General features: G+C 42.5%; 1 protein-coding gene and 2 long non-coding RNA genes across 6 annotated transcripts; all 3 read right to left on the reverse strand.

The window, feature by feature from the left end:
- Positions 1 to 2,792: 2,792 nt before the first annotated feature.
- Positions 2,793 to 6,216, reverse strand: LOC101467572 (uncharacterized). Of its 3 annotated transcripts, none has more exons than XR_013095125.1 (4): positions 6,083 to 6,216; positions 5,375 to 5,569; positions 4,600 to 4,685; positions 2,793 to 4,515 (listed from the first exon to the last, which is right to left on the reverse strand). It is a non-coding gene; the product is annotated as an uncharacterized LOC101467572 (long non-coding RNA). The 3 variants fall into 3 exon arrangements; XR_013095124.1 differs by lacking the exon at positions 6,083 to 6,216 and adding an exon at positions 5,707 to 5,788; XR_191844.6 differs by lacking the exon at positions 6,083 to 6,216 and having other exon boundaries at positions 5,375 to 5,729.
- A 6,020-nt stretch (positions 6,217 to 12,236) lies between these two features.
- Positions 12,237 to 39,342, reverse strand: camta2 (calmodulin binding transcription activator 2). Of its 2 annotated transcripts, XM_014411535.3 has the most exons (26): positions 39,297 to 39,342; positions 38,215 to 38,306; positions 35,229 to 35,332; positions 34,235 to 34,302; positions 34,007 to 34,142; positions 33,626 to 33,697; positions 32,276 to 32,423; positions 32,050 to 32,178; positions 31,753 to 31,963; positions 30,313 to 31,342; positions 29,519 to 30,190; positions 27,509 to 27,635; positions 27,285 to 27,419; positions 22,940 to 23,106; positions 19,845 to 20,026; positions 19,691 to 19,769; positions 18,996 to 19,263; positions 18,698 to 18,913; positions 18,418 to 18,620; positions 18,134 to 18,315; positions 17,845 to 18,049; positions 17,275 to 17,346; positions 17,151 to 17,171; positions 16,176 to 16,369; positions 14,737 to 14,811; positions 12,237 to 14,660 (listed from the first exon to the last, which is right to left on the reverse strand). In XM_014411535.3, exons 2-26 carry the CDS (start codon positions 38,246 to 38,248, stop codon positions 14,606 to 14,608), a joined length of 4,785 nt encoding a protein of 1,594 aa, XP_014267021.3. In that variant the 5' UTR covers positions 38,249 to 38,306; positions 39,297 to 39,342; the 3' UTR covers positions 12,237 to 14,605. The 2 variants fall into 2 exon arrangements, with proteins under 2 accessions (XP_014267021.3, XP_014267022.3); XM_014411536.3 differs by lacking the exon at positions 17,151 to 17,171.
- Positions 39,343 to 43,089: 3,747 nt separating this feature from the next.
- LOC106674728 (uncharacterized) lies at positions 43,090 to 51,401 on the reverse strand. Its single transcript, XR_013095127.1, has 4 exons — positions 50,710 to 51,401; positions 48,455 to 48,518; positions 43,640 to 46,407; positions 43,090 to 43,298 (listed from the first exon to the last, which is right to left on the reverse strand). It is a non-coding gene; the product is annotated as an uncharacterized LOC106674728 (long non-coding RNA).
- Between the last annotated feature and the right edge of the window lie 13,826 nt (positions 51,402 to 65,227).

The raw sequence follows: 65,227 nt of genomic DNA on the forward strand, positions 1-65,227 counted from the left end.
GAAGAGGCAAATTTTAAATCGCTCTCTTATGTTCGCTGTGTTGCTGGTCCATTGCTCTATAACGCTATAATTGGCTGTTTCAGACAACTTTTGATTTTACCTTTATATTTCACCTTTAAAAACTATTTGCCTTGCCTTGTTTGGTATCTTTCTTTTCCATACAACATCAAATCTCTAAATTTACAGTTATTTGTTCATTGACATGCTGCATTAACACAAACAATCTAAAAAAAAATACAATCTGAGTAGAAAAAGTGTATTTTTTTTTACTGTAAAAACCACATACATGTTTAAAAAAAAATCATTTTTATAACTTGAAATGCAAATATAAACTGTAATCTTGAAAAAAAATATGTTAAAAACTGCAAACAGCAAAGTTATATCAAACTATTTACCTAAAAATGCACCCAGTGCATCAGGTGTTAAAACTAGAGAAAGATCAGGTGTTACACCACCTCATCGGCTCATCTTCCTTTCATATTTCTCAAAATATGTCTTCCATTTTAAAAAATGAGAATATCTTAAAAATGTGTTTGTTTACAGCAGGACTGTAGCCTGCTGAACTGTACCCTGTACTCTGCTGGACTGCAGCCAGCAGTCTGCTGGACTGGTATCAGTTGGAGAAAACTCTGCAGTCTGCTGGACTGACACTGCTGCTGAAATTTCATTATAATCTTGAAATTTTCGAATTTAGAAGTTCTTTTTCTATTACCGTCATATTGTAACTGAATTTATACTCTCACAATAGAATAATGAACCACCATAAATGAGTTTGGAATGGAGCCAAACCCTAACCCCCCCCCCAACCACCCGCCTTCGCCCCCAGTTATTGTTATTACAGTTTATTGATTACAATTTTTTGAAAACTGTGGTTTTTATCAGCAGTTTCTTTCTTTTGAAAACAGATGTTTACATATTACTCAGAAGTATATATATTTTCTCTATATATACACACTCTGGTCAAAAGCTTTAGACCACCTCCAGAGTCTTACTGAAACCCAAGCAGTTTAATGTCTCTTTTTTATTTTGAAGTGAAAGCACAGAACAAATAAACAACTGAGGTTAAAAAACAAAATCACAGAATCCATTTGTAATCAAAATTTAATCTAGACTTTTGACTCAAAATAGTAACCTATTTGACACCTATGACAGCTGAACACACTAGTGTCATTCTTTCTACAGTGGAAACCAAATATTCTTCGAAAGGTCTTGATGCATGGTCAGTCATCTGGGTAGGTAAATCCCAAAAGGTTGATTTCTTCATCTGGAAAAAGCATTTTCAGTGGCAGAAACATTTCATTGTTACTTGGCTCTCGGCGAAGGCGGTCGCACTTTTCTCCTCTCCTCCTTCCCCTTATCTTCCCTGCTTAGCCTCTTGTGTCCTGTCTTGTCTCGCGTGCACTACTTTTCCCTGGAACAGTCTCTCACTGTCGTTCTCTAAAACCTAACAGAGAATTATGGATTTGATCAACTGGTCTCTGAACGCTATTGACACCCTCTTCTCAACGAGAAGTCTGGGCTCGGGAGAGCCCGAGTGCCCTGGAGGGACTTTCCCTGCCGGATACACGATGGATGGGTGGCAAACCTGGAGGATCTTGTGCCTGGCGGGACTGTCTATCGAGGACGCTGAGGATATTTACCTATTCGGAACCATGATAACAGGGTTCTTGCTGATCGGAGCTGGCTTGGCCCTGACTTATCGGAGAAATAAGAGAGCGGAACCAGCTGTTCAAACTCCCCCTAAGCTGACCGCTGGAATTGAAGCGATGGGACGAGGCGCGGCCTCCCACACCGAACGCAGCATGGTTAACACCTTGGAGACGCTTACAGCTGCCGTGAAGACTCAAACTAACACCATTGAGCGTATGATGGGATACATCAGAGAGGGGCCTGCTCACAATAACACCCTTGAGCGGAAGTTGGATAACATCGCAGAACGGCTCACTGCAGCTGTGGGGTCTCAGAACCAAAAGAATGACAACACCACGGAACAGAAGCTTGATACCATCATGGGGAGGCTCGCAGCGCTCCAACGGGAAATCGAGGCCCCAGTGTCAGTGTGCTAAATTCGCTGCTCGCATAAAGGAGAAATCAACAATATTCAACATTTGGACACCACGGCGCCAGCTGCTAGGCCCAAGGCTGGAGCCCACCAAAACAACTCCCTGATAACGACTGTGTGATGACTATTCTTCCCATCCCATGAAGGACACCTGGATCGGCTGGAGGACTGTTTACTTAGCCTGATAGAGCGAAGGACACTGTCTCAGCTGAACTATGGACACGCACACACATACACTTACACTGATAAGCACGCACTCATCCCCCTCCCTTCCAAACGCCTTCGATGCTTGTTCCTGCGGGAGAAGGCAGCGGGTCTGCGTGCCGCGCTGAAATGATAGCATGGTGCAGGACGACTGCTGTGTTCCTTCGAATCACCCCCCACCCCCCTATCCATCCCCTGTGGCTTGTCATGTGCTCTGATGTTGTGATGTGGACATTAATGTGCTCTCTGTGCAGAGGAGTTTTTTTGTTTCCTGTTCTCATGCTGTCCTCCCATAGGTGCCCAGCGTGAGAAGAGGTCTCTTTTTTTTCCTCTTGTACTTTTCCCATTGTTGTGTAATTTTTTCAGTGTTATTCTCCCAACGCTGCCGGTCTCCGATTGTATTCCCTTGTGTTGTCTTGTTGTTGTGTGTGTAAGTCGGGGGGGGTCCTATTCCTCTGTGGGGTAACCTGCATATGGCCAATAAAGCATTCATTCATTCATTCATTCATTCATTCATTCATTCATTGTTCATTCAGCTAGCTTCAGTCATTGTGCAAATGTACTGTTTATAAGATTGGTCAAACCTGTAGACAGCTGAGACTAAAGAAGTCATTTGGATAAGTGATGAAACGTTTATCCCACTTTGGGGATGTTCTTCAAAAGGTTCTTCCCAATTCTGCTGCAAACGTTTCCATAAATGGGTAGCGCTTTTTGGGTGCTTTTTAACCTTCTGTCCAGTTCATCCCAAAACAACTTGATGGGCCCACTCTATGATGGTACCTCCATGTTTTTGAGCTCATCTTCTTCTTTTTTTTTTCTAAATTAGAACTATCATAGCTTGAATTTTTAGGTCATTATCTTTCTGTAGAAGGACCAACTGGACACAAACCAGTGGGTCCTGCACAACACTGCAGAATGCTGTGGTAGCCATTTTAGTTCAGGGCGCCTCGCACTCTGTATAAGTCACCGATCCTGGATTCAGCAACAGTCCCATCACGTGTTCTACATGTCTGACATTTGATGCCACATATTGAAAAACCACTGTGTGATGTACAAAATATTTCAGATTTCGATTTATCAGTTCATAACACCTTCTTCCAGTCTTTACCAGTTCATTGCTTGTGCCTTGTGCCTATCACACAAGTTGTTGACTTTTAGAAACTTGTCTTCTGATTTAGCTGTGGCTTTGTGTTTGCCAGAGTTCTTCCTCTCAGTTTGCACCAGTTCCTGAGTGCCTTTTCATGGTGAAAGAAACTGTACTCAGTGACACATTGACTTTCTTTAAGAATTATTATGATATCTCTTCTATTGTTAACTGCATTTTTTGCATCGTTTTTACAACAACACACTATTTTTGCAGTACAGTACAGTTTAAATAATACTCATGAAGGTATGGTACACTATGTACCATCAGTAGTTTTACAACCCTGCTCGCTCCCTGCAGACAGAGGGGAGTAGTTCAATCATTTCTTTTTAAGTGAACAAGACAGCATAAGGAACAAGTTAATAGCTGTAATATTTTACCTTTTTTTGCTTCTCAAAAACACAAAAGCACTGAATGTTAAACAACTGATCTGTTCATCTGAGTCACAGAAAACTGTCAATTCAATATATCATCTCAGAGGTTTAGAACAAAACATTTGCTCCACAAGTCTGATTGATTTCATCTGCTCAGTTTCAATCCCACAGATGTCAAAGGTTACTTCCCAACAGCCTTTCTAACATGTATAGACTACTTGCACAATACATTTTTAACTCTAAAGGTCTACACTAAAGTCTGGACTTCAGTGTCTCGGTCAGCTGCAGCACCATCTGTCAGTTTATTCCCTGCCGTGAAGGTTTTCACAGTGCACTAAATTCAACCTTTTCCTGAAAGTGTTTTGCATTCTTTCCCCCAGTGTGGTCTGTTTCCAGCCTGAACTAACATGTGGCACACCAGAGTACCTTTCTGAGTAAAGGTTTTCTAGGATGACTGAGGTCATCTAAGGGAACATAAAAGCATCAAAGCAGTTCTATATTCATGACACATGTCGAGTTTCTCTCCAGTCAGCTCTTTATTTGCATTTCTACTCTAAAGGTTTTTGGCACAGTTAAACGTTTCCCACATTGGTTAGAGCTGTATGGTTCTTCTCCACTGTGAATACACATATGTATCTTTAGGCTACCTGACTGAGTAAACACAGACCCACACTGGTCACAGCTGGAAGACCTTTCCACCATATGGATTTGCTGATGGCGACTCAAGGAGCCTGAAAGAGTAAAAGCATTCCCATATTTTCTGTATGTGAACAGATTCTCTCCAGTATGAATTTTGATGTGTTTCTTCAGGTTACCTGATTGAGTAGATAGTGATCCACATTCATCGCAGCTGTACAGTTTCTCTCTGGTGCAAATCCTTTGAAGGCTAGCTGGCCTCTCCCTTACAGATACGGTGAACAGTTTAGTCATTTTATATACTAACTATTATAATATATGTGTGAGTTATTATTGTTTTATTGGTACTGTAAAAGTCAGGAATAACATGTTTTTATTGGTGTACGTGGTGTCTAAAGATATTTTCTGGTTATTAACATGTTATAATTAATGTGTGGCTTTAATTCTTTCTGTGAATTATTAAACTTCGGCATTTAAAAACACAGAAAACTAAGGCACTACAACAGAAGAAATCCACCTTAACAGTCAGATTTACGAAGACGATAGAAACAAACAGAAGCACAAAGTGTACATGTAGCTATAATGCTCATGGCCATATGTGAACATCGGGTAACAGTAGTTTGGATGGTTATTTAAACTGTAGCACTGCACACCCCCACAAGTTTACAGTGTCTGGCTGTTAGTAACAATGGTTTATTAACATGAGCCTGAACCTCAGAGAAGCCTGACTGCAGCTCTCAAACCCGGCTGTCTGCAGGACAGACGACAGCTTTCTGGAGCACGGTACTCTCGTGGGTACTCTCGTGGACGGGTTGCCCCTTCTTATTAGTTTGTTTTTCAGAGGTGCCAAAAGCCCAACCGTCTTTATTTTCTTTTTCCGAAACCGAACTAAAACCAGAATAAACCGGATGATAAACGGTCCGTTGTAGAGTAAAAAACATCCGGGACGCTGACCTGGAGCTCGTTGGGAGCTTCGGAGGGCTGCCCTCCGTCGCTGGTCTCTAGGTTTATGGTCTGCTGGTCCTGGTTCTTCTCCGCCATGATTCCCGTTAATCCGGCTCCTCTTGTCGCCGCCATCTCCACAGCTGCCACATCAAAGTGTGATGAGCCCCTCCATTGCGGTGCTGAGTAGTTGCATTACAAATGGCTCTGTTAAAAAACGATGTAATTTAATTTTTTTATTCATCTCAAAAGGAAATAAAACCTCAACCACTAGATTCTGTTTTTAAATAAGGGAAGACATATTTATTATAAAAAAGGTAAAGAAAACATTTCGGCAACCCTACTCGCTGACTCGCCCACTGGTGTCTGGCTGCAGGACAGCCCATAATCCCCGCCTCCTCCACGTTAGCGGGTGGGACGACAACCTCCCCCTCAGATAAAGGCTTCCCCAAGATTTGTCTTTGGGGGTCTACTTTTTACTACCATAAAACTGGCCATTGCCACATTTTGATAATGCTATTATGTGAAACAGTGACGCAACACAATACCAAACAAATCTACCTGTTATATCAGACTGTCGATCACTGTGATCGTCACGTTTTGGAAGTAAATAAAAATAACAAGGAAATAAAAATAACGAGACTGTTAAAGACAGAAAGCTGTGACAGTGCTGATCGATGTGCTTCAGTGAAATTCTCTGTTAACATTCGTGCTACTCACAATAACTCCGTTTATAAAGCCACACTGTATTGAACCGCTGGTCTGTACCATAAATCATCCTTGCGGGGGTTGTCGGAACTGTTTGCGCAGTCGCACTAAGGACAGATGTGCTCAGAGGCATGCCCCGTAACGTGTGTGGAGCAGTCTGTCGTGCGGCAGGAATAAGTTGAACAAAGTCCATCTTAGACATGTGTGTCATGCAAGCTAGCAGCTGCAGCACCCGGAGTTTGCACCCTTGGCAAGCGGACTGAGGTATGCGATGAGAGGTGATCTGTTGTTATATTTTATTTAACCGAACTGTGCATTTATTTAATCTGTGACTGTATATCTCAGAATTACTTGTTTGAACTTACCTGAATTAACTTAAGCTCATTGTTGTTGTTGCTCCTTGTTATAGTTCAAAAGGACTGTACGGGTATCAATTTTTTCTTATTTTATAGTTTTCACGGTGCTCAACGTCCAGAGAACGAGCCGTGTGTGGAGAGGAAATAAATGGCTGCAGCCGTTAGAGACTCTTCTGTTGTTCTTGACATAGAGAGGAAAGACTGCTGTGTTTACTGTAATAACCGCACAGGTTTGCAGATGGTTTGCGGCTCGATCGGCTTCGTTTTGTGTTCTCAGCCCTCAGAGTTCTCTGTGTTTTCTGCTTGTTCGTGTGATCCGCTTTGTTTGTTTTTACTCAGTTGTATATAGTATTTGTATTTGTATTCTATTTTTATCTTATTGTATATTTATTTTATTTTATTCTACTGTATATAGTATTTTATTTTATTCTATTCTGTACAGTTGTGTACTGTATTTATTCTTATTGTATTCTAATTTTTGCCTCATAACTTTTGCACTGTCCACTTCCTGCTGTGACAAAACAAATTTCCCACGTGTGGGACTAATAAAGGTTATCTTATCTTATCTTATCTTATCTTATCTTATCTTATCTTAACACACTGTCAAGCAAAGCTAGAAGCTGGCATGGTGCTAGATTTTTATGTTTAATTCATTTAAACATATATAACTACAGGAAAAAACACTAAATGTGCTTTTTTCTTTATAAAACTGTAACATTTATCAGATTTTCATGGGCTAATTCTCACCGATCGTAAGTACGTTTTTAAATCCTCCTCCGCTGAGTCAGGCGCGAAGAAAACAGTATCCTGTAACACTGGCATGATGTTTTAGTGATAATGAACCTTTCCAAGACTGTTACACACTGACAGCCTGAGGTGTTATTCAATAAACTGAAAATAACCGACAGACGGACCCGAAACCCCTCCGCACTGTTTCGCTAAGTTAACTGTGTTTTTAGCTGGTTAACTAACGAGCTAGCGGTCAGGGAAGGCAGGTGTTGGTCAGCTAGTCCGTGTGCATGAATGAATCTTCTCTGACTAAAGAAATCTGTGTGAGTCAGTAATAACGTCACCGTTACTGTGCTTTTATTATGCGTGTAGAGCAGCAGGCAGGACTTTGTCTCTCTTTATATAAACAGTAAAAGTAGGGCTGGTTATTGTCACTGATTTCTACAACTGATTCTATTCTGATTCACAAGGTCATGATTGGATTCAATTCAATTTTGACTCAGTCAGAAATATTATAAATACGATCATTTATTTTGGATATGGGCTGTTAAAAGAACCCTGTAAACCTTGTAAATTAAAGATATTTCGTTCCAAATTATTTGACTGTTTCTCTGCAATTAAAAACTCAGTGTAAACTATCTATCTAAACTAAGCAGACGCTTGTGAGGTGTGAGCATCACTGCAGATGCTTTTGTGTCAAAGTAACTGAGGATAAAACAGAAAAACATGAAGGAGCTTTTCCTGGCCTGGTTTTGTTTTTACAGCAGAAAACCTTAAAGATATTCTGCAGTAGATCAAAAACTGAAGAAAACCATGAATCAACATATGAACGTTACCTGATAGAGACACAGATAAGAGTTTTGCAATTTGGCAATCTGTCACTCCTTCAGCCAGCTCAAACGTTTTTTCGTGTGTTTGTTTTTTGTTTTACAGTTTTGGACACTTTACATTTACAAAACATATGATACGTGTTCCTCCTGTAGGCTCACCAGGGCAGCTGGATGCTGGACGAGGACGGAATCCCTTTCAGACCGAGGGAGGGCGTTGAGGGCTGGCGACAATGGCGGTCCTAGCCTGTTTGGCGCCCTGGGCAAACACTCCCTGTGGTGCCCCCCCCCCACACACACACACACACATAAAACATATTGAGAATTGTACATTAACATAAAACTGTCGGAACCATACTGAATTTCACCAGAGAAACACACGTTGCTTCCTGCTTTTATGACCTTTTCGGTCAGCAGGAGGTCACTCACACACATTCTCACATAACACACACACACACATACACACACACACACACACACACACACACACACACACACACACACAGACATACATACAGTGCCTTGTCTTTGTAACCGAGGGGGGTTATGAGGGGAGGTACTATTGTTTTGTGTGAACTGTGTTCCCAATAAAAGGCAGCAGTCGGAAGCTGGATTTGGGGTCATTTTGTTGTAGACACCGACGAGGCCTCCCTTGCAAGTAAATCGATCGATCGCTGACTCTCTTGTTTTCTTCATGATGAATAAGTCTCTAAACCAGCGGGGCTTGTGGAAACACAGCCCAACACACACATATGGGAGAGAGAGAGTATGCATAGTATGCAAACGGATACCAAACAGCCATCATAATGTGTCACACAATGAGAACAGGACGAATCAACAACTGACAATGACTAATTAATATTAAAATCTGTAACATAATGTATTGTTTGGAGTTTAGTCTGTTACTGTTGCTATTTTTACCATTTCTTCTTGGAGCAACTGTAACCCACATCATTTCCTTAGGGATTAATAAAGTATTCTGATTCTGATTGGTTCAGGATGACCTGCCATTATCCAATCACACATCTGCTTACCTGCATCTTTTGCTCGTTTCTCCTCCTCTTCTTTTCTCTTTTTCTAAACTGAGCACCTGATGGCTTTGAACTTTTCTTGTCCATCTTGGTTTTAATTTTGCACTCCAGTATGAACACCCATCCTCCAACCCGAGGATCACCACAGCATAACCTAACAGACCTACACCTTAGTTCACAGATTCACTTTGTCTAGCGTTTATTTCTGGGATTTCACACAACCCAGGATTCAAATCATGAATACATGATGGGCTTGGATTTACAACATTATGAATGAAATGTGCTCTATTTGGAAGCAGCCGGCCCTCCTGCCCTTTCGACGGGTTGTGTGTGAGACTTTAAATCAATGGCGATTTTAGCCATTGATTTAAAGAGCAACCCCCCCCCTCCCCCAAAATGGTTTGTTCCAGCTCGCCTCTCCCCTGCTCTGGCTCCAGCGCCGTTGCTGCCAGAGCGATGGTGGCTGAGACGCAGCAGAGCGGAGGTGGAAGCGCCTGCCTTAAAACAGGACATATTAGCTGCATTTAACCTTCAGTTACTCTTTATATAGTTAGGTAGGAGTCACACCATGTTTCTTTTAGCTGAAATACATTACACCAGGTAACCTGCAGTGTTGAAAACTTTTCCGTCGATGTTTGCTACCCTACAATCCGTCCTGCTCTGTAGTAAAATCAGCCACATTTGACCGTCCTGTTGCTCCCATTGAAATGTATACAGACTATTTAAAATCTAAAACTTAGAATTGTCCGTAGCCTGCTGTTGTTACCACTGTCCTGTTAGAAATGGATACTTACTGACTGAATGCCCATTAACCTTATAACTCCTGGTGTGTGTGTGTGTGTGTGTGTGTGTGTGTGTGTGTGTACAGAGAGACAGCCAGGTTCATAATGGATATGAGGAAGTTTTTTTCAAAAAAAGGAGCCACATTCAGGTAAAAGTGTAAAATCAAATGATCCGTGAATCAGGAATAATGTTGGATCAGTGTTTCAATGTTTATCTTTTATTAGATGTTCATGTGGTTTGGTTATTTGCCTTTTGGTTGAAAGTACACTGAGAGAGGACTTTTTATTAGTGATCTTAATAGTATTTTTTTTTTCATATTAATGTAATTTTTCATTTAATTGAATACAATCTATTTGTGTATGATTGTCAGTCCAAAGAGGGAGAGAGGAAAGAGGGAACGTGAGGAGAAAGTACAGGGTCAGGAAGAACCAGGTAAGCAAACAGACAGGGAGCAGTGACAGGCACAACAGAAACTGTTAAACTGACAAAGAGAAAAAACCTGATTTTACTTTTACTGTCCTCCCTATATTAAAGCTGCTGTACAGAATCTGCAAAACAAACTGGGTTGAAACATTTTTGACCCTCTTTAACAACATTCCAACATAACATTATAATGGATCGGGGAGATTAAAATTAATCAAAGGAGCTTGCAAAGAAAAGCGTCTGGACTTCTTTAAGTTGCTTGAAGACACCTCTCTCCCACCACGATGCCGCCTGGGCAACCGCCCGTATCAAAAACCGCTACTGGCTGGCGACATGGCATAGATGAATGGTCATTCCTTTGGCACTGTTCTATCTCTCCGGAAGTGGCAGCGGTGGTCCTCTGGTTCAAGCCCCAGTTGTTCCAGTATTACCTGGAGGACATCTGAAAAGTTGGCCCTTGCTGTTGCAGGAAGGGTCACCACTGGCACTTTCAACTCTCTGGACAGCAAATGCAGCAGCTGCAGTGACCACTCCAGTGCGGGCCACTGGTACGCCTTTGCTGTTGCTTGGAAGACCTCCATGAAGGCTGGGGGTCATATCCCTTGTCCATCCGGTGGAGTGTCACTGCGGGGGCCAGGGGAAGCAGTGTTGGCAAGAGACACCGAACCTCCAGTGGTTTTGTCCGGTGTTTGGCCTGGTCCTGCAGTCAGTTGAGCTGTCTGTGGTGCTCCACCGCCTGCTCCTGATCCAGCGGTTAGCTCTGCCACCATTCTTGCCAGTCATCCTATGACTGGGTTTTGGCATCACTCATGAAAATAACCCGGTGCACACCTAGTGTTACAAGGTAAATTAATGTTTATTTACAGTTCATTTTTAAACAGTTTCTTCTTAGCAGTAGTGATGTGACGTTCTGTATCGAGGCTTCGGAGCGTGTGTCGAGTAATGGAGGGGGCGTTTCCGCGAAGCGCGTATCGAGGCTTGCTTCATTTATGGGAGGAGCTGAAAATGATGACGTCCGAAGCCTCGCTGCCCGGTTGTACCACGTGACTGGTTCAGGAAGCGGTTCGAACTTTGCCGCAAATAATCATTTTCCATACTGCCAGTATAAATATACACAGTATACTGCCATCACTACAATATACATGTTTTACACACTACTTTTGTTGTTGACATTTACAGGCTGTGTGCAAAATGCCACACTCTTCAAATTCATGCCAACTAATATTTTTACGTCCAGTAGGTGTCCTACTAGAGCAAATGAAGCTTCAAGAAGCTTCGCGTTGGGGTGAACCAATTGGATGAAAAGCTTCAGTGCTTCATGAGGCTTCATCTGCCCATCACTACTTAGCAGCTTTCCAGCTGCACCCTTCAGTTCTGTCCTGCTCTCCAGCTCCCTTCGTAACCTGGCATCCTGCTCATATACAATAGAACAGACCTTTGTCATTTTACATGTAAAACCTGATTGTGGGAAAATATATAGAAGCATGATTAGCTGATGTAAAACAGCTGTGTGGATCAGCTGCTCATGATGCCACACCCACCCCTCCTTTTCACAGATGATGTTGTTCTGATGGCTTCTTCAGGTGCTGGCCTCCAGCTCACACTGGAGTGGTTCGTGGCCATCAGCACCGTCAGGCCATGGTCCTCAGATGGAAAATGGCAAAGAGCCCACTTCGGGTCAGGGACAAGTTACTGTCCCAAGTGTAGGAGTGTAAGTATTTCGGCCTCTTGTTCACAAGTGTGGAGAGAGGGGAGCAGTTTTATGTATCAGGCTGTAAACATGTTTATTTCTGCTGTGAAGTTGGACTGCAAAGTCTTAACACTGGAGTTTATAGGGATTGACTCCCCTTAGGAATGACAAGTTAACAAAGGTTAAACTTTGTTTTAAAAGCTTTTAGGATCTAATTTACACATTAATACAGAAATACACAAAAGGGTGAAGAAAATCACAAATATATTTGGGCTTTCCCCTCTTTGGTTCACTTATCAAAATAAGGAACCAAACAACAGAGACGAGTAGCAAACAGTTGATTTAATCATCTGAATCATACAACAATGATGTCATCTTAAAGGTTTAAAATGCAGAACAAGTCAATACAAACTCATGCAAAGCTTCACTGCAATGGCTGAAGAAGAAAAACTGAGAGCAAACAACTCGTAATGAAAGCTCATGCTCGGGCGCTTCAGTGTCCGCCTAACAAAAGCACATCGTTAAAAAACACAGCAGGACTTGGAGAGTACTTTGTCCTCAATGTTGCCCTGAAATAAAATGCTGCACAGATTAAAATATGGAAGAGAAAGGAGCTCCATCTGACCTCTGACCTCATCAGAGGAAGAATAACGTGGGATTTGATCAAATGGAAGCGGCTGTGCTTAAAAGTTCAAAGTACCATTTATAATAATCATTTAAAATCATTTAAAAAAAACACATCTTACTACCTGCATCTGTGTTGCTATCTTACTTAAAGGTTTATCGCTCAACTGGGAGGAGAATCCTGGGGGGACAGTGTTGAGCATCTGGAAGGACATCCAGAATACCTGCTGAGCCTCCTGCCACCACAGCCTGAATTCAGATAGATGGAAGATAAAGGATGGAGGGCCCTTTAAGTCTTATCCAGGTGCCTGATGAGTGAAGCACTCATTGCATTGTTTTAATTGACAGGTGTCGCGCAGTAGAAGACATCGAAACAGGAAGCAGAGAAATTGTGGAGTTTTTTCATAAAGTGATCTGAATCCCTCCACTCCCTTGGTGGCAGTACTTATTGCAAGTTCTACTTCCCCACATCGGACTCTGTGTTCCACAAATCTACTACTTTTTATTCCCTAAACCTGGAGCAGACTTCAAAACTGCCAAATAAATCTAACATGAATACTGATTAACATATATATTAACATGTTCTCTGTTTAGCATCTAATAAACCTGAAAATAAAATTTGATTTTGCTTCTACAATCTGCTTTACATTTTATCAATGTCCATCTTCTGCAAGTGGATACACTAAGAGCCTTTATTGTGAAAGGCAGGAACAGGAAGAAGCCCTTTTTGCACATGTGAAGAATAAATGAAGCTTCTGGTTTAGATCAGGCAGCAACAACCAGATCTCTAAGGTACTTAAGGTAAACAATAAACAAGCTGTTTAATTCTCTGATTTCTGATCAGATCTTCTCACTAAAACAGAAAAATCAGCATCTGACTGAGGTCAGAGGTCAGGGTAGGGGAAAGCTTCCGTCGCCTGGGGGGTGGGATTATTAAGACTCGACCTCACAGTCTGTGCAGAACTCACACTCGCACATTCACTCACAGGAACAGTTCATGCTGTAATAAATAAAAACATCCAGAGCATCTATAAAGTCCAACGCTAGAATATATATATGTATATATGTTTCTATATGTGGCTGTGTTTAAATATATTTATAAGTAGCTTTGATAGAATCATGTACATTTCAAAAGAAGCAGAGCTCCATTCAAAAGTGCCGCAGCTGAAATCAAACATTCACACGTCCCTTCGATCCCTCATATAAAAAAACCCCCAAAATGACAAACAGCAGTGAATTATGGGACAAAAAACAAAAGAACAACACTTGTATGTGGGCTCACTGTGCCCTGAGCTGTGCCTCCCAGGAGGCAGCTTTCTCAGTGTGCTTCCTTGTGAAACCAAAGCGCTCTTCCTTAACTTCACGTCTCTGACTCATCTGCTGCTGATTGTTATGGAAAGGAAAAATCAAACTGCAGACCTGTTGGAAGCAGCGCCCGATAGAGGATGAATTTCAATCTGGCAGTGTGAGGAAGGTTTTTATTCACCGCACTGAAAATAATCAATAAATAAATATAAAGGTAAACAAATGCAGTGCGGTCAATATTAACAGGGATCCTCAGCAATTAATCTGAGGATTGTTTTTTTTCTGTTTTTACTAAAAAAAAGCTTGATTTGTTTTATTACAAAAACAGTTCATTTTTTTCTGTCAGTGAACTCACTGATCAGATCAATTCCTGATATCATCTTCAGTTTGTAAATATAGACTGAAAGCTCTGATTGTCCTGTCAGATGAGGAGTAAGAAAAGACCGCCAGAATCTCACTACAAGACACTGCTCAGGGCAAAGAAGCGAGCCCACGGAGGCTGAGCTGCTTACGAACGGAGCGCTTCAAGCTGCAGACAGACAGCTACATTCAACAGGAGAGAAGACATAGATCGATAGATAGATAGATCAGTAGATAGATAGAGTTGGCGTGGGGTAAGGCATCTCTCCGTCACTGTCCTTCTCTCCATCTGTCGTTTCCTCGTTTGGTTTTTCTCTTTGTATACATCAAACTAAACCTGCTGAACTTTCTCGTTCCCGCCGTCATCCCTCTCCCCGCTGGAGGAGAGGAAAAAAGGTTGAAATGGTTTAGGTGGTCAGTCCTCTCCTCTCCAGCTCCCTCGTCTGTTTCAGCTCTTTGATCCTGTAAAAATATATTTAAAACTCAATTCGAGCTGGCAGAAAAAATATCATTATAATTTTAAAATTCCTCCTGTTACCTGTGTCTGCAGCGCCGCAGAAACCTCATGATCTTGCGGGCTGCCTGGTCCTGTTTCTTTGTCAGAAACGACCCCCTTAATGACAACGAGAAAAGAAAAAATCTGTCATCAGTGTGTGTCTCTAAACCTCACAACTTAAGAGATCTAACTCAAACGAAACCCTTATCTTAAAGTTTAAATTGGGCCCTCTGTGGTCACTTTGATCAATTATTCTCTGCTCTCCGGCTCTTTACCCAGGTGCTCTGAACAGCAGATATTCAACCTCTGCTAAGAACTACACACCACAGACAAGCTACAGACCCATTTTGAAACTTCCCATCATTACAGAAATATTAAAACAAGTCACAAGTAAGTAAGGCACTTGAGACACATAATATTCTTGATAACTTTCAGTCAGGTTTCAGGAAGTTACACTCCACAGGAACAGCTCTCCTTAAAGTCACAAATGACCTTCTGATGGCAGCGGATACGGGTTACTGCAAGGCTTTCAACTCACACTCAAAGTCTCACATATCACTCCACTGTTAGTTGCAATGGCTTGCTGCAAGGCTTGTGGTTAGCTACAGATATCAGTTTAAAATCCTCACTCTTACTTTTATGGCCTTAAAAATGCATCACACAAAAACAACATAACTTAAGTTCCCTGTAAAGCACTTTGTAGCACATTCTCTTCTTAAAAAGTGCTACATTAATAAATGGGACTTACTTAAAAATGAGGAACTAAATCTGTGTTTCGATGCAGAGGCTTATTTAAAGAGAACTTTTACATTAAGCTTCATTGTTGACATGAAGGCAGCACAGCAACTGATCTTTTCGAGAAAAACTTGAGGGAACAAGTGATTATATTTAGAGAAGATTTTGAAAGTTATTTTCTTGTGTGAAACAAGTTAACAACATATGTCCAGATGTTCAACACATCGGTGAATATCCCAAAGGAGCAAGTTATTATCATGATGGGACAAATGATCTTGTTGTGGGAAAACAAATTATTTTTCTGCAGACGACAGAAAGAAGACAGCAGCTTGTTCCCTCAAGTTTTTATCCTGAGGGAACAAATGACCTTTTTGGAGGAAAAAGTTATCTTGACTGAACAAGTTATTAACCTGTTTTAAAGAATGATTTATTTAAGGGCTAAGTTGTATTTCTTGAAGGAACAAATTCATATTCAGAAGGAACAAGGAGAAACTCGTTTATTGTGTTGAGAGAACAAATTTTTATCTTGTGGGAAAAGATAAAAATTTCCTTGTTTTCTTGAGGGAACAATTTGTAATCAGAATGAAACTTTTTTTCCTTTTAGGAAACTATTATACTTAAGAGTATGGAAGAAGACACCGTCTTAACCTGTCATTGCTACATTATTTTTGTGGGCAGAAATGAATCTTGTTTCCATGCGATCAGACCAGGTTTATTAGCTTGTTTCAGGAGTGATAAGGTCTTACTTGATCTTGGAGTTGTGGGAGGCGGTGCCTCTTGGTGCCTGTTTGAGCCGCTCATACTCCTTGTAGCTGCGGTAGTACTGCTGGATGAGGACGGCGGCCCGCCGGCTCTGCTGGAAACGCTTCTGCTCGTAGTACGACCTGAACTTGGACTGGATCAAGATGGCTGCCTGGGTCATCTTCTTATAGAGAGCGTACTGAGGGGGCAAACGGAGTGTTAGAGTTCGTACAGAAGAAACAGTGTTTAGAGAAACTGACGGGGAGATGATCCATCATCTGTTTTCTGTTTGATGTCGTCACTCCGGTGAACCTCAAATACCGTACCTCAGTTCAGGACTCTTTATAAATCTGACTTCTTTTTGTTTTTCTCAGTGCTGTCAGCATCAGCTCGCTAACGGAGATTTGCCGCATTAATGCGGTTATGGCGTTAACATCATTTTAACGCGATTAACGCTGACAGCACTCGTTTGGTTTTCCATTTCGCCCATTTAACCTCTGAGCAGAGTTTAACAATGTTTTTTAAGATGTTCATGTTGGGCATAAACTTAATCTCAGTTTTACTTTCACAGTAATAGTAAAAGTTTATCCTGCTATGAACTCAATATCTCGATGAACATAACTTGCTGGGACTATCTTACATTGCTTTTGCCACTAAAAGAGAAGGGAACATATTTGCTGTTTTACGCTGTCAAAGGTGATAATTTTTATTTTTCTTTGTCACTTGACAATAAAGTTGTTATCTTTGAGTATTTTATTGCTGCACAGTGAAGCCCTACTTTAACAATTTTATGTAATTTTTCAGGTTTGGGCCTCTCTGTTCCAGCTCGAATGAAAACTGGATCTAAAATAAAGTGACATCATGAGCTCGAGGTAGTACGGATACATTACTGCGGTCGTTAAACAGTGAGCCACACACCAACACACACACAGGGCGATGTACTGACTACACATCACTACGTCTACTGTCAGCCATATTACCTTCAGAGCTATCCATGTTAGCTAGCCAGAGAAAGAGAGAGAGAGAGATGGTAAAGAGACATGGCAGGTTAGTTTAGTGTTAGTGAAGCTCGAGACAAACTCAAACAGCTCAGCACACACACACCTGTTTGTACTTCCGGTAGCATCTCTGGATGACGGCCGCAGCCATGTCCTGCTGCTCCTTTAACCTCCGACCCTGAAAATAAAGAAAAAATACTAAGATTCCTGGGAATAAACTGCCAAACCAAACCTAGATGACAGCAGATGGATGGTATGAAAGAGTGACCTCTGAAGTTTAAGGATGTATTTCCTCTGGTATGCTTATCTGACTGCAGACATCCTGCATATATGAGGTGGATGTTTGAGATACTGAGGGCATTTCTTTCTTTGTTAGCAGACACAAATTTGATAAAGAGCAGTGGAGAATACAGAAAGACATTTTTGGTGCTGAATGGGTCCAAATGCTTTGTTAACAGTTCAGCCCTTGTTAAAAAACCTTTGGAGAATTAGACTAGGATGACCAAATTCAGCTGGGGGAGAAGGAAGTGAATGATCGGACTAGATTACGGGACTGAACTGTGTTCTTGGACACACAGACTAAACTTAGAGGTGGATTACGGCTCGCCCTGCACTAGAAGGAAACCTTTATCCCTAATATTGCTCGCTCCCTCACTTCCCATAACGCCATGTGCACCTTGTATCTCCTGAAGGCGTTCTGGATGATTCTAGCGGCCTCGTAAAGCTCCCTCTGCTCGCCGTCTGTCAGCGTCAGCAGGGCGAAATCTCGCTCCATCTTTCCATTGGCTGAGGCGTTGAGGAATTCTGCCCATGCTGCAGAAGAGGGAGGGCGGAGCCTCTGGAGGGCTAAAGCGCTGAGTGGTGAGGGGGGGCACACGCGCCTGCAAGCACATGTGCACACTTCTCATGACAACGTTTGGTTCTAATGGTTACACTTTTCTGGCATCTTTTGGGGCGGGGCTTACCTGGGCGGGGAGTGTGCGTGGGTGTCGACCGTTTCCAGGTATGTAGCCAGCCAGGTGTCCTGTATGGCCGGGTTGTCCCACCTTTCTCGGAGCGGTGACTCCGCCCCCCTGGGGAAATCCTCCTGTTTGATTCGCTCTGGGGTTGCCTCGATGATTTGCTCTGCTAGCGTTGCCATGTCAACCTGTTGTGTGGGGATGGTAACCATAGCAACAGTGAATTTTTTTTCATTAAATACATTTAAAAAAATGAGTCTGGTCTAAACTAAGGGACTATATTTTGGTACCTGCAGCACCTCCTCCTCCAGATACGCCTCTTCCTCGCCTTCGTTCTCGGCATTCTCACTGTAGCTCAGCAGCTGCTCTTCCAGTGTGGCGTGCGACCGCCGCCTGCTCGCCGTGTGCATGTAAGACTGAGCGTGACTGGCAGAGACGCTCTCATAGTCCATGAGGTGAAGGGGGGAGTCTCTGGAACCACCAGGGTTCAAACCTGCAAGATCGAAATTGACGATCAGTGACCTCATCAGGTACGTCAGCGAATTACAAATAAATGAACGCTAATGCTACCTGTGCTGAAAGTGGTGTTTGTCTCCTCCCCCCACATGGACTCCAGAGGGAGGGAGGAGGGGGAGGGAGGGGAGACAGATAGTGAGGAAGAGGAGGAAGGAGACGAAGGGGAAGAGGGCGATGTCTCCATGGGGGCGGGGCCACTGGAGTAAGCAGAGCTGGGGGAGGGTGAGGAGGGGTCACTGGGGGAGGGGAGACTGCTGGAGGAGCTCAGACCTGTTGGGAAGAGTGCATACTGTTACAGCCAATCACAGAGATGGATTCAGGCCACATGATGGGCAACAGGTGTAAGCAGTACCTGTATCTGGGCTGGTGGAGAGAGGGGACAGTGGTGGCTGTGGTGTGTGCGTGTCTGCTGGAGGCGTGTGCACGTCTCTGGACACCACGTTAGCGAGCGTGCGCTGCATGTGCAGCTCCTCCAGCGCCGTGGCGAGGCGAGTGTGTCCTCGGGAGCGAGCAACGGCAAGAGGCAAGCGTCCCAGAGAATCAGGGATGCCCAGAGCCAGACTGTTCCAGCTGTAGAGGAGCTCTGCCGCCCTCTGATGGCCCAGCGCACATGCCCACATCTGGAATACATGTGACACGTGAGGGAAGCAGCAACCAGATGTTGGCATGACAACTCTGACACTTCCATTTATGAGGATGGAAGATGGTCTCTATCCAAAAAGTGAATAGATTTGCTTTAATTCATGTATTGATTAAGGATTGCTCTTCAACATTTGTTGAAAACTAAAGTCACTCTTTTAGTGTTGAAGTTGTCTTTTACATTCCTCATATGGCGCTCACTGCGTTACTGCTGGACAATGAAAGTTGACCTTTAGTTGCAACTCAGTTAGCAATACGACAGCAAGTAACACAACAGGATGCAAGCTGCTCTTTAGGGATCAAACTTGGTGTTTTAAGGCAGAAGTTCCTCTTCTTGGTACAAATTTGAAATATTGAACAATGAACTTTGACCCCGTTGGCCACTGATGTTTGTGTGTGTATATTTACCAGCGGCGTGCAGGAGAAGTGGTCGACATTCAGAGGATCGACTTCCTGTTCCAGGTCCAGACTGTCGCTGTTTACATTCCTGTGAACAGCAACAACAATGTCAACAAAGCAAAAACAACAGCAGTAACAGGAAAATGTGTGTGTGTGTGTTTACCTCCAGTGTATGAGTGTGTGGATCAGGTGTGTGTATCCCTGTGCAGCAGCCAGGTGGAGCAGCGTCATGCCACGGTGACGAACGGAGTGATGAAGCCTCTCTCCTCCTCCCCCTGACCACCGACCGCCCCTCATCATCCGCTCGCACACTCCCACAATCCTCCTTTCGAACCACTGAGAGGACTGACACACACACACACACACACACACACAGATCAGACAGCTTAATGTCAGCTTTGCCCTTTTTAACCTGCTCTGACCTCACCTGCTACCTGACTTCACAGGGTCATGTGACACTTTAGACCAATCACAGGGGAGCTCCTTTAGCTTGATAACTGATAGTTTATAAATCACCTCCTTCTCCTCCAGCTGGTAGGAAACATTACATTCATACCCTCCTCCCTCCCCTCCAGTTTTCCCTGCGACTCACCCAGGCATGCACACCTCCCCCTCCCCTCTCTGTGAGGACAAGCGCGGCTAAAAATGACTGAAGGCAGAAAGGGAGAGAGAGAGAGTCTCTGTGATCCACCCAGCTGTCAGTCATCCATCAGGCTCTCGGACAGCTGCAGCACCAACACCATGCTAACACCGCGCTAACCGCACGCTAACCCGCGCAGTAAATAAACTCTGCGGTCTCCAGTTTACGCGCAACATTTTTATTTTAATTCAAAGTGACGTTTCCAGGCTGATTGATTACGTTCGCTCAGGTCAGCAATCAAAGACTCTAGGTCTGCAAAAGTGCCGCGATCGAGCTAAAACACTGGGTCTCTTTCTGACGCTCCTGGAGGATAAGTTACTCTGACTCATTCTATGAAAGGTTTAAGGAAAAATAAATGCCTTTAAGTTGCTAGAGTTGCTTTTAAAGTTGTTCTTTTGGTATGGAAGCTGCCCTTGAATTTCATCTTTAAGGCATCGCTCTTTAACTTTATACAGATATTATTTGCGTAATATATTTTGTTTTTGAAGGATTCAAGTTGCCGCTGAAGTTGAGTGTTGTTCTTCACAAGCCACCCTTAGTTTCTGTAGTCCGAGAAAGTACTGACGGTGCTCTTTAAGCAATAAAGGATTAGTGTTAAAGGATGACTTTAATCCAGTTCCAGTTTAATCCACTTTAAGCCTGTTAACTTTAATTTGCTCTTTAAGGACTGAAGTTAGTTTCAAAGCAGCTGTTTGAGCTGAGTTGTTGTTAAAGGTTTAAAGCTGCTCTTTCATTTGTTCCTCATGGAATAAAGTTGCTTTTTAAGCAAAAAAAGTGACTGTTAGGAATAAAAGCTGATCATTAAGCGATAAAGTTGCTGTTAAAGCTTAAAGGATTAAGGGTTTTGTTAATGTTTCAAAGTTACCCTTTGGATGAAAGTTGCTCTTTAAGTTACTCTTTAGGCATTAAAGCTCCTGTTAAAGGCTTAAAGCTGCGCTTTATGTTGCTCGTTAGGAGTTTAGGTTGCTGGTGAATCTCCTTTAGCACAGTTCAGTGTAGATTAGTTGCTGTGTCCAGCTGCTCAGACAATGTGATTTTTAATTTTCTCGATCAGTGGAAAAAGCCAGCAGAGTTCAATCCAAGTGGCACCATGCTGACGCCTGAGGGTTGACACACACAAACATCTGTGTGTGCACAGCTGACTGACAGATGTGCACAGCTGCGTAACAGCCCGGGCACGAGAGAGTTAACGGGGCCTCCCTGAGCAGCTCTTCTTTCTCAAGACAACAGCAGATTGTTTCAGTTAAGGTCAAGTGTCTCTCTGTCACAGCGAGGCTATTTTAACTCGACCGCGGCGTCTGCCAAATTCCCATGACATCAGAGGGAGGGCGAGGGGGCGGAGGGAGGTTCAGCAGAGGTCACACCGTTTGTTCTTCACAGGATCCAGCTGTACGCGCTCGCCGCGAGGCCTCTGCTGCAGTTTGATCAGTTTAGAGGAGGATCCATCCAAGTTTCAGTCTTAGTGAATTTCAAATTAAAAGTTCAGCTGAACTGTTACTGCTCTCAGAATCGAGCTTCATTTGTCATCTTTTACTCTGTGAAGTAACTTTTCAGTTACTTCGTGGTGGTTTTGATTGTTGTTGTTTAGCTCCAGGCTCCAGGTTGCTACTTTGAATGACCTGAGTGTGGGCACCAAATGAAAGATGTGAAAATAACGACTTTTAATTTTATTTTTTTTGACGAACAGACGGCATCACAAGACTGAATTGTTACTTACAGTTCAGTTTTACAGCTTTCTTACAAAGACATCATCCATACCTTACACTATAAAGGTGGCTGTTGTTGTGATTTGGTGCTAGATAAACAAAAATTGTCGCTGTTAGTTATCCATTAACATGCACTCCATTTCCTCTGCTGTTAATTTTAATCATGGCTTCCTCAGGGCTCTGTCCTTGGCCCACTTTTGTTTTCTATATATATATATATATATATATATGATTTCTCCCAGCCAGACCACTCTTAGCTGTGATACCGCCCACTGCAGCTCTATGTCCCCCTGTCAGCCTCGACAGTTTGCTCACCTGCGTCAGTGATAGCAGACGCTGGGTGCTAAACACTTTCTAAGAGCTCAGCGATGATAAACACGGCGTCCGCTCTGACCTACAGTCAGCTCAGTTCATGGAACAAACATAAGAAGCTGTGTTAAAGTGTTCATCTTGGTTCTCTTTGTTTAAAATGTGCTCAGAATTGGATCATTGTCATCTGCTAATGCTTTGCACAACGTCACAAGTGCATTTAATTTTTCCCGCCATGATTATCGTGCTCCTCTCTACGCCACCATCAGAGCTCCCTTCACCGATATTATTAATAACTGTAAAGCACTGGATGGCTTTGTTCTGAAGTTCATTAAGAACCTCTTAACTCTCGGTGAATGTGAGTAAACAAAGATCAGCAGGCGTTTACATTCAGAGCTCAGTCCACCCACTGAGATCAAAACCTCTTTACTGACATTTTAATCTCTTCTTAAAAGAGTATTTGTTGACATGCTTTGAGAGGAGTGAACACACGGAGACAGAAATCCAACACAATCGTGACTTATTGTAGGTAAGCAGCGCTTTCAGGAAAGTTTGGTATGAAGTGACTTCAAATGGTGTTCAGATGGAGAACAGCAGTCTCACCTGTTCGTGGTCCTCTGGTGGAGGAGGAGGGGGCGTGGCCAGCTGGCTGCCGTGCTGCTGTTGATTTTGCCGTTGTTGCTGCTGTTGGTTGTTGTCGCGGGCCATCTCCACCATCCTGCGCTCCATCTGCTCCAGCCGCTCGAGAATGGACATCCTGAACTGATTATCTGCAGGAAGAGAACACGGAGGGTGAAACCCTGTCATCCATCGTCTATAGTTACTGACGCAGCGCTGCGGGGTGATTTTTTGTAGGGCGTTAGCATGGCGAAACAAAACTTTACAATATTTATAGGTTTATTTCTGAAAGGTCGTCTCCACTAACAGACGTCACTTATTCCTGAAGCGTAAACTGCACAGGGTTGCTACTAACAGGGCTGCTGAGTGAGAAAACTCCCTGGGTCCTACACTTCCCATGATGCACCGGTATCGAGGGTTATCTCTGGTAAACTGCTGCAGATTCAACAGCAGAAGGACAAACCGTCAATCATCGGAGTCCTGAAGCTCAGAAAACTGTGTGTGTGTTGACAGCTCTAACCATGAGGCTGCTCCTAAATAACTTTTTAAAGAGCACCTCTTTATCACTCACACACACGCGCACACACACACACAGACACACACACACACACAGTGTCTCACATGGAAACTATCTGACTGACTTCAATCGCTCAGCCGCCTGGCACACCGAGTGTGTGTGAAGGAAATAAAAGCAGAGTCCCTAATATAGCCTGTGACCTGGACCCCCCCCAAACACACACACTCTTACACACAGGGGACTCCCTGCTTTCTAACAGCTGCTGTGATTATTTTACCCGTTTCTCTGGATCGACCTTCGTCTGCTAACGAACAAAAACATCTACAAAGAGACACAAACTCAAAGAAAACGACGTCTGATTCGGACTCCTTCAGCCGGGGCGGCGGCCACGGGGACCTGAACGTGGTGACGGCTTTGAAAGTCTAAAAAAACAGTGCCGAGTTTAAAATCCAAACAGAAATGATGAGATGATCAATGCTTAAGGAAGAAGCAATGATTCAGATTCTCTCCTCAGAGAATGACAGACAGCACATTAAAGTTAACATTTTCTAGGTTTAAGGTCAAAAATAATTACACGTTACGCGTCGCACAACGTGAGAGATGTGGCTTCAGTTTTAAAACCTTTAACAGTTACTTCCACCTGCAGCTCTCATGTTTGTTCCTGTTATTAAACACCTAATCAATACAAGTTTACAGAAAGAAAATTACCTCTCTGATGACTGTGGGTGGTTGCCGTGGTTATGTGGCAACCATGTAACCATGACAACCATCACATTTAAAAAAAAAAAAAAACCCACACACACTCTCTTAGGTTGGTCCTACCGGCACCATCCTGCTGCCGAGTGTCCATCGTCTGTCTGTGGGCGTCTGATTTCAGGTGAGGAGCATGCTGGGTACGCTGTGATGTCACAGGACAAGTCTACACGGGATCCTTATGTGTGCAGCAACGCACAAAGACACGCATGCCATGAGGAGGCAGACTGAGCGGCGGTACGAGGATCAGAGAGAGAGAGAGAGCAGGCAGGACGTCCAAACACTGCAGAAAGGCATGCTGGGAAACCCACAAAGAGGGAAGGGGAGGGGCGGGGAGGGGAGGCTGATAGAGTGTCTCCACTGACTGTGTGACATTCCTGAATGTGAGACGGAAACCCTCGACAGACAGACAGCTGAGGCCAGACAGCTGCCCTCTCACTCTGACCACAACAACCAACCGAGCTGAAAACAAGATGCTGCAGTTCCACTAATGTCCACCAGAGGCCCCCCAAGTGTGTAAGTGTTAAAAAGTCCAACTTCACAGCAGAAATCAGCATGTCTCTGTGTCAGAAAAACAGGAGTACACATTTAACAGCCTTTAAATGTCTGACCTGAAGTATTTTAAACAAAAATCTGAGTTTTCCTGGATGCAGGAACCGACAGATCACAGAGAAAAACAAAACTCAGAATGGAGTTCCACAAGGCTCTATTACTGATCCTCTGCTTATTATTCAGATTATATCATCTTGTTTGTTTGCTTCTACAAATGTACAGAGGGTGTTTTTTTTTAAATATGCCACGTGTTAAAGTTATGATAATTCATTATTAGGGGCGTGATCTCTGACAGGTTGCTGTAGCTGCTAGCTGTCTGCTAGGCCTCGCATCAGCTAATTGGAAACCTGTACCTGGCCTCTAGAACTTGTGCTGTGGGATCCTTTTTTTTTTTAAATCCAATAATCTGACAAATAATATGACTGCTGTGTGGTTAAATGTACTGCCCAAGAATTCTAAGCTCTAATTTCAATGAGTGCAATTCAAAGACTTTATTTAAATGTTACTCAGTGCTGATTTAGGATGGATCTGATTTTAAGGCAACTAGTATTAGCTGACATCCTGGTCACTTCTGGCTCAATAAAAATTAGACTATTGCAGTCAGCTGCATCAACGTAACATGCAGTTATACCTTTAGGAGGTGGACGCCAGCGTACAGCGGTGAGTGCAGCGTTAATTAATACAAACAAAAACGACTGTGGCTCAGGGGGTTGGGAATCGCATCTGTAACCGGAAGGTCGCCGGTTCAATCCCTGGGCTCTCTGTCCTGGTCGTTGTGTCCTTGGGCAAGACACTTCACCTACTGCCTACTGGTGATGGCCAGAGGGGCCGATGGCGCGATAAGGCAGCCTCGCTTCTGTCAGTCTGCCCCAGGGCAGCTGTGGCTACAACTGTAGCTTGCCTCCACCAGTGTATGAATGTGAGAGTGAATGAATAGTGATGTTGTAAAGCGCTTTGGGTGCCTTGAAAAGCGCTATATAAATCCAATCCATTATTATTATTATAATAAGCAACTGTCACTGATGAAAGACTTCCTAATAGGAAGTATCCCTATACTGCCACAAGGTTTCAGCAGCAGACAGATGTGAGGACTGTAAATGAATTTAGGAATAAATATTAGAATATCTGGGAGGAGGCCCAGGGCAGACTCAGGACACGCTGGTGAGATTATATCTCTCGGCTGGCCTGGGAACGCCTTGGTGTTCCCCCGGATAAGCTGGGGAGAGGGAGGTCTGGGCTTCTCTGCTTAGGCTGCTGCCTCTGCGACCCGGACAAAACAAAATCTTTGCCATACGCAAAGTTACAGAAAAAAAGACCAAGTTAAAATAAAAGTTCACTGTATGATGATAAATAATGACAATGACTAAAGTGAAGGTAGAGACTGGTCTGAATCAGCTGTTGGACTCTGCTGCCCTCTTGTGGACGAGCAGCTGAAGCCCAAACTGACTCTAGCAGAGCAGCTCAGAGTATCACCTACTCGTCTGATCAATATCCCGATCACTGAACAGTAGTTGCTCCACTGTAAACCTTCTAACTACACTTCATATTCATACAGCACTTTGGCCTTTAAATGCTTTCAAACCATCAACATTCTGATTAACAGGCAATTTGTTCCTGACCGCATGAGTCAAACATGAACTCAGGAACACGTTAGACGAATGTGTAAACCACTACAGTACAGAGGCACCGAACCCAAAATGCTGATACAATTTATTTAAAACTTCTACTACTACTAGTTTTTTTCTACTACCTCATTTTCCATCCAAGAACAAACTACATATTCAGACAGACGTCCGTACAGTCCTCCAAAGAACCAACTGGAGGGAGTGTAATGGTGATGACACCATGTGTGCAGGGAGGATGTGATTGCTTAACAAATTGGACGCTCTTTATATATTGGAACAGTTTCCATTGCGGTATAAGGACCACCAACAACAAAAATACTGTAGTCCACAGACTGGTTGGTCCTCACATCTTTAACACTTTGGCTGGTTTCGCCTCATAAGTAAGATTAAGGAGGTGAACCTCTGATGGGACACTTCGCCTGGTGGATAATCTTCTAGAATACTTCCAGATACTTGACTTCTGTTTGCTTTTTGTCCTTCTGTGTTGGTTTCTGTGGGTTTGTGGCTGTTCTTCACGATCATAAGAACAAACTGGGATTTTGGAACATCCTAAACTGAGTGAAAGTTTGGTTCTGAGGTTGGAGTGAGCTTTGAAGAAGTGTATCTGACCTCTGAACCGCTTGTGTGGTAGAGTTTACTTGACTGAACTGACTTTTCGATGTTTTGTAGGCTTGGTTTTGATTGGTTGATTTCACTGATACAGACTGCCTTGTGTTGGGGTTGTCATGTAATGCCTGAGATTCAAACATATCAAGCATCATCTGTTTTTTGTTTTTTGGCAGTACAAAATCTGAAATATCAGGATCTCTAAATTCTCTTTCAGCCCACTTCCACGTTAATTATTTGCCATGTGTAGGTGGCGACATAGAGAGGGAAATCTGACCGTCTAGTGAGAGCCAGTCGAGCTGAGAGCTGGGCAGAGAGCTGGCGTTCCTCGCTCTGTACTCGAACAGGACCGAAGACGAAACCGAACCTCCAGACTCCAGGACCTGCAGACAGACCAGGCCGGCCTCATGGGCTGAAAGACAGGAGATGGGAGAGTCTGTCAGGTCACACGCGCCATTTCAATCAGCATAGTCAGGCTGGAAGAGGAAAATCTGTGTGTACCAGGACAGTAGCAGCGCAGCACCCCTGGCTGGATCAGCGAGGCGGGGACGGTGCTCTGATCGAACACGCATGAATACCGACCCGACGGCTCGCTCCACGGCCCTGTTATCAGCACCTTTACTCCGCCCTGCAGAGGACACGACGATGACTGATGAGTCATCACTTTAACACCTTTACATACATGTATTTAAATACAAAATATTTATTATGTATTTAATAACACACAGTTAGTTTATCCTTTTATACTGTGTGACGTGAGGATGACACATCTGTAATTCTGACAATAAGTTTTTCAACCTCTTGCCTGACATTTGACTCTGCGCAACACTTCGTCTCCAAAGACAGAACAATCGACGTGTTTACTGATCAAAGTACACAAGAAGAAGTTCGTTATTAAAGATGAGGATGTTAAAAGTTTGCTACCCCTGTTAGTAGAAGCACCCGTGGTACGATTTCAAAATCCTACATCACTTCGTTGTTGAATTATCGCGTTCACAAACTTGGGTGCCCACATCACCAACTCAGCAGGGCGACGACAATCTGTTTGATTACATCCTGCAAAAATTTCCATCTTTTTTGTCGCGTCGAATCTTGGATAAATTGAAAGTTGTGTTCCCTCCATCACATACAGGGTTTTTTGCAACCCATAGAGTTTGCATTTAGAAAAAAAAAAAACACACACACAACATCGATGAAAAAAATATTAAAAATTAATATTTTATTACAATTATCTACGCATAATTTTTCTGAGAGACCTTACCTTTCACTATGAGCAAAATACACCTGTCGGGACATAATCATCTGAGCTCCTCGCACCACCAAACCCAGCATACTGACCCCCTTCAATTCATCACATTTCTCTTGAGTCTCCCTCTTAGAAATATTTAATTAAGCCTCTGGGTCCAGGGTATAACTGGCCGTTTTTGACTACTTTTGATTTTACCTCTATATTTCACCTTTAAAAACTATTTATCTTGCCTTGTCTGGTATCACTATTTTCAGCACAACCTCAAATATCTGAAATTGGAGTTATTTTTTCATTTTTACACACTATAGTATCACAATTGATCTAAATTCAGACAAAAAAATGTTAAATCCGAGTAGAAGCGTTTCCACTGGAATCTGCCTTTGGTGGCTTTTGTGGAGCAAATGTGACATTCAGCAGTATAACTGACACACAAAACACAACACACTAACTACAGCCTCCAAACACTAAACGTCACTAATGTCTCGAATATGAAAACTCACTCTCTCTCTTTCTTCCACTCGCCCGCTTTCCGTCGCCATTTTTTAATCGTAACTGGTTTTACGCGGCCTATCGACACAATTTAAAATCTATAGTTTGAAGTCCTCCCTTTCTACCCAATTTGAAATGGAGACTCTGGGTCACTGCATCTTGTAGCTGTGTCGTCTTAAATTGGTCATGTTGTGCCAGCTTTCCCTCAGTTAGAAAGAACGAAACAAAAAACATTTTTCAATTGAGAGACGAGTAAGAACACAAAGAAATCATCATGCCACGAGGGAGCCTTGACTTCCTGAGCTCGCTCTCTGGGGGCGGCTTATGATGTGCGATTTGTACTTCTGTGATAAATGTACGACGTGGCCTGTACAAATGTCCAACACCACAAGAAGCAGCAGGAGGGTCTGACCATAGTGAACAGGCCAATCCCAGTCGGCTGCATCGATGCATCATGTCGTTTTATGGACATCAGGTTCAATCTTCTGACTTTTACCCAGTTAAATCAATAAAACCTCACTGACGATAAATAATAACAATGACGACAGTGAAGGTAGAGACTGATCTGAATCAGCTGCTGGACTCTGCTGCCCTCTTGTGGACAAGCAGCTGAACTCCACCCTGCCTGTGAAAGAAGCTCAGAGCATCAATCACTGACTCGTCTGATCAATGTCCCGATCACTGGACTCCACTTCCTTCACTGTAAACTTTCTGACTGATTTTCTATTGACTGATTGCTCGACTGTGAAGCGGATTTATTGGCGACTGATTACCTCGGGGTACGACCACTCCGGGGAGAAGTCTGTGATGGAAGCGAGGCGTGTGGAGGAGGCGGGCAGCGGGTGAGGAAAAGGGAGAAAGGAGGAGGAAGGGGAGGGCTGGGGAGGAACGACGTAGCGGACTCCTGCCGGAAACACGGCAGGGCTTGGCACGGCGGAGACGGCAGCGCAATGAGCCGCAACAGGATTGGCCTCCTCTGTCATGAGGTCAGAGATGAGGTCAGGAAACTGACTGTCAAAGGAGATGTCAAGCTCCTCCCCTCCCCGCTCGCAGGGCTCCGCCTCCTCCTCCAGCTGAGTGTTCATGCAGGTGTCCTCAGAGTCGGAACCCCGCCTGCTCTCCTCTTTCACCTGGATAGCAGTATCCATGGCAACAGCAGCAGGTGTGGAGTCCATGTTAGCGTCACTGTTGGCAAATATTGAAGACTGCTGCTGCAGCAACAAGGGCTGACGGGATGTCTGAGCGGGGGTTGGGGCCTCAGGTATACACAGGTGATTGGAGTGTTGCCCGGGGTTTAACGGATGCTGATGCTCGCCAGCCTGTCGGTAAGTCTGATTGGCCGGCTGGCAGGCCTGGGTCGCCGCACTCTGACACACCAGGAGCAGGGAGGCAGAACTGCTAATGGTCTGTTGCCGTGGTGCCAAGCTGGAGGAGGCATGGTTTGTCTGGAAGGCACAGAAATAAAAAGGGTGTTGATGTAGGAGGAGGGTCACAAGCTTCTGCTACAGGAAATAGTCCCCCACTAAAAGACACTTTTTAAAAAGAAATAGATCGAGCACATCCTCACCTGCAGGAGAGCGAGTTTAGAGGGAGGAGCACTTCCTTCATCATCATCATCTTCCCCCCTCCTGTCCTTCACCTCTTCTTCTGCATCCTCCCTCACTGCCTCAGACTCCCCCAGAGCTCCGAGCTCCAAGCAGAGCGGCAGCAGGGGCGGGGCCACAGTGGACGTGGGAGACAGTGATAGGGAGAGGGAGGGGGGCATTGTAGACTGAACTTGGGGAGAAGAGGAGGAGGAGGAAGGAGAGGCAGAAAGAGGGAGGACTGAGTCTCTCCTGTCCACTTCACAGGAAGATGAGAGGGAGGACAGTGAGGAAGGAGGGGAAACAGAGGATGGAGGGGTGGAGGTGGGGGACAGGGAGAGAGCGAGGGAGGGGGGAGAGAAGGGGGAGGAGGTGGTGCACATGACAGAGGTGGGGGTGGACGAGGAGGAGGGAGGAGGAACAGGGCCGCCGTACGTCTGGCCTTGTTTGGGGGAGTTGAGGAACGAGTCAGGATCAAAGGCAGGGGGAAGGGATGGGGGAGGCGGCGGCGGGGGTGAGGGGGAGGAGGGGGGAGAGGGGGGGGAGACAGCGGCAGCAGGAGGTGGTGGGGAGCAGAGGGAGGTGGATGTGTTGGAGGAAGACGGGGTTAAGAGAAGGCCTCCAATAACCGGGGAGGGCAGAAGAGTGAGTGAGAGGGTGGTCACGCCTGGTGCCTGCACAGGAGGCGGGGGGAGGGAAGGGGGGGCAGGTGAGGAGGAGGAAGTTGGAGGGGAAGGGGAGGTGGGCTTGATGCCTGGGGGAGGGAGGGCCGGGGAAAGCAGCAACTGCCCAGAGCCGGTGAATGACAGGCTCCTCCGCAAACCCGCCTCCTCCGCTCTCGCCACGCCGCCCCCTCCTCCCTCTCCTGTTATGGCAGCAGTCGCCATGACAATGACTGCGTTCTGTGGCAGTGCCACCGTCGTCAGGTTGCCATGGCGGTCTCCGTAGAAACCGTTACCGTTGTTACTCATGGTGACAGCAGCTCGGTGGGATTGAGGCGGGGAGGAGGAGGAGCTGTGGGAAACAAACAGGACTAATCGATCAATCAGGAAACGAGCTCATGATCAATACCCTCTGACAACTTTCTGGCACAAATTGTTCATGAATTTCACAATCAGTGAGTCCATATGTGTTCTCTGCAGAGTCAGTGTGAATCTGAGGCAGAGCTGCTTTAAAATAAAACGCTTTTCTCTCAGGATCAAACAGTTCAAAAGGACAATAACGAGAATTACAGATCCTCCAACAAAGCCCATTTTTTAACTATTTTAATTGAAGTGCTTTATGGCTTTTTCTTTGCTCGTGAAATTCAGTTTAGTAGTTTTTGGGCTATCTCGCTTAAAATGAACCACCAAACCAAAAGGACTCGAGCAGGAACGTTCACAGTTCGACCGATAACTTCCCTTTTTCCTGTGCGGATGACTTACGTGGACGAGGGGCAGGGAGATGAGACCGGGCTGGTCTGAGCCTGAAGGTGAGGCAGTTTGGCTTCTCCTCCCGCTCCTCCTCTCCCCACCTCCCCCAGCTCAGAGGACACCGGCGAGGCGGATGGCCTACAGGAAGAGGGCGGGAGTTTCGGGGAGATGATGCGATGCTTGGTGCTGTTACATCGGTGGGGAATGTTCACTCCGGATGACACTGTGCTCAGAGATAAACAGGGCTGGGCGGTTAGTTTCACTCTGTGATGTCATAGCGATGTCACAGTGAAGGTGTTCAGGGCTCACCCTGGGCAGTGTTACACAGGCAGGTGTGTGTGCGCGGCTGTGGTTTGGTTCTTTGTCGGTCCAGGATTTGCTGAACCAACTCCTCAATACTGAAATCTCCCGCACCAACTGAACACTTCATACTGTGGACTGAAACGCAGTAAAACTACACATTAGTACTACAAAACATACACACTCTGCATCCACACAATGTGGCAAACACATGCAGTTAGGTGTTCGTGCATACACATGGGCCTCAGCTGGCTCAGCAGGTCGTCTCGGCTCCAGCGCACGCTGTCATGGCGGTCGGCCACCGCGCAAAGCAGTGGACTGCATTTCCCAGAATCCTCCAGGGATGGCACGTTCAGGTAGTGGACCAGCACGATGTCTGGGTTCTGTCGCACAGAAACACACTGATTAATACTATTTTAGGTCTATATTTTCTATTATTTTGTGTCTGCATGTATGTGCACGTGTCTGCATGTATGTGCACATGTCTGCATGTATGTGCACGTGTCTGCATGTATGTGCATGTGTCTGCATGGGAAAGTACTGCTAACTGAGGCTGCAAGTGTGTACACTTACTATAGCCTGCAGTTGATGTCTTAGTTCTGATACGCAGTTTTAGGGACCCTCTCACTCTGCTCGTGCTTACCTGCAGCCTCGTAACTAAACTGGCGACTAAACTCAGGAATTCAAGTAATAAATAATAAAACAAATAATAAATCTAGGATCAAACACTGGTAAATAAACTTGGAAACTAACACCAGGAACTAAATACAACAACTAAACTTGGGAACTAAACTCTGGTCTGAAGTCAGGAGCCAAATCCCAGGTAACTAAACTTAGACATGAAACATGGAAATAAGTCTGGGACTAAACGCTGGAACTAAATGTGTAGTTTGGGAACTAAACTTTCTAACTAACTGGAAAACAAGCTGTAACCACTTGGGAACCAAAAGTTCAGTTTGGGAACTACAAACCATGGTCTTAAGGTAAGAACTAAATCACTGGGAACTAAATTTTACAACTAAATTTGGAACGAAACAAGTTTGGTAACAGGTTGGAACTAATACTAGATTAAACTTTGTAACTAAATTACAGATTGGGAACTAAACTCTGAGTAAGGAACTAAACCCCAGGAGACACTAAAATTTGAAAACGATGGAAAAACATGGAACTAAACTCTGAGCTAAACTCAGTACCATAACTGGTGAACCAGTCTGAGACTAAATCCTAAACTTTACTTTTAAATTAAAAACAGTAAATAAATTTGGGAACTAAACTCAAAGAATAAACTGCATCTATCAATAAACTAGGGAACTCAACATCATACTTCAGGAGTAAAGTCAAGCTCTGAACTTTGTCAGTGGAAACACCAACATTTAATCTCAGTGTTGCTTAATCTTAATGATGTTTAAGCCTGCAGTCGCTCACACACTGCAGTAAATAAAAGGAACCCGTAAACAAGCTGAGGAGAACTTCTTTCTATATGGTTCCTTGTAAGCGCTGAATCAACACCACTTGGAAAACTGGCTGCAAACCAGTGGCAGCGTGGTGTGTGTTAATGTGTGTGTGACGGGGTGTTTATTCTGACCTGCAGCAGCCAGTAGCATCGTCTGTGGAATGTTGGCACGATGGAGGAATGGACGTAGCAACCATACAGGCACTGAAACCCAGAGACCAGCACAGTTTAGCAGGGGTCAGCCTCAACACTCGCTAATAGAACAGCACGATCCTTTCAAAATAAGAGCAGACGCTGTGTCGCTGCTGCAGCCTGGACTAACTGACTGATCTAAAACAGGATGTGGACACGAGCTTCGTCTTTATTCATAGAGATAATGTTCAGGGCAGCAAATGCATCTTATTTCCTCCCACAATAATCTCACAAACAGTATTCCTTCTGCTGTGCTGTGACACTGTGCGTCCTGCAGGGGGAGCAGCTGTGCTCAGGTGTGTGTGTGCACGTGCTGCAGACCTCCATGCCCTGGACCTTCAGCTTCATGTGGTCTTCTCTCGTCGTCTTTCCATCCTTCCTTTTCTTCCAGCAGTATCCGTCCTTTCTGTACTTCACCTTCTTCCTGTTGTACAGGATGATGCTGCCGTTCTTCGGCCTGACACACAAACCGATCAATCAATCAATAAAATCCAACAGGAGAGAGGCCCTCAGCTGTTTGTGTATGACAGGTGTGCTCTGGGTCTGTACCTGGTTTTGAGGGTGCAGGAGAGCCACTCGTCATGTCTGTCGAAGGATATCAGGTAGGAAGCGATTTCCTGCAGAAACAAAGACGATTTACATGATTTCAAATCACACGTAGAGCTCAGAGTGAACTGCTCGTAAAAACAGCGTTACAGTCGACATACAGGATGAAACGTTTTCTGCTGACGCTCAAGAAAACGTTTTCTGTCATATCGTTTCGTGACCCCGAAAACTTCAGGCTTTCAATGTCCCAGTAAAACATCGGACTGAGCAGCAGTTAGTTGTTAGTTAGAACGACCAGAATATCCGAGTTATAATTATGTAAAATAAAACAATCAGCCACATCTGTGACGCTGACGCCAAATCTTCCTTTCAAACTCAGAAAACCCCACAGATCGTGACGGCGGGAACTGTCAACTGTAACGGGCTCATCAGGTTTAGACAGTGTGGCGTGTGCAGACTGAATAAATAACGGGACTTCTTGAGTTTCTGTTTCATATTTATCAGAGCAGAAACACTCAGAGCAGCGAGGCCTGTGCAGGTTTTAGTTCCTCAAACTGACGGTTTCTGCCTCACATTTAAAGAACGGCCCCTCTGCTATTGTTACCATTGTATTGACGTGCATGTCCGACCTGATGCAGTCACCTACGCTCACAGTGGGTGGAGGCCCAAGGGCTCTCTGACTGTCTTTCTGGGGCAGGGAGGGTTGCGGGGAAAGTCGCAAGTAAACACCAGTTTTAAAGGGATCGCACCTCTGAGCCTGCCCCGAAAGTCCTCACTTAAAAGTGATGATAACAGCAGTGATGGAGGACACGAACGTGGGTAATAGAACAGCTTACCTTTAACGTTTGAAACTCTGCTTTCATTCTTAACCTGCTTCTCTGATCCTACCTCGGTCTGTTGTTCTAAACAGTGATAATGATAATATCCTCCGTGTGATGTCACTTCCTGCCTCCACCGGTTGCGTCAAACAGGAAACGAGAATCACACGAGAACTCACCTCGTTAGTGTTCCACCTGAGCCGCTCATTAGGCAGGCTGGACGAGCGAGGGAGACACTCGAGCAGCTTGTTGGGAAGAAACACCTTCCTCTGTCCTTTGTTCTCTGCACACACACACACACACACACACACACACACACACACACACACACACACACACACACACACACAGTTAGTGGTTCTGCTGGTTCTGATGCGGACAAACACCTCAAATTCTCATCATCATCACCCTCAGTGAGAGAGGACACGATTAGAAATGAGTCCATCACAGGGACAGCTCAGTCAGAGAGGCTGAGAAGGTCTGAGCATGTGCAGAGGAGAGTGGAGGATGAAGGTGGAGCTGCCAGGCAGGAGGAACAGAGGAAGAGCTCAGAGGAGGTTCAAGGATGAAGGAGGACATGCAGAGCGTTGGTGTAACAGAGGAGCATGCTGGGATAGGAAGAGGTGGAGGTAGATGATGCGATGTGGAAGAAGCACCGATCAAAGGCCCGAATCCTGAACATTAATCTCTGAATATCTCAGGATCTCAGCAAAGACGGCGGAAAACAGTCACATTTTAGGTAAAAACAAACAAACACTTTTTTAGAGGTTTTTACAGGATATGACATGAAGGACAAAATGACCCAGGACTGATGAACAGACAAACAAAGTGTCAGACAGTGGACACGTTCCACCAATCGCAGCTGGGCAGAGCCAGCGTTTCACTCACAACTGAGACTAAAAATAGACGCGTCTGAGTTGGCAACGTGTGCAACCTCAGTTTGACCACAGCGAGCAGCAAAAAGCCGCCGAACTCAGGTGTAGCTGGGCGCGGGGGTCCGTGTGGATGACTGCGTGCCAAAGTTCAACGAGTTAAAGGTATGAAAATGTCCTGTCAGGGGCTTCATGCACCATCACTGGCTTTACAATATAAACAAGTTCAATTAGAGACTTAACCGTTTTTCCAGCCTGCCTCCATCTTTCTTTCTTTTTCTTTTGTACTTTATTATTTTGCTAATCTTGACCCACAAACTCTCAGGTCTAACAGAGGAGCCGAGCTTGAAGATCTCACAAACCCCACCCCTCCTCCACCAGTAAAGATACACGGGGACCCACTATATCTCTGATGTACTGCAGGAAACTGGGACACTTGTTCCGATATATGTTACCGAAGCACCCAGGAGCTCATTCATTTCATCGAGAGGAAAAAGTCAGACTGTCACTGAGTCTAAAAGTAGGAAAGCATTCAGAAACACTGAAACAGAGTTTAGTAGATGAGGTCACTGAGTCAGAGCAGCACTGACTTCTTCTGTTTGGTTTACTGAGACACAGCTGACACAACAGAGCTCTACAGCAGCAAGCATCATCAGACCACAGTGAGTCTGCAGGGCGTTATCTGACTGAAGCATCTCCATGTCACTGGTAGCTGAAACAGATTACACACGATGAAATCCTACACGACGTACCGCTGTGAGCTGCAGTCAAACTTTGGTAAAGACTTAAAACAGGTAAAATTAAACAGCTGCAGACGCCTCGGCAACCAAAGCGTCTCTAATGTTCCCTCAGAGGAGCTTCCTAACATCTGCCCTCCAGCAGGTTCATCCTTTGATTTCATCAGATTAATATGTCTGCACTCTTGTTTTCATACCGTCCTGTAGTACAGGACCTGCGATGAGCCTTTCACTGAGTCATTTCATACGCGAACAGAGCAGAAAAACCACAGAACACCAACAAAACGGCTTCTTACTGTCCACCTCCCTTATTTACAGCTTTCCATCAGAGAGCAAAGGTCACAGGGGGCGCCATTACATCGTCATAGCAACACTAACACTGCTAGTGTTAGTGTTGCTAACACTAGCAACACTAACATTAATTAAACAAAAATAAATCTTTTAACCGACTAATGACGTTTTTTCTTTCAGCTAGTTGAAAAAACCCAAAACAAACATCTAGCCGTTGCTCTGAAGAGAACGGCTAGATGTTTGTTATTATTATTAAAAAAAACTACATATTAATATACATATAATAATAATTATTACAAATTGTATAATATCTAAACATTTTAAAATGAATTAAAACATGAATAAACGCTATGAAATGATTTTGTTTAATCATGATTTAATTTTTTTAACAATTTTTTTTACATAAAGTTAAAATGATCAAGTAAACTAAACAGTAAATATATAAAAACAAAATGAAAGTAATACAACACGAAAATGAAATTTAAACAATATCTAAAGAGCTAATGTGGACAACAAGCTTGAAAAAGTATCCAACTTATATTAATAATAATAAATAAAAAATGTTAAACTTGAAATATTTGTTTTTTATAATTATTTTTTCATTTTTTCACTTCAATAAAAATAAACCTTTTTAGAACAGATTTGAAGGAAAGGGGTAGAAGTAAAAGTAATATAGCATAATTTATAACTACTACTAACAATAATAGTAATAAAATATCAGTAATAAAATAAAATTCGTTTATTTGAAATAAAACTAGGTCCAGTAATATTAAAATATACAGTTCAGTAATAATATACCCGAGATAGAACCAAAAACCCTAATAATACAAAACCGGTTAAATAAATAAGAATAAACACACGTTATCTTACATTTATTTAATAGTTTTATATAAAAAAAAAGATAAATAACAACAAATATCAAAGCGAAAACAGACACAATAACAAAGAAAGAGCATAAATAATAAAAGAAGGACAGCGAAGTTTAAGAGGCGGTCCAGCTGGACAAACAGTCACAAACAAATACACGAGAAGACAGAAAGAGCTAAAACACTTCAACTGCAAGAAGAAGTGACATATTGATCCTCTGACTCACAATGAAAGACACAACCAGCTACACCGACAGTAAGACACACAGCACCAAACACAGCAGCTCGTGAGGCCTGGCAGGAAATCAGAAATCCGTTAAAGAAGAACTCATTGATCTGATGGACACACAAACGCGACACCATGCAGTCACTGTCTGTGTGCAGGTGGATGGGACTGACCTGTCTCCGGGGAAACCATCTCCTTGTTGCTCATGGTGACGAGTCCATGTAGGATGAGTCTCACACAAGGCAAGGCGGCCTGCACTGCCCCGCTACACACACACAGAACAGGTCATCAGTGTGATCAATGACAAACAAGAGCTGCAAACACACACATCTGATATCTGAACTGGCCAGCTGCACACAAACACACAGACAGCCACGCACTTCTTCAATAGCTCCCTGTTGCCTAGCAACAGCTGAATTTGCACCCACTTTACATGGAGAGCGTGTAAAGTGGGTGTGTGTTGGGATAGGAGTGTGTTTGTGTGTGTTTAGTTACATAACAACAGCTTCACGGTGTGAGTGTGTGATGATTAACCCACAGAATGACTTCTTTGATTAATTCGTGAATAAAACCCAAACATCACCTGCTGTCTCACACACACACACACACACACACACACACACACAGAAAACATGCCAGCTGTCACTTGATCGATATCTGATTTAGCTCTAATCATCAAGACGCTCACTGAGGCAGGTTCACAGATAACAGATGACGCTGAGCCTCTTGTGTAGAGGATCCATCCTCCTCCCACACAGGCTCGGTCTCCACAGGCCGGGCTCAGACCCCGGATTCTCATGGGTGCTATGGCCGCCTCGCAGAGCACAGCACCCCGCCCGCGGGAGCTCAGCTGCAGCTGGCTGGTCAAAGCTAACGTTTCACGCCTTTGCGTTAACAATTAGCACAGTTACCCAGACAACAACAGGTTTTAACGCAGCGCTGCATTTATTCAAGCCCTCATGATCTACACTCGGAGGGGAACTCAGATGCGAGTGCGGATGTTTGGGTGTTAGCTGCTCTGCTAGCCGTCTAACTCCACCGGCGGAGCTCGGCTAGCTGCTGGTAACAGGCTCGCCTCCGCGGTGATTAAAGCAGTCCCGGAGCCCAGCTGCAGGGCTTCACCTGCCGGTCACAGCACGCTACACCGAGCCAGCCAGCGGTGGCTCCTTTCCAGATATACCGTATAAAACAGAGCGAGCTAGTCGAGAGCAGCACAGAGTTCGGAGGTAAAACAATCTGTTTAAAGCTCCTTTACCTTCCGCCTTCAGCACAGCCGCCATCTTCTCTGGCTATGACGTCACTGCGCAGAAACGTCTGGCGGGAGGGAGGACTAGTTTTTTTTCTGTTTATTACTAGCACATTGTAAAAATACAATACTAAATTCTTTCTTGTGTTAATTTAATTGTACTTATGAAAAACGTAAAGGAATATGCAGTTGCATCCTCTGATTACACTTTAAAGGTTTTATTTATCTGGAAGGAATATTCCAGAGTTTGTGTGTGTTATAATGTGTCATTTTGTTATCTGGCTCTTTTTCTCAATTTTTGTATTTTTTGTGCACATGTCGCTTTTGACTAAGAGAACTTGATCTCATTGTTTAAATAAAGGAGCAAATAATAGAAGCAATAGTGTTATATAGTAGTGTAACAATATTATTGTTGTTGTTGTTGTAAGTGTGACAAAAAGTACTAAATCTGGATTAAAGAAATTTTCTTCAAGAAAAAAATATGGGGGAAACAATCCACAGTTGTATTGGTGCAGTTCTTGTTAAATCTTGTTTTTGGTGTAGTCTGTGCAAGTCTGATGATTTCTTCTTATGGACTTTTTTTCTCTCTCCTTGTGACTGTCACTGTCACTTTGTAAATAATATGAAAACATTTTAATCCAGAAACTCAATTTTCTTCCTCCTTTTATAGCATCCAACATCCACCCAGAATATTTGAGAGTATGTGCACTGATAAAACTTGTGACAGGTGGGTAAAGACCAACAGCACAGTCTTCTGCATGAGCTGTTATCGTGACCTGAAAGCCACTGACTTCATCTTAATGCACTTAGACCTACTACTCCTCAGTCACCGGATGTGAATCAAGCTAAAAGCCATTTGAGAACTTTGACCATAAAGTTCTTAATTCAAAAAGGTTGTTTTGTTTCCCTGCAGTGTGACAGAGGTGGGAGTGTGTCTTTAGACATCTTGAAAATAATAGATATTAGGTCTAGACCAGTATTTTTTCCTTCAGCAACATACAGCTGACTGATCGTTTCTCAGACGATGCTCCACACATCCCTGAGTCACCTGGACACTGGCAGAGGGAATTATGCGTGGATGCTGTCCATGGACTACAGTTCAGCATTTAACACAATAATTCCCTCAAAGCTTTTCACCAGGTTGAAGGTTTTAGGTCTCATTGACTCATTCACTGTGTCAGTGGATCCTCAACTTCCTCACAGACAGACTCCAGTCAGGGAGGGTGAAAAAAAAACATGTCTCCTTACATCTCACTCAGCACTGGAGTGCCTCAGGGCTGTGTTTAAAGCCCCCTGCTGCACTCACTGTACACTTATGACTGTGTAACCAATCAGATACCACCTCCATTGTCAAGTTTGCTGACGACACTGTTATTGTGGCCTGATCTCTAACAACATCAGAAGAGATTAGAAACCTGGAGAAATGGTGCCAGAAAAACAACCTCCTCCTAAACATCAGCAAGACTAAGGAGGCTGATTATAGACTTCAGTACAAAGCAGGCATAGAATTATGAGACCCTGATCATCAGGGGCATATAAACTCCACCACCCTAAGTGGGTGAATCTTTCAAATCATCCTGTTCGTCTTGATTGTGATGGGAAATTAAAACTTACTATTACGAACGTGATGTCTGTCTGTCTGTTTGGGTGCAAAGCGCCCCCCCCACCCCCAAAAAAGTCTTGATTTCAGGATTGATTTTTTGTGGAAAAGCAAAGATAAAAAGGCTTTACCTTTCTCTTTCAGGATAACTCTAGTATCCCTCACTCTGAACCTCTCACCATGGGCATTCTGGATAAAGACACAATCCAGACCAGACCCAGGAGATTGGTTCTGAAACCAATATGCTGGGTGATATTACAAGGGTCAATTGCTCTGCTTAGTCCAGCTCCCAGACAACAGGGGCATACAAACTCTACCACCTTAAGTGGTAGTAGACCATCAGCTTCCTGGACCATCAGCAGCCAGTGTGTGTCGTCTGCTGTGGCTCAGAAAAACACACCAATCACAGATTCAGACCCATCGATGAAGCTGCACAACAACACAAGAAGGAACTTCAGGAAACTCTGGAGCCCTTAAAGAAGAAGTTAAAGGTTTGTGAAGAAGTTCAAGTGAAGTTTGATCAAACAGCAGAACACATTAAGGTCCAGGCCCGACACACAGAGAGGCAGATTAAGGAGCAGTTTAAGAAGCTTCACCAGTTTCTAGCAGAGGAAGAGGAGGCCAGGCTGGCTGCACTGAGGGAGGAAGAGGAGCAGAAGAGTGGGATGATGAAGGAGAAGATGGAGGCTCTGAGCAGAGAGATAGCAGCTCTTTCAGACACAGTCAGAGCCACAGAGGAGGAGCTGAGAGCTGAAGACGTCTCATTCCTGCACAACTACAAGGCTGCAGTGGAAAGAGTCCAGCGCTGCCCCCTGCTGGATGATCCACAGCTGCCCTCAGGAGCTCTGATAGACCAGGCCAAACACCTGGGCAACCTGACCTTCAACATCTGGAACAACATGAAGGACATGGTCTCCTACACTCCTCTCATCCTGGACCCAAACACTGCTGATCCAAACCTCATCCTGTCTGAAGATCTGACCAGTGTGAGAGGAGGAGGAGAGAGGCAGCAGCTTCCTGATAATCCAGAGAGGATTGAGTGTTCCTGCTCTGTCCTGGGCTCTGAGGGCTTTAAGTTTTGGTAAATACTCAGCATGTTTATCATCAGCTCCAGACGCTCTCCTAATAAAGAAGAAGCTCCAGAGGATCAGAGTGAATCTGGACTGGAACAGAGGAAAGCTGTCATTCTCTGATCCTGATACTAACACACACATACACACCTTCACACACACTTTCACTCACAGGATGTTTCCATACATTAGCACTATGAATAAAGTGAAGATACTACTAGTGAAGGTGTCAGTATTATCTTAGCAGTGCCATTTAGGATAATTATATTTATAATGCCTTCAGTCATTAAATGTGGTTCATGTTTATGTACATATATCAAATGTTTTATTTAATCTATGATATTCTGTATTTGCTAAATTTCTGTTCATTCTAATGAAGCTGAAATGATTGAATGATTCTGTCTCTTTCATTTACAACTATTTCCCACACCGGTCGCAGCAAATGGCCCTGCCCCTCCCTGAGCCTGGTTCTGCTGGAGGTTTCTTCCTGTTAAAAGGGAGTTTTTCCTTCCCACTGTCGCCAAAGTACTTGCTCACAGGGAATCCTATGATGGTTGGGTTTCTCTCTGTATTAGGATCTACTTTACAACATAAAGTGCCTTGGGGCAACTGTTGTTGTGATTTGGCACTATATGAATAAAATTGAATTGAAATCTTAACTGTTATGAAAAACCTAAAAAAAAAACCCAAACAAACCCAAACCACTAAAAACTGGAGAAAAAAAAAACTAAAGCATTTTCTGATGACATTGTTTATTGATCAGTACACAGCAAATCCAGCATGTCCAAATTAACACTGTCGGATTTGATTTCAACACTATTAAAGTGTCTATATGGGTCCACACCAGAGAGTGTTAATTTAACTCTTTTTGGAGAGTTGGTACGTTAACTCTGATTTAGTGTTAAACACCAAATCTGTCTGGAGTTGATAATTTAACACTTGGTGTTAAGAGTTTATATATTAACTCTCAAAGAGTATTTTAGTTTAACTACGTAAGAGTTATCTTCTAATTCATTCTAAAAAGCAGGAATTTTACTGTTCTGAACTTCTAGAAATTTCTTTTGGAAATAAACATTTACTAAAAAGATGCAATGGTTTTTGAAAAACATTTATTCTGAACTGTGCACCACAATTTCAAAACATTTTCTGAAAGATGTAACAGTGTACATGTTCTCACTTTCATTAGAATTTTGTTTATCAAAAGGTCTGACATGGTAAATGCAAATAACAGCATTCTCATCACTTATTTCTTCAATACAATATGCATGTCCTTCATTCATCACTTTGTGGAACTTCAACGCACTTCTGCTCTCCCCCATATTCCATCTTCACAAGCATATCCTGTGCGGAGATTGAATAAAAATTAGTTGACACTAATTAATGGCACAAATAATCCAGTAAACAATTGCAGCACAGTAAAAAAAAAAAAAAGGAATCCTCTTTGAGCCATTACTTGTGTAAAGTATTTTCCCAAAAGACAAGGACACAGGCAACAGGTAATACTGAACTAAATGTAAAACCTCAACCTTTTTCATTTTTACCTAAACCGTGTGCACAAAACTCTGGAGGGATCTATGCTAACGTAGAATCCAGTCAGGATGTCAGCTACTGCTGTTTGCTCGTTTTTTTTTATTTTTTATGGGAGATCGTTTTCAGGCTTCAAGTAGCACCATTATACCAACATTTCATGAAGGAAACTGTTTCCAGGGCCTACTCCGTGGATCGGCTTCCTCCGAGGCGTGGACGTCTATCAGCAGAGAATGTACCTTCACCTATCAGCAGAGAATGTCCCTTAGTCTGTAACACAGTCAAATATATTCTCAAGTAATATTCAAGCATGCCATTCAGCGTGTTAGTACGAGCTCGGGAGCAGCTTGGGAGAACAAGAAAACAGAGACTGCTTTAGATTGTCTTCCCAAAGTGACTCAACTTTATTCACAAGTACAACAGTTTATATAGAGGGTAAAATTCATGAGACAGCAGATTATCAGTTTAAACCAGTACAGACCAAGATAAGGCAGCGTCTTCCTGCCCTTGGGTGAAGAAGCATCCTTTGTGTAGTTTATTAGTTCAGCTACAATTGTGATTATCTCAGCGACATATTTTCAAGGCACAAAACGAAGAGTTCTTACATTAGTGAAATCTGAAACAAACCATTTGGCCTTCAACAGGCGTCTAAAAGATTAAGAAACTAATGTAGCTGAGGGAGTGATCTCTGTGGTATTTCAACCTTGTACCAGCCTGTGATTCTCACACATCAATTCTTGGGTCAAAGAGAAAAACACTGAAACAAAGGGGCCTTATTGAATGACAGAGTTTTCCTGCATGATGTCACTATAAAACAATATCCAGTAAATGCTCCCATGGTACTAAAATACCTAACAGTTTCACTCTTTTTTTATTATTATTTTTTTTAAAAATAATAACTCAAATAGAAAGGAAAAATCACAAATGTAATAACATAATATAAAAAGCAAATCATAAAATGTAATAGTTCACAACCTAATGTTCAATATACACATCAGGAACATCATTGGTAACATCTGGCACATCCTCAGGATCAATTTGTGCTAATTGCAAATACATTGAAGTAGCTGTACTAGTAGCTATATGGGTTATCATTGAAAATGTGGCTTGCAGAAATGTGAACAGGGTTGCACTTTACAATACGAAATAGTAAATAAAAATCCTAAGGTTAATGCAGTAGATATGATTAATAACCTAAATATATAAAAAAGACAGTTCTTTAGTCGTCTCCTGGCCTGGTCCCAGGTTCGAGAGACACCGTATAAGCGTCGTGTGATGACAATGGGCATTTCATTTTCTCCATTATCAGGATGGAATGAGTCTATCTTTATCAGGTTAGACATTGTGTGGTACTCTAGGCTTTCTGTTCCTGCTGGATGTTCGAGTACCTTGTTGTTGTTCAGGCGGGGGATCAGAGGGCTTTCTGAGTCTTGGCTCTTTCAGGCGTTGTGTGTTAATCAGTGATTGTGTGTGTATAGGTGGATTGGATCCGGGCGCTGGCTCGCCTGAGTCGTCATCTATAGGTGTATTGAATCCGGGCGCTGGCTCGCCTGAGTCGTCATCTACGTGATCCGACGCCTTAGGTGGTTTGGTGGGGCTGGTCTTAACCCTGCTGGCATGAATCCACTGAGGTTGTCCGTCTGTTAGGATGCTGGTTCTCGTCACTGCAAGTACAGTCTGGGGGCTGGAACACGCGGCCTCCCCGAGTGCCCTTGGTTTTAGCGACTGTACCAACACCGCATCTCCTGGTTTCCACGGATGGGTTGGATCTATGGAAGGGAGAGGCTGAGAGAGACAAACTTTCTGATAGTTATTATTCAGTGTTTCTACCAGGTTATGAACATAGTCAGACAATGCAGTGTCTATGTCCCCTTCCAATAGCGGTGCCCCTCTGGAGGCTGACCATGGTGTTGGAAACGGTCTTCCCATGATTATTTCAAATGGAGATAATTTGGTTGCTGCGGATGGAGTCATTCTAATCTCGCAGAGGATTTGAGGAAGTAGTTTGATCCAGGTCATTCCTGTTTCTATCATTGCTTTAGTCAGGCGATTTTTTATGGTCCTATTCATTCTTTCTACAACTCCTGAACTCTGAGGATGGTATGGCACATGATATTTCCAGTCTATTGCTAGAGTTTTAGCACACTTTTGAATTACTTCTGATGTGAATGAAGGTCCTCTATCACTGTTAATTTGGTGAGGTATTCCAAATCTGGGTATTATTTCATTGCACAACTTTTGACAGACTACTTCTGCAGTTTCTTTTGATGTTGGGTAAGCTTCTACCCATTTACTAAATTGGTCCACTATTACCAGTAAGTACTTGATGCTTCCTTGTGCTGGCATGTGTGTAAAATCAATTTGTAATGTATGAAATGGGAAATCTGGTTGTGGTAAATGCTGATGTTTTGCTTTTGGTTTTCCTACATTAGTTCGTGCACATGTTAGACAGGTTGCTAATATGCGTTTTACTGCGTGTGATGTTTTCTTGATTACAAATCTTGATTTTATTGCTCCTATTACCCCTCTTTGTCCGACATGACTCACACCGTGAAAATGGCGGACAAGGACTGGCAGTAGTGAAGATGGGAGGGCAATCAAACCCTCAAGGTTTTTGTATAAGCCGTCTCTGTTATCTAAGGTACAATCATTACTTTCCCAGTAAGTGTAATCTAAGGCAGAGGCTTGCTCTTGTATGAATTTTAGGTCAACATTTGTTTCTAAATAGTCTGGGAGCGTGACAAGTGGCAGCTGTAAAGGCAAAGATAATACTTCCCTTCTGGGTGGTTGCTGTGAGGCAGCAGCTGCTTTCGCGGTTACGTCTGCAAGAGCATTTCCCACTGCTTCGTCTGTGTCAGCCGTGCTGTGCCCCTTCGTTTTAACAACTGCAATTGCCGATGGCAGCTGTATAGCCTGCAAAAGTCTTTGAACAAGGTCAGAATTAGCGATCGGTTTTCCATCAGCAGATCTAAATCCTCTTTGTCTCCACAATGTGCCAAAGTCATGCACCACACCGAATGCATAACGGCTATCAGTGTAAATTGTTACCCGCTTATCCACATGTAACTCACAGGCGCGTATTAAAGCCATGAGCTCTGCTTTTTGTGCTGAGTGAAATGGTAATGAGTGAGCCTCTAGTATGATGTCAGGCAATGTCACCACCGAATAGCCACAAAGAAATAAGTTGTCATTTGGTTTTGAACAGGACCCGTCCACATAAACAATGACTGAGTCTGGGATTGGTGTCTGCTCTAAGTCTGGGCGTGGTGCTGTGGATTCCTGTATACGTGTCATACAATCATGAACGTCAGGGTCGTCTGAACCATCCTGTCGGTCAGAGGAACACAGCATACGAATAAGTAAGTGTGCTGGCGAATTGGGTGTGCTGCTTGCTTTTATAGTGAGATTTGCTGTTGAAGTCAGTGTAGCTTCATAACCTGAGTGACGTTGTGCGGTCATGTGTTGTGTAGTTATGTTTGCTAGAATGGTCGTGACCTGGTGATTGGTGTGTAGAATAGTGTCATGTGAGAGTGTGAGCTTCTCGCAGTCCCTTATCATGATAGAGCAAGCTGCTACTGCTCTCAGGCAGGCCGGCATCCCCTGAACTACTGCTGGCAGCACCTTTGAGTAGAAGGCTACTGGACGGTAGCCACAGCCATGCTCTTGGGCCAATACACCTGCGCAGGTTGTGCCGTTCTCTGTGACGTACAGGTGGAACGGTAAGTGGTAGTCAGGCAGACCCAAACAAGGGGCGGAGGTCAGCGCTCCCTGTAATGCATTGAAAGAGGCAGTCATTTCTGTGGACCACAGTATTCGAGGAGGCTTGTCTTTTTTGCAGCATTCACGCAGAATGTGGTCATGAAAAGAACAGTCTGGTATCCACTGTCTGCAATAGTTCACCATGCCTAGGAAAGACAGCATTTCTTTCTGTGTAGTGGGCTTAGGGACAGAGGTCACAGCTTTGACCCTGTCTGTAGTCATAGAACGTTGTCCGTGAGACAGTGTAAATCCCAAATATTGAACAGAAGTCTGACAGTACTGCATTTTCTTTGCTGATGCTTTGTGGCCAGTCTGTTGGAGGTGCTGGAGTAGCATGTGTGTGGCAGTTTGACATAGTTTTTCACTATCAGCACAGAGGAGGAGATCATCTACATACTGGATCAGAGTACAGCCCTCTGGAGGAGTGAAGCCGTCCAGGGTAGCACGTACTACCATTGAGAAAGCCGCAGGGCTGTCTACCATGCCTTGGGGTAAGCGAGTCCATGTGTACTGCTTATCTCTATGTGTAAAAGCAAATATCGGCTGTGTGTCTTTATGCACAGGCACTGAGAAAAAGGCGGAGCACAAATCCACCACAGTAAAATGTGTAGCTGTTGCTGGAATAGATGTCAGTATGCTGGGAACATCTGGAACCAGAGGTGGCAGAGGCATGATGACTGCATTAACTTGCCTTAAGTCTTGTGTGAAACGCCATACGCCAGGTTTGTTAGGCTTTGGCACAGGATTGACAGGAGTGTTATATGGAGATACTGTGGGCTTTATTACTCCAGCTGTCAATAAATCTCCTATGATGATGTCTAAGGCTGCGGCTTTTTCAGCGGAAATGGGATATTGCTTGACATATACCGGCTTGTTGTTTTTCAGCTGAGCATGATAAGGTGTACAGTCAATAAATCCTACATCATTCTCACCTCTTGACCATAATGTCATGTTTTGATATTCAGCTGGCAATGTGACAGCAGAGATAGTACAGTGTATGGGGTAGGTTAGATCTAGGTGTTGACATGGTGCAGTGATGTCATAGCCTATGTCTGAGTTATGTGACAAAACCACTGTTTGGCCTTCACTGGTGTGAGCAGTTATCATGTTGTTGAACAGTGTGAGAGAAACAAATATGTGGCTTCCAGGCATGGGGCTACCTGGTAACGGTGTTTGCACATGTCTTTGACACAGAGTGTGACGTGGGATACCAGTCAGATGGATATTGAGTTCATTCTCCGCTGAGGCGTCCAGCTGACACAGAGGATGTTCCTTCTCCATGGTGTCGGTGCATAGGGCAGAGAAAACATAGCTGTTATCAGTATCTGCAAACATTTCACCCTTTGTGTTAAATGAAATACACAAGTTCATTTTTGCCATTAAATCTCTGCCTAATAGATTCACAGGCGAGTTTGGAATAATTATGAATGGATGATATGTAATTTCATCTGGTTTTGGGCCCCAGCGTGTTTTTAGAGAATGAGTTTTGGGGCATTGCACTAGAGTTCCGTTTATTCCCATGGTGTTGATGCACACAGAGGAAACAGGCCCACTATAGAATTTTCCAGACAGTGAACTTTTAGTGGCTCCACTGTCAACTAAAAAGGAATAAGTCTTTTCACCTATCTCTATATCTAACATGGGCAAGCTTTCTGTGTTACGGGACAATTGCAAATGCAGCATCGTGTGTAGTGCTTCACACTGTCCCTCATCATCACCTGGGCCTCCCTATTGTCGGTCCAGTCTTTCGTTATCATATGGGTGGGGATTAAAATGTGGATTATAAGGTTGCTGCCTAAGTGCAAAGGGGCCATTATTTTGATGTGATTCCTGTCTGCGTTGCCAGTTACCTTGTCTGTAAGAGCTCTGCTTACGCCTAGTGGCAGGAGCTGGTCCTGTGTTTTGTGGTTGAGATCTACCTGCTGCTGATTTGCATTCCGTCCTCCAGTGTCCTATTTTTCCACAATAAAAACATACGTCTCCACTCCTATCTTTCCTTCTGAAATCTCCCTGCTGCGCTTGTTGAGGGGGCGGGGCCCCTGCATACATCATTTTTTCACTTTCCTCTGAGCCTTCAACATCAAAGTTCAACAACATCTTAACACTTTTAGCCTTCGTGCTGTTGGGGAAAAGATCTGCACCAGCTTTTGTTTTGACAAGTGTGATAAAGTTCTTTATTTTCATGTCATAGAGATTATCAGTGGCAGTCAGCTTCAATAGTTGTGAACATTCTGGATGAATATTGTTTAAGAATGTTGTTATGAAAATCTGATCATTTCCTCCTTCAGGCATGCATGCCTCATTAGTCCAGCAGTGTGTGAAACGTTTCATAAACACTAGAATGGATTCATCTGGCTTTTGCTTACACATGGTTACTGCATTTAAATCAATTTTATCTCTAGACATTGTGAGCAGAAATCTCTTTAGATTTTGAAAAAAGGCTGTGATTTTGTCATCATTTATCCACAAAAACGAGGTGGTGTTGGCTGCTTGGTCGTTTTTAGGGTCTAGTTCCTCTACTTCTTCAATAAGCTGAGATTCAGTCACACCTGGGATTCGTTGACATAATATATATCTATAGTCAGGCCCACCCAAGTGGTGGTATCTGGTACTTCTCTGTAATGCAGAAACAAAGGCTGTAGGATTTTGTAGAGGATCGGGAAGTTCTTTAATGGTTGCTGCTAACTCTGAAATTTTAGGGGGTTGAATGCAACACATGTCCCCTATTATCATGAACGGGAGGGAGGTGCTGACGTCATTAAATTGTGATCCCTGCTTTTCTTTATAACGGGTGTTTTTGTGGGGGCCCTCTTGAGTTTTTTCCTCTTTTTTCTGCTTTAAGTAGTTCCTTATTAAATTTCTGGTGTTAGTTATTGCTTTTGGCACAGTTAAACCATTCGCTACTCTAGTGTGGCGCTGAACATGATTATCTATGACAGAAACGGCTTCCTGCAGTTCGGCTTCCGTACGTTCAGTTAAAGGATCTTTCATGATTTCCTCACACTCTGTCATTAACTGTTTTGTTTGCTTTTTATGTTCCTGTAACTCTCTTTCTCGTTCAGTGTATTCTCGTTCCTGTCTTTGATCTAGGTTAAACCAGTCATCTTCTTCTGATTTAGGTGTCATTTCAGTGCCTTCCTCACTCTTTTGGGATTCTGCTGTTAAATCAGGATATACGCGCTGATGACGTGCAGCCGCCGCAGCAGCTATTAATTCTGTTTTTTCATCATAAGGCGGCGGAGCCGTAGGTTGAACGGATGGGCATATAAGGCTAGTTTTTTCTGCAGTGGATTTACTAGAGCCTACACTGGCTTGATTTAAAGCATTTACGTCTGGCTCGGGTCCTTTTTTCCATAGTGGTAGCATGCGATTGGTCACATCACGACATTCTATCATATATTTTTTACAGGACTTTTTAATCAGCCTACTTTTCTTATCACAAATAGTATTTAACATTTCTACTGACCTGTTTTCTGGCGATAATCGTTCGGGATAGGGCTCCGGAAATACATTAGGATGCATTAAAGTTATAGTTCTTAAGTTCGAGACGAAATCAGTCACGTAAGCACTTCCGCATGTTCTGGATACGTAATCATGGAAGTCTTCATTGATTCGCGAGCGTGGGTTAAACGTAACCGGAAGTGGGAGTCGTACTGAGCCGCTATTTGTGATTTTATATTTTATTTTTTTCGGTTTTACAGTTAATTTTGAGTTTTTATCGGACCCGTCTAAGGTCTTTGAATTATTCTGACCCATGGTCAGTGATTTCCAGAGGGGTTTAGACGCTTTGAAGGATTTAAGTTAGTATCTATTTTTGCTGTGGCACACCTGAGGTTACTTGATTTTTTGCTAGCAATTTTATGTTTTTAGTGAGCAACTTCTCACTTTTTAACGAGCAACTTCTCGTTTTATGACCCCAGGCAACTTCCTGTGTCCTTTCTGCTGGTGAGCAACTTCTTAGTTTATGACAGCAGGCAACTTCCTGTGTCCTTTCTGCTTTTATTTTACAAAACAACAGGCAACTTCCTGTGTTTCTATGTGGGCCACTAAATAAGGCTCCTCAGTGTATCCCACTTGTTACTATGTGGGCCACTGAAGAAGGCCTCGTCAGCGTATCCCGTTTCTATGTGGATCACTGAGAAAGGCATAACACAGTCTTATAAAATAAAAAGACAAGTGCCTACCTTCGTCAGGATCCCACTTCTGACACCAAAATTGAAGGAAACTGTTTCCAGGGCCTACTCCGTGGATCGGCTTCCTCCGAGGCGTGGACGTCTATCAGCAGAGAATGTACCTTCACCTATCAGCAGAGAATGTCCCTTAGTCTGTAACACAGTCAAATATATTCTCAAGTAATATTCAAGCATGCCATTCAGCGTGTTAGTACGAGCTCGGGAGCAGCTTGGGAGAACAAGAAAACAGAGACTGCTTTAGATTGTCTTCCCAAAGTGACTCAACTTTATTCACAAGTACAACAGTTTATATAGAGGGTAAAATTCATGAGACAGCAGATTATCAGTTTAAACCAGTACAGACCAAGATAAGGCAGCGTCTTCCTGCCCTTGGGTGAAGAAGCATCCTTTGTGTAGTTTATTAGTTCAGCTACAATTGTGATTATCTCAGCGACATATTTTCAAGGCACAAAACGAAGAGTTCTTACATTAGTGAAATCTGAAACAAACCATTTGGCCTTCAACAGGCGTCTAAAAGATTAAGAAACTAATGTAGCTGAGGGAGTGATCTCTGTGGTATTTCAACCTTGTACCAGCCTGTGATTCTCACACATCAATTCTTGGGTCAAAGAGAAAAACACTGAAACAAAGGGGCCTTATTGAATGACAGAGTTTTCCTGCATGATGTCACTATAAAACAATATCCAGTAAATGCTCCCATGGTACTAAAATACCTAACATTTCACATTCTACACATTGTTTTAGGTGTATTTGACCAAAAGTTTGACTGAAAATTCACATGCAAGCTTTTTTCAAGGCTGTGGTATTTGCCCGCAAACAATACCTTTCAGCTAGCTAAAACAGAATGTTATGCTATCAGCGAGCAACATGGCTAATGCCTTTCACACAGCTTTGTCTCAACTCCAAAGAGCCACAGAAGTAAAAGCTCATAATAATAATTGAAACAATCTTTGAAAAAATGACTTACCAAGCATGGCAAACAACTCAAATATGTAGAGCAAAATGTTCTGAAACGGCTTCACTTCAGCTTCGATTGGAGCCGTGCTGGGGGCGGAGTCTGTGAATTTACTCTGTTGGTGTCATAGCCCCTGTAGGAGTTCAGAGTTAAGAGGTCAAGAGTTAATGTTTCCATTGTAACACCTCCAGATTTGACATAGAAACACTCATTTTTAACACTCGATTTTAACTACTATCATTTTACACCTCAGAGTTACATTAAAAGAATGTGACTCTGCTTAGAGTAAAATTAACTCTACTTTTGCAAGAAGACTATTAACACCAAAACATTTAACACTGTTGAATTTGCTGTGTATCATCAGTGTAGATAATAGAAGGATAAATTCAACAACCGCAGATACCACAATGGACCAGCTCCACAGTGAAACATGGCAGAGGAAACATTGAGGTCCACTCCACCAATGATGACTTTAGACTTTTTGTTAATCATAATATTTTATTACAGAGATTAGATCATGGAAGCAGACCCCACAGAGTGTAACAAAAAAACAGCTCAAAACAAGTTTACAATCGGGACAGACTATCAGCTAAAACATTTTCAGAACCATTTTTATGATGAATACTTAAATTGTATTCCTGCAATAACACAGCCCAGCGCACGAGATGCTGGTTGTGATTAAACATGCGAGCAAGGAATATGAGTGGGTTGTGATGAGTGTACAGAACAAGTGACATGCTGCACCCCAAGAACAAAGGCAGGGTCTCCTTTTTGTGGAGTAGTTTACCTGTTTTTTATTAAACTTGCAGGAATAATAACAAACGGGGCGGTCTAAACCCTGCAAGTCTTGCAACAGCACTGCCCCAACCCCGACAGCACCGGCATCAACTTCATGTTTGAAGGGTCGCGTCAACCTATCCACATGCCACCTGAAAGGTTCTTTTAACAAAAGCCTTATCATACTGGCATTTCATTTTTTCCTGGGAAACAGCAAGGTGCTGCTTAGCCAGAGCTTTGGCTTAACTCAAATGCTCAAGGAAGTTTTTCACATACCTCCTTACTTTTGTTTTGGAACTCCCCTCCTGAATCAAAAGTGTCTCATTCAGAACTTTGAGGGGTCGGCGTGGTCCCTCATCCCAACTTCTCTCAGCTTTTAGGCAGTACTCACGTACCACGGCGTGGCGTATGGCCAAATACTGTTTCAGAAGGACTAAACCCCAGTGATTCCTGAACAACATCACGGGCAGCAAATAACACAAATGGGACTCCCTTATCCCAACTTCTTTCAACTTTTAGGCAGTACTTACGTAGCATCTTTAAAGTCTGATGCCGCCGCTCTATTGGACCTTGCAATTCAGGATGATAAGCAGAGGACACAACATGTTTAACACCTAGGTTTCACTTCTGCAAAGGGCACACTCTGCAAACCTGCAATTTCCTGTCAGCCTGCAACTTAGTCTTTCTGAAAGACACACACTGTTTAAACATCTGAATGCAATATCAATGCTGTAGATTATATTATTAATCTGGACAATAGCAGCAAAATAATTTCCCTGATCTCCACAAGTGCTAGCAACTTGTTTAGATAACATAGACTGAAAGTTTGAACCCTGGTCAGTCTATATGACCTTGGGCAAGTGATTTTCTTATGTAATGGGACAGCCTCAGGGAAACGGGTAGCTGCACACATGATTGTGAGATGACATTGCTTTCCTGATTTTGTTCTTGATAGTGGACCCACACAGTCTACTATGACACGGTCAAATGGGTGATCCACTACAGGAATGGGACACAAGGCGGCATGGGGTATGATCTGGTTAGGCTTACCCGCAATCTGGCACACATGACGACTACGACAAAATTGTGAAACATCACACTTCATACTAAGATATCAACAAAGAATCAGAGAGGGTAATGTCAGCACCTTTATTTGCTTGTGCATGGGTAAGCGCCAGTATTGGGCAAGTTACTTTGAAAAAGTAATTAATTATAGTTACTAGTTACTTCTTCAAAAAAAGTAACTGAGTTAGTAACTGAGTTACAATATTCTAAAAGTAATTAATTACTCGAAAAGCAACTATTGCGTTACTTTAAAAAACGTTTAACCCTCTGGGGTCCAGGGTATAATTGGCCATTTTAACTACTTTTGATTTTCCCTCCACATTTTACCTTTAAAAAATATTTATTTTGCCTTGTTCGGTGTCATCCTTTTCAGCACAACCTCACGTGTCTGAAGTTACAGTTATGTTTTCATTTTGACATACTGTATAAACACAATTGATCTAAAATGAGACAAAAAATATAAAATCAGAGCAGAAAAAGTTATATATATAAACAGGGGTCTGGCACCTTACCACCACAACCATGGACCTCATTACGGGCTTCAGCTTTTACAAAACCAACCCCTTTGGCTTGCTGAGAATCTGACATTTTCCAGCAATACATTCAAATGCTGCAAAGTATGTATCAACCTCAGCTTCTCTAAAAGCAGGTAATTAGTGATAGTGAAAGCAGAAGCAGACGATGAGGTGGAACCGGGATTTTCAGCAGAGGCAGATAAGGCTGCGACTCCAGCTCAAGCTTTGTCTGCCTCTATCTCCAGCCTTCTGGTTTCGAGGAGTACAAGTATATCATTTTATGTATTTAAGTTTTTCAAGGTCTTAACTGTTCATTAATAGCATGTATTTGTAATATAACGTTACTTTTTATTAACTATTTTATCAGTTACATATTTTATTATATTCTTGAAAAACTTTACTTGATGAGTTCTTTATTTTATTGTATTCACTTTTTACATTTTATTTATTTATTTTTCACATAACGACCAAAAAAACGCCTTTATTTGATTTCTTCTATCTCTTTGTGGTTCTGGAAACACCAGAGTTTTTACTGCCATCCCCTCTTAATTTAACTGTGATTATTATGTTATGAAGCTTAACTTTAATCTGGCCCAAACCAATTTACTCAGGAACACATAAAACACTAAAATAAACCAAACATTAACATTTGGAAGTGATCTAAGTGACTTATATATCGTGTTTAACCTGAGTAGCGAAAGATTGTGGGGGGGTTGAAAACAGTGTGCTGGGAGTTTGCTGTTCTCGCCGGCTCTAGTGAGCGTTGAAACCCTGGCTAGCTATCGAGCTGGTGGGTAACAGAGGCCTCCGAAAACGTGGGAGCATTTTTAGAAATATGTGATGTCTTGTTAAATTGAGCAGACATTTGAAGTTTACACAGCTACATTCTCGCCTGAAAAAAAGTAAACGTTTATTTTGTGACCCAGAAAGAGTCATTTTTTAGCTGCGCTTCTCCGCTACTGTATTGCCGCGTTTGAGTTGTGGAAGAAAGGCATTCTGGGATATTTAGCTGTACCAAGTCCACACAAGTCACCACCGATGCATGCTCGATAAAACACGTCCAGGAATGTTTTGCGTTCTTGTCTTGATGCGTACTTTGAATTGAAACAGTAGTTGGTCTCCGACTGATGACGTATGAGGAGTACACGAGAACGCAACTACGCACAAGTACGCATATTTAGACTCGCTAGGTCACTGCAATACGCAAGCAATATGTTCACATGCTGCAAAGTATGTATCAACTTCAGCTTCACTAAAAGCAGGCACTAAAGAAATGCAATTATTGTTATCGAAAGCAGAAGCAGACGATGAGGTGGAACTGAGATTTTCAGCAGAGGCAGATGAGGCTTGTGGCTGAGACTCCAGCTCAAGCCTTCACAGCCTTACAGCTTTGTCTGCCTCTATCTCCAGCCTTCTGGTTTCGAGCTCTAGCTCAGCCGCCTGTTCTGGGCCTTCTCTTCAGCCTTCAAATGGAGACGTGCCAGCCGCACCTTTAACAGAGATCCATCCCTGCTTTCTGAACTCCCAGAGGAGAGCGGATCGTAGCGAGGAAGCGTGTGCGGCGTTTTCAGAATTTTGAGAAAAAAAGTCAGAATTCTGGAAAAGAAGAAAACAGACGTGTCCACTTTTCTTTTCTTTTTTTTTACGGTGGCCCTAATCCCCTTCCGTATGGGAGGAAGGAGTACAAGTATATAATTTTATGTATTCAAGTTGAAGTTTTTCAAGGTCTTAACTGTTCATAAATAGCATGTATTCTTAATATTATTTTACTTTTTGTTAATTATTTTATTAGTTACATATTTTATTATATTCTTGAAAATCTTTACTTAACGAGTTCTTTATTTTATTATATTCACTTTTACATTTTATTTATTTATTTTTTACATAACGACCAATAAAACTTCTTTATTTGATTTCTTCTATCACTTTGTGGTTCTGGAAACATATATATACGTACAATGTATTATTGTTGTTAAATATCAACACTTCACCGAGTTCTTTTGATTCCTCAATCTGATAGAAGACAAAACACTGCTCAGTGGACCATTTCACACTTTATTCTCTTACACAATTACTTCTAGGAGGGAGATGCGTCCTGCATGACCCGTTGCAGTGCATCTCAAAATGGTGGTGGACCCCCAACAGTTTTATTACAGAAGCTCTCTCCAGTCTAAACAACAGTGTCTCAGTAACTTTCTACTCAAAGATGCTCCCCTGTTATCTACTTTTTCCCGGGCAAGCATGAGCAAGAGCCTACAGCATTCTGCCCCCCAAGGACACGTAGTCTAATACCTTTATTTTTCAGGGCCGTGTCCATTTAATACTACACTATATGGTTATATGGCATTTTAGTTAATATAAAGCATAGAACTGAGGCACTTCAAATAATTTCCTCTCAACACTGTATAAATATCTATTATATATTCTTAAATGCTCAACAAACAAATTCTATTTAAAAATTTTGGTCCCTATAATTAGAAAGAGCTAAAAAAAAAAAAAAAAGAAGGAAAAGAAAAACAGTATGAAGATGAATTTGATTTTATTATTTGATTTTATTATTTATCTGGTATTACTCTTCAACAGGTTGTTCTTACTTTGTGTCCATAATGTTATAATGTGTAATATTTTTGTGTAGCTTATGCATAAAATGACAAAAGCATAAGATTATTATTAATATTAGTATTATTATTTTTTTATTAACTGTTGCAAAAGTACCAAATCTGGTTCCTCTTTTTTCTGCTTTTATAGCTCTCAACATTCACCAAGTATGTATCAGTGTATGTACACCAACAAAACACATTACAGACTCACGCAGGGCATCATAGTCCTTGCTTTTAAGGCAATGCACCACTTATCAAAGAGGGTCCCCTTTTTCCAGCAATACGTTCACATGCTGCAAAGTATGTATCAACTTCAGCTTCACTAAAAGCAGGCACTAAAGAAATGCAATTATTGTTATCGAAAGCAGAAGCAGACGATGAGGTGGAACTGAGATTTTCAGCAGAGGCAGATGAGGCTTGTGGCTGAGACTCCAGCTCAAGCCTTCACAGCCTTACAGCTTTGTCTGCCTCTATCTCCAGCCTTCTGGTTTCGAACTCTAGCTCAGCCGCCTGTTCTAGGCCTTCTCTTCAGCCTTCAAATGGAGACGTGCCAGCCGCACCTTTAACAGAGATCCATCCCTGCTTTCTGAACTCCCAGAGGAGAGCGGATCGTAGCGAGGAAGCGTGTGCGGCGTTTTCAGAATTCTTAGATTAAAGTTGGAATTCTGAGAAAAACGAAAGAAAATTGTGACCTTAATCTAAGAATTCTTACTTATATCTCTGAATTCTGTAAAAGAAGAGGAAAAGATGTGCCCACTTTTTTTCTCCCGGTGGCCCTAATCCTACAAGTACATGATTTTATGTATTCAAGTTACATATTTTATTTATTTATTTATTTTACATAACGACCAATCAAAAGCCTTTATTCGATTTCAACTATCTCTTTGTGATTTGGGAAATATAAATATACGTACAATGTATTACTGTATAAATATCTATTATGTATTCTTAAATGTTCAACAAAGAAATTCTATTTAAAAGTTTTAATTAGAAGGAGCTAAAAAAGAAAGAAAGAAAGGAAAAACACTATGAAGTTGAATTTGACTTTATTATTTATCTGGTATTACTCTTCAACAGGTTGCTCTTAATATTGTAATATTTTGTGTAGCTAATAGCAGAAAATGATAAAAGCATTACATTATTATTATTTTGTCTTGATGTTTGCTCAATCATCCAGGTAAGTAAATCTCCAAAAGTTGATTCTTCTGGACGTCACAGCTCACCTGGCAATCCTCCTGGCACTTAACAGCGTCATAATTATGATGAAGGAGCTGACCTCCCAGCCCATTGTTCATTCAGTGCTGCTAGTTTTAGTGCAAATATACTGTTTATAAGACTGGGGAAACCTGCAGTCAGCTGAGGCTGAAGAAGTCACTTGGATGAGCGACAAAACGTTTCTCCCACTGAAAATTTCCAGATGAACAGAATCAACTTTTAGAAATTATTATTATTATTATTATTATTAACTGTAGAAAAAGTACCAAATCTTGTTCCACTTTTTTTCTTCTTTTATAGCACTCAACATTCACCAAGCATCAGTGTATGTCCACCAATAAAACACATTACAGATGGGTAAAGGGCAACAGCACAGGTAATCTAGGTATTTGCTGTTATCATGACTTTGGAGCCATTAACTTCCTGTTACTCTCATTCTGTTTAAATTGTCAAACCGCACACTTGCAACATTAGTCCTAATTCAGTGGCCAGGTGTGAATGGACCTAAACAGCTTCTTGACAAAAAGACAGATTTTCTGCTTCCCTTGTTGCCAGTCAGTCTGGTAAATGGTATTTTTCTTCCTCTGACTCAGGATATGTTTTATTCCAAAGTTCAGACGATGAACTGCCAAAAGCTGTAAATGTTAATGATAAACAAATTCTATCTTATGTGTCCGGAGATCCGTGATGCAGTTCTTGGACAACTTTCACCATACTATACCTTCTGAATTCATGCCAGCATGTTAATAGCTCGGCCTTTGTCATTTTCAGCCCCACAGTGCTGTGCATACACTTGTGTTCTGAGACAGCTTGCTTGAGAATGCAAAAAACTGAGCCAGTTCTAAGGTATACAACAGGGTTCATTTGTGTTGAATAAACAAAGTTTTGTCCCACCACTGGCACTAAAACTATTGAACTATAACCGAAGACTACTCTCAGAACATGTCTGAGAGTAGTTACACTTACAATTACTTAAACTTATATAAAAATCTTTTTAAAAGTAGCAAATATAAAGCGTCTTGAGGCAAATGTTGCTGTAAACTAACAATATCTAAATCATCACAACCCCAGGTATTTAAGCTGATCCACCTTCTATCTCCCTCTCATTCAAATATATGTAATCTTTCTTGCTTCCACTGATTCTAATTCCTCTTCTCTTCAGTACTTCCATCTCTTTGGGCTTTTTTATCATTACTCCTCTCCTCGTCTGCGACGCTCGCACAGAGAACATATGCACTTTAAATACTCGCCCAGACGCTGAGGGCTAATCAGGGGAATGAGACACAGCTAGGAAACAAGACCGGTGAAATGAATGAATACAATCACAGACAGGAACTAAACTAAATTAAAGAGACAAAAACTAATCAATTAAAAGAGGAAGTAATGAACAGAGAAACTTGACACAGGAGAACACAGGGGAAAGCTGGAAAAAAAACCCATCGTGGACTAATTGAATTCAGGGAACTCAGAAACTACAAAACTGTATTACAGGGGTCCTGGGTCCAAGACCCAGTACAATTACACATCTCTTTGTTGACATACTTTTGCTCATTAACTTTTACCTTTATTCTCACGGCTAAATTCACAGTTTTGGAAAAATTATTAACTTTCAGAAATACATCTACTATAATGAAATGTATTCCCAATTGCTGTGTAAGCCATTATTATAAATGTGAAATATTTATACATTTATTAAAAACAGACACATCTAGTTCATTTTATTACCAACATTCTACTAATAGCAATTTAAAATACAGGAGCAAGTAGTACACTAACAAAATAATTTTTAGAGCACATTTTAAGATCTGGGTACAATGACCTATGTTTTAATCAGGATGTTGAATCAGGAAGGTCATCCGGGTCTTTATATGTTTAAGATATTCCAGCAGTTCAGGATCACAGACCATGGATAGATAACGTTGGGTATTATCTGTACAGCATTGAAAATATATGCTGTGCCTTCTATTGATACTCCCAAAGGGAAGGATGTGCAAACCTCATGTCATGGCTGTGTGAAGGTAGGCAGGAATGGTGGACCCAAGAGCTGGAAGCGCAGAGGCAAAGTGAACTCAAAACATACGGCTTTATTGTGGGATTGCAGACAGAACAGAAAACTAGCTAAACTGGGAAAGCAAAACTAACAGGCAGGCAAGTTGGCAAACAGAACACACAGTGAAGAATGAGGGATGACGCAATAACGAGCAGGGAAAGACGCTGACACTAAAAAGCAAAAGGACAATGAAAAGGTTAGAATATTTTCTCCAACGAACTTAATTTCATTTCCTAAACATAAATACATTTAAACATTGACGACAGCAACACACTCTAAAAATAAAAAATGAGACAGAGGCAGATAAGCCTGTAAATGTAGCAACAAGTAACCAGAGGTAGTAAAAGTGCTGATTTTCTTTACTTAAGTAGAAGTACAGATAACTTTGTTTAAAAATACTCCAGTGAAAGTACTGAAGCAACTTTTTTACTCAAGTAAAATTAAAAAGGTACCTGCTCTGAAATATACTCAAAGTGAAAAAGTGAAAAAGTAGCTCTTTGAAGAATAATTCTACTAACAAGGAAACAGAACCTTGTGCTATATTAACAGGATAATAATGATAAAAATAATGTGATATTAGTAAATCCTTAACTTTAAATTCTAATTCCAATGAATGTCCTTACTTTGAATCTGTTATGTATGAATCTGCAGTTCAAGTACTATTTCCTGTTGCCTATCGGGTGTAGGCAACCTTTTTGATGACGAGTGCCATCTAAAATTTCCTCAGAAGTCAATGTGCCATATAATTGCATTAGCAATAAATTTAATAACGCTCTATATTACTGAAGCATTTGAAGTGTCAGAACGTGGAAATGTCAACATCGCTTGAAAAAACTGACAGCTAGCAACGTCCCTCTCACCAGTAGGTTAAGTGATTTTTAGCCAGTTACAAGTTGAATCTGGTAGTTGGGGTTGTTAGCTGAGAGACCGTCATTAAGAAGAGGCACAACTAATGTGTCTATGTGAGCTAATTTGCGATGTGCACCGCTGGCCATTTACTTTTTAATGCACCCTCTCAGATTAATTCACTGCGTGTCGTGCCCAGGGCTGAACTGGGACAAAAAATTGGTCCGGGCTAGAGACGTGGCCCACCAGGTATTACAGGAAAATCCATAAAGCCTTTGAATGAAAAGAAACGCTGCTGTGACAGTGATGTACAGTCTTGTTGGTATATGTATGATTTCTATACATTTTACATCAGATAAAAACTTTGGTTGTAAGATTTGGAGAGTATTTATTAAAAGCCAGACATTATAAATGAGAATAAGAAAGTATTTCTTTGTGCCCCCCTTTCCCTGTTAATGCCCTACCTGGCCCCCTGGCAAAACTTTGCTAGACCCGCCCCTGCACAGTTAGCAGCTGTCAGTGTAAAAAAGGATGCTGGTGTTATTTGTCTCTCAGAAACAGTTCATAACTTCACTTCAACTCATTCATGTCACCTAAAAGGTAAACCTGTTTCTCCATCACCTGTTCAGCTCTGATGATTCAGTAAGGACGTCTCCTGGTTTCATCTTCATGTTTCCCTCTCACCAGATATACAAACCGATATCATGACCAGCAGCTTTACAGCTGTGGCTCCAGCAAACATCAACTGATACTAGAAATTAATATTAAATAAATTCTAACAACAGCTGATCAAGCTTAAACGCGCAGCTGTTGTTTAGTGCGACATCTGCTGGTTTCTTCTTTCTGGCGCAAAGTGGGCGATAAACAAACGAGAGACAGGGCTTGCGCCAGAAATACCGATCAGCTGATCATTGATCAGTTTCATGATTGAATGAGAGAAGAAGAGGCAGCTGACAGCGTAAAGATGCAGAATAACTCCAGCTTTGTGTCTTTTTTCATCCTAGCTGAAGTCCAGGACAAACTGCGTTCCTTTTCAGCTCAATACCAAACGTGTAATATTTTCTCTGAATGAGGGACGATTCCGTTTTTTACGGGACGGTTGACAACTCTACTAACTAACCTTATGAATTAAATAAAGTTTAACATCAGTAACATCCTAGCACCCACCCAGCTGTATAGAAACTCCGTCATGCTAGCTAGCACGCAGTACGAGTTATTGTAACTGACTGTAAAAACTCAGCATAACGAAAATAAACTGCACCTAAACTTGGTTTATATCTGACCCAGAGAGACTGCAGGTCATAACTTCTTACCTGAAGTTCAGTTCACCTGACACTCGGACCGGCGGCCGCCTTGGGTCTCTCCTCCTCCTGCCTCCCCTTTCCCTCATCCACCTGGCCTCTTGTGGCAGCTCCGCCAAAGCCACCACCAAACAACTGAGTTATTTTTACACATCTGCCAACATCTTTCATTGTTTATAGTTCACAGTGGAGAACAGCTGCTGACATAATGTGGATCCGAAGATCCATAATTGGCCTATCTGGGGTTGAAAGTCTTGATAAATGCATGGCGTTTTGGCGGGTATACCGGCTTCCGCGAGTGTGACGCTTATTTTGAGCGATGAAAAAATAATAGAATATAATTTTATTTTTATATTTCAATATCACAATAATCTTCCAATTTAGAACTACAAGTTAAAAAAACTAACATAAATAAAATACACTTCAGCTAAATACTTCTAATTTATTTTCCCAAACCACGCGGAGCCGCACTATAAGGACTAAAGAGCAACATGCGGCTCCGGAGCCCTGACCTAAACAGTAAAATGAGAACATTCAGGGTTTAAAGTGAGATTCAGCAAGTGGGGGAACCCTAAGATCTGTGTAGAGTCTCAGCACAGGGAAATGAATCACAGCTCACAATAATTTATAATGTGAGCTTCAGTAGATTTTCTGTTTAGACTGTGATCAGCTGACCTGCTGCTCCTTGTGGAATTACACAACTGAATTCAACAAGACATCAGCAGTTTCACAAGCTATCATGGCTGCTATCTATCCCCTACACTGAAACAATATACTATATACTTGTCTTTATACCAGTATATATGAAAAATTCAGTTAATTAATCCAAACATCATTATCTTAAATGCAAATTAATCTCTGTTATACTTGATGTAAACCTTAATCTGACCATGAGCACCACAGACACTCTGAATTCACCACATTAATGCAGACTAACCTGTTTATCCTTCACAAAACTACACAAAGTCAGTCTACTCAGTTTATTTGGTATAAATCAAAATACATAATTTATCAAATCACATCATATACAAATCCAATATGTGAGTAAAATGATGACGTCACGTGTAAGCTTTAAATTTGCAGTTTATCAAGTGTTACTGAGCAGTCCTTCCCTTTAAATCTAAGCTCTCTTTTTCCTCTTCTGCCCTTTCTTTCTTATATTTCTGAAGTACCACAAACACAACAGGACACCTGCACTCCCTCCGTCCCACTTTAACACCCCCAAGTATAAATGCTACAGATGATACCACTGAACCTAAAGTAAGGAGTCTTTTTGAAAGTGCAGATTGTACAGATTGTATAGATATTTGTTTAAAAATGTAGGGAGCAAAAATATAAATACTCAAGTAAAGTACAGATATCTGACAATTCTACTTAAGAACAGTAACAAAGTAATTGTACTTATTCCCAATTTTGCATCTACTAATCGTCTCAATTAGCAGGTTAAGAGATAACTCGTGTGCATGTCAAGCTTTGGTATAAAGGAAGCATCCACCAAAGGTTCAGTCTTTGCCAGCAGAGAGGAAAGAGGAAGCAAATATCAATTTCGTGCAGAAATGCGAACGAGTTTTTTCAGCTTAAGATCATCTGACATGACTATGGAAATTAGTTCTGTGGTAAGACGAGTGCACATTTCAGCTTGTTTTGGGGGATAACTGGACCTCATATACATCAATGTTTAAATGTGTTTCTTGAAATATTTTGTTTACCCCTTTGCCCGCTAACTAAATGTTTAAATGCCGTACCAAATCATAGATTTTAGTGTTTATTGCAGTTTTAGAAATAGTGCCAAGTTTTCTGGAAATGGGTTTTGTATAATATAAATAGAATCAGTGTCACATACAGGACCCTTGGCCATGTTGCTTTAACGACCACACAAACATTAGGTTTGTAATTGACTGTACTGGAAAATGACCAAAACCCAGTCAAGTAGAGACGAGCTGTGAGTCAAGCCAAGTAAGTACCAATGAAAAAGGGACATTAGTGTTAAAAAACAAAAAAAACCCCAAAAGATCTCAGAAAATGACTTTAATATGCATATTCAATAATGTGCAAGACTGCTTTTCTTGCATTTACGCAATCTCTAAGATGAGAAATATTCTATCTCAAAGCGATGCTGATAAAACCCCAACGAACTGGCGCCAGGCCGTGGGCATACAAGATTACCCATGCCTGACCACTGCCTCTTACTGAGTGCAGCTCCAGACTGAAACAATCCAGTTCCTCTCTAGGAGACTGGTTCCAGAGCCCAAGCCATGCTTAGAATTGGACACCTCATGAAATAGCTCAGGCTCCTTCCACATCAGAGAGGTAACATTCCATCTCAATTCCATCTTAATATTTTCTGAGCTGCAGGCAGAGTTCAGAAGTCTGAACCTTAGAATGAAACAGACCTATGCTGTGGGCAAAGCTACAGGATTTACAAGAGGAAGGTGAATAAAGCTCTGACTCTTACATCACCCAACTG

Source organism: Maylandia zebra, linkage group LG3 (assembly GCF_041146795.1).
Source record: "Maylandia zebra isolate NMK-2024a linkage group LG3, Mzebra_GT3a, whole genome shotgun sequence".
Lineage (NCBI taxonomy): Eukaryota > Metazoa > Chordata > Actinopteri > Cichliformes > Cichlidae > Maylandia > Maylandia zebra.

Bases quoted from the DNA above. Each gene is read 5' to 3' on its own strand.
- camta2 (XM_014411535.3), bottom strand. From the start codon at position 38,248: ATGAGCAACAAGGAGATGGTTTCCCCGGAGACAG. The intron at 19,770-19,844 runs GTAAACACACAC...TGCTGTTCACAG, and splicing joins CACACACTCATACACTGGAG to GAATGTAAACAGCGACAGTC. The intron at 18,621-18,697 runs GTAGCATTAGCG...TCGATCTTGCAG, and splicing joins AAACACCACTTTCAGCACAG to GTTTGAACCCTGGTGGTTCC.